Source organism: Tripterygium wilfordii, chromosome 7 (assembly GCF_013401445.1).
Source record: "Tripterygium wilfordii isolate XIE 37 chromosome 7, ASM1340144v1, whole genome shotgun sequence".
NCBI lineage: Eukaryota > Viridiplantae > Streptophyta > Magnoliopsida > Celastrales > Celastraceae > Tripterygium > Tripterygium wilfordii.
The window spans coordinates 13,403,095-13,475,183 of record NC_052238.1 but is presented as its reverse complement, the minus strand read 5'-3'; the positions used below and the strand labels follow the sequence as shown (position 1 = coordinate 13,475,183).

The 72,089-nt window shown below is 37.0% G+C and overlaps 5 protein-coding genes across 14 annotated transcripts; 3 read left to right on the top strand and 2 right to left on the bottom strand.

The window, feature by feature from the left end:
• Window positions 1-22,149: 22,149 nt before the first annotated feature.
• Window positions 22,150-27,563, top strand: LOC120002831 (aminopeptidase M1-like). Of its 9 annotated transcripts, none has more exons than XR_005469191.1 (19): window positions 22,150-22,474; window positions 22,560-22,705; window positions 22,856-22,958; window positions 23,175-23,361; window positions 23,447-23,540; window positions 23,654-23,807; window positions 23,985-24,089; window positions 24,164-24,280; window positions 24,667-24,780; window positions 24,900-25,082; window positions 25,192-25,501; window positions 25,696-25,817; window positions 25,902-25,999; window positions 26,094-26,271; window positions 26,345-26,459; window positions 26,548-26,580; window positions 26,716-26,793; window positions 26,917-26,994; window positions 27,256-27,563. XR_005469191.1 is itself a non-coding variant. In XM_038851670.1 (19 exons), exons 1-19 carry the CDS (start codon window positions 22,250-22,252, stop codon window positions 27,436-27,438), a joined length of 2,655 nt encoding a protein of 884 aa, XP_038707598.1. In that variant the 5' UTR covers window positions 22,150-22,249; the 3' UTR covers window positions 27,439-27,563. The 9 variants fall into 9 exon arrangements, 6 of the variants coding, with proteins under 6 accessions (XP_038707598.1, XP_038707599.1, XP_038707597.1 ...); XR_005469190.1 differs by having other exon boundaries at window positions 26,687-26,810; window positions 27,256-27,397; XR_005469189.1 differs by having other exon boundaries at window positions 26,548-26,615; window positions 26,716-26,810; window positions 27,256-27,397.
• Window positions 27,564-28,168: 605 nt separating this feature from the next.
• LOC120002706 (pollen-specific leucine-rich repeat extensin-like protein 1) lies at window positions 28,169-30,103 on the bottom strand. The gene has a single exon (XM_038851477.1). It carries the CDS (start codon window positions 30,004-30,006, stop codon window positions 28,243-28,245), a length of 1,764 nt encoding a protein of 587 aa, XP_038707405.1. The 5' UTR covers window positions 30,007-30,103; the 3' UTR covers window positions 28,169-28,242.
• Window positions 30,104-52,251: 22,148 nt separating this feature from the next.
• On the top strand, window positions 52,252-53,436 carry LOC120002615. The gene is made up of 4 exons (XM_038851374.1): window positions 52,252-52,452; window positions 52,497-53,022; window positions 53,105-53,187; window positions 53,290-53,436. Exons 1-4 carry the CDS (start codon window positions 52,252-52,254, stop codon window positions 53,434-53,436), a joined length of 957 nt encoding a protein of 318 aa, XP_038707302.1.
• A 509-nt stretch (window positions 53,437-53,945) lies between these two features.
• Window positions 53,946-60,203, top strand: LOC120002803 (U-box domain-containing protein 52-like). Of its 2 annotated transcripts, none has more exons than XM_038851631.1 (9): window positions 53,946-54,436; window positions 54,599-54,696; window positions 54,779-54,900; window positions 55,132-55,341; window positions 55,863-56,154; window positions 57,121-57,222; window positions 57,331-57,759; window positions 58,050-58,823; window positions 59,453-60,203. In XM_038851631.1, exons 1-9 carry the CDS (start codon window positions 54,265-54,267, stop codon window positions 59,660-59,662), a joined length of 2,409 nt encoding a protein of 802 aa, XP_038707559.1. In that variant the 5' UTR covers window positions 53,946-54,264; the 3' UTR covers window positions 59,663-60,203. The 2 variants fall into 2 exon arrangements, with proteins under 2 accessions (XP_038707559.1, XP_038707560.1); XM_038851632.1 differs by having other exon boundaries at window positions 59,406-59,614.
• Window positions 60,204-60,357: 154 nt separating this feature from the next.
• On the bottom strand, window positions 60,358-65,012 carry LOC120002804 (tRNA N(3)-methylcytidine methyltransferase METTL2-like). The gene is made up of 9 exons (XM_038851633.1): window positions 64,794-65,012; window positions 64,420-64,509; window positions 63,770-63,874; window positions 62,669-62,776; window positions 62,430-62,501; window positions 62,292-62,342; window positions 61,585-61,647; window positions 61,355-61,479; window positions 60,358-60,626 (listed from the first exon to the last, which is right to left on the bottom strand). Exons 1-9 carry the CDS (start codon window positions 64,893-64,895, stop codon window positions 60,551-60,553), a joined length of 792 nt encoding a protein of 263 aa, XP_038707561.1. The 5' UTR covers window positions 64,896-65,012; the 3' UTR covers window positions 60,358-60,550.
• Window positions 65,013-72,089: the final 7,077 nt, after the last annotated feature.

The window sequence follows — 72,089 nt, the reverse complement described above, 5'->3', positions numbered from 1 at the left end:
GCACATTTTAGTTGGTAAAATGTGGTCTCATTTTCAACGTGGAAGTATAAGTATGTTAATGGTTTATCCACATCTAAATCTAAGTGGTGGATGACTCATTAATGTTGCATAAGTTTGTGGCATTCAACCGTCGGTTATTCGACCTATCGTAGTCACATCATCCATTTCTTCAAATGAGAACCCGTGAAATACTGGAGATATGTCTCTAAACACTTATTTGTTGGACATATGGTCATACATGTCTAATTTTGATGATATTAAATCATTTGTAAATGAGATTGAAACATTAAAATAATATTTAATTTATCTGAATTGAATTTAAATGAATATATTTTATTAATTATCTTACATGATCACACGCTCTAAGTGAGGCTTTTGCCTAATTCTATGTGAATTTGACATGTACACATACTTAGTGTTGGGAATTCAGAATTGCACATGAACTAGTATGGACCAAGTTAAGGCATAAAACTTCAAATCATCATAACTTAATCAACTTAGATCGAAATGACTTAAAACTTGAACCACATGCACATGAGGGTCTAATATATGTTCTAGGACTATAATCATGAGAAATTAAGTGCATCAAATATATATTTGGTCATATGCTTAAATTCTGCCAAAACTAGGTTTAACATAATTTTGTGCATATGTGTTTTTTATGAACGTGATGAACCAAATGAACTTCGATTTAAATGAAATTTTGTGTGCACCTTAGTTTCATCATTATGAACATATTTTACTGAGGTAGGTTCCAGAGAAAATGTCATTTATACTAAGTTTGCAAAATGGTAATACGGTTACACTTAGAATTTATCGGTTTTTCACTATAAGTGACCTACTTACCTCATTGAGTGATCAAACCTTACCCAAATGCTATGAAACTTTACAAACACATTCTAACATGCAAAATATGATTTATCATGCATTTATGAGAATTTTCTGGGCTGATTTATATTTTGGTTAACCTTTGTGCCCAAAGCTCTTTGAGCTTACATACAATTGGGGAGTTGCACTACAAGAAAATAATTTTTTAGCGACGGGATGCAATTCCGTTGCAAAAGAACTAGTTCACAACGGAATTTTCACAACATTACGTCGCTAAAGTTTGTTAAAATTTTAAGACTTTTTACAACGAACTTTGCAACGTAAACGGCCGTTGCAAAAACAATATATCACAAATTCTGTAGCAAATCAGGGCACAAATTCCCATTAGAATTTGCAACGGAACAGCGACGAAATTTAGCCACGGCTAACTCCGTCATTAAATTCTATCTTTTGACACAACCGTCAAAACGTTTTGCTTTTTCTGACACAAATTAGCGATAGAATTATATTTTTGTCATTAAATTTGCGACGGAATTATGATTTTGTCGCTAAATTCTATCTTCTGACACCACCATCAGAAAATCTTGCTTTTTTAGCACAAATTAGCAACAATATTATTTTCCGTTGCTAAATTTACGACGAAATTATTACAGAATTCCGTTGCTAAATTTTATCTCTGACACCACCTTTAGAAAATTTTGATTTTTCTAATACAAATTAGCAACGGAATCATAATTCCCTCGCTAAATTTTGTAGCCTAAACTCTACGAGAATCTACTTTTGCTAACACAAATTTACGACGGAGATTTTTTTCTGTGGCAACATTAGTGACAGAAACCTGATTTTTCTATGGCAACAGTAGACACGGAATATGACATCCGTCGTAAAATTAGCAATAGATTTCATATTCCGTTGCTAAATTTGTGATGGATACATTATTTCGTTGCTAAATTTGCCATGAATTTCTTATTCCGTCGCGAATTGCGTTGCTAATATTCATTTAATGTCATAAATTTTGTAGTTTCTCGTTACTACCTCATTTTCTCATTTCTCTCTTTTTTCTTCTGTTCTTCCCCTTCATCTTCATTGCTTCTTCTTTCTCCTTTCATAATGGACGTGCCTCATTCTCGTACATGAATGTACAACAGGGTCAGACCTAATCGAGTAGGACCTAGCGATGAGTTTTTTTAGTGGAGTTGAGGAGTTCATTACTTATGCGTGTGGAAATAATTCACGATTTGTAGACACGGGAACAATAAGGTGTCCAGATGTGAGGTGTAAATGCAAAAGATTTCAATGGTTGGTGATCGATACTTTTTATTGCAAGAAATACTTGCAACTCAATACCGACGGGTTTATCCCAATCGCAAGTGTACGTGCCAACTGACAGTATAATAGTGAAAGGGGTCGAATCCACGAGGACTGTATTAATTACCAACTATAACTGCTGACAATAGTGTAAATAAATATCAGAGCTTCAATATTAACTAGCAATAAAATTGAACTAAATATCAATAGATGAAAAACTAGCTTGGGTTTGGCTTGCCAACTACCTCCACCTGTGCACACAGATTAATATGCAATCACACAATTTAAAAGTCTAACAATGTCAATTGAAAGGCCTTGGTCCAGCTGCAGTCAATTAGATTTCCCTAAACAACGATCCTGACTTTGGTCCAGTTGCAAGATCTTTTCTTATCAAAGGAGTCTTGGTTGGTCTATCCTAAGAGTTTCCTAAGACAAGCATAAGCACTAGGAAATCGACAGTTGCACAATCTAGGATAATGGTCTATTACCCAATCAATTATGTCCTATGTTCCCAAAACTTGGATCTTACGCAAGTTCTTGTTACTTCGTCAAACACCGGGTCATGGTCAGCCGAATATGTTTAACTAACAATTCCTAAAATTATGATGTTGATCAGGCATGCATAACAATAGGAAATAAACAATTAATCCAGAGAACAAAGAATTAAACTTAGTCTGATTGTCAATTAAATATGTGCACAAGGTTTATGGTAGAAGTATTACCAAACCCTAGCTAGAAAAGAGTTTAGCTACACATGCTTAAAATTAAAACCATATTAGTACTCATAGACAATGTTCAAATCAATGGAAGAGTAGAAATTTGCTGAAGAATTGATGTGCCCAGCTTTGATGTTGCTTCTCCTCCTTCCTGCCGACACCCACTTCCTCAATCTTTGGTCTTCGGCTGCGCAAAGTAAAAGTCTCCCCTTTTTTCTCAGCTTAACACGCCTTATATAGTCTTTAGCAAGCCCTAAACTGGCCCAATTGTCCTTGCCACGTCAGCAACTTAATTAACACAAGTCTGGTTCCCACGTTCTGCGGCCGCGACAAGTTGCAAAACAGGTTACAAATTCTGTCCAGTAATGAATTTATTCTCCCGCAGTACCTGTGCATAAAAACACCAATGTGGGTAGTATTTTGCACTAAACAACATAGAAAAATAGTAATTTTAAGCCCGTAAAAGTAGGTGTATTTTACACCCAACAAAATCCCCCAAACTTCACTCTTGCTTGTCCTCAAGCAAGTAATCAAGAAAAAGTTTAAACCATTTAAGCATCAGTTGAAAATCTGCAATCAAGAATTGGCACTACAAGTACTCTCTCATTATTGCAATGCAATATTGACATCCAGTAGAAAATTGCACAGCCCTAACTCTGCTCACAACCACTTTGGTTTACACAATTATTCTCACACACCCTCACCAAGGTACACACATAATATATAGAAGAGAATTTTCACTCAAGTGTATAAGGGTAGTGTTTACTCTCTTATGAATTCATAACCTACAGCCATATGCTCACATGTCCATCAATCTTACTTCACACTAAAATTTTCATTCAATAAATCAGAAGGACTTTATTGGGGCAAGAAATTTGGCTAAGGAAGGCTAAAATATGAACAAAATAAATATAAACTGGATTCAAACCAAAGTTATCATGATCCAATCACAAGCAGGCACAATGCAACAAGGATAAGCGTCAATGAATAACATAGGTTAGATACGGGTATGGTTTAACAAAATATGTGATGATCATGCCATATATCACACAGTCTCAAAAATAGGCATCCATCATACGACTAATCCTAACACCATCTAACCATCCCAACATAATATAGTACCAAAAGAAAACTCCCCTACTCCAAACTGACAAATAAGATTGTCAGCAACCTACTCGAACACCAGCACACAACCACATAACTTCAGGGTAGGCTTCCGTCACGAATCAAATCAAACATCTCCCTCTGTTGAGCCTCAAACCTCTGCATTGCCTCCTTCATCTCATGCATATGTGTTCCAATACTCATTTGAAGTGACTCAACTGTTGATTCAAGATGCTCCAACCGGGTTATAACCTGCCCCTGCAAACTCTCTACTTGCTCAACTTCAACACCCAAATCAGTCACTTTCTCCTCAACAGCCTCCAACCTTTCGTCCAAATTACCACAACCTGCACCAACAGTTCCTTCTTCAGTATTATGCACCCGAGACTCCTCAGCTGTCCCAGAAGTTTTCTGCTGCTGCCTAACAAGCTGCACTTCACTTCTATCAAACCAAAACCTGTTAAGAGGTGCTTTCCTTTTCTCCTGAACATCACCCAGCTCCTTTTCCACACTTTCAGCAAGACACAAAGTAGTGATTAGTACTCCAAACGGCAGCACCTGACCAGGTTTATTGTCCTCTTTCACTTTAACAATGTGATCATATATAGTACTTGCCATGCAAAAATCCAAATCACAAATAATGGCATACATCAAATAGCAAGACTTTGCATTGACAGTGGAAAGATGAGTCACAGGTATCACATTCCTGGTCACTATCTGAGCTAACAGTCTATAAGGCTGCATCAAATCTACATATAAAATCACATTTTTGTTCGGCTCATCACTACTATTCCCAGTCAGAGTTTCAACCACAATTCTCCAATCAGGCCACACAATATCAACATTCGAAGTTCCAAAATCCCTAAATTTAAAGCTAGGTTTCTTCAATGGTTCGGGTAAGCTCAAAACAGATGAAACCCTTCTTGGGTTGAAAAAGAACTGCTTACCTCGCACATATGCCATACAGTGGTTATCATTAACTATCAAATTGGCATAAAACTCATAAACCAGTTGCCGAATAGCCACACCTGGAACACTGGTGATGCCGAGCCATCCCCTCTCTTTCAATTTGTAATACCAGTTAACCCGTTGGAAGTGCTCCACCACAACATGGCGTTCCACATGCAAAGCCCGCTTCGACCACACTTCCTCACACTCGATCTGCACTGTCGGGGATATGAATCGGTCAAAACCCTCTTCTTCCTCCACAGGGACATCTGCACTCTCAACCACCTTTCCCTTCTTCTTGCTCGCTAACTCCTTCTTCCTCTTTGCACTTCTTGTAGCCATTAATGAACTCGGTATTGTTGCCAAAATTGAGAGAATTAACCCAATTTTTTTTCTTTTTTAGAAAGGTAATCTCCCCTGTCTTTAGGTGCAAGAGGTAGAAGAGAAAATTAGGGGTTGCGGCGGCTGTAGGGCCTGGCACCAACCCTACTCCATATATATATTTATCTTTTTTTTTTTTGGTTGGCATGGGTCACCGCTTAATTGTATACACTTCAGGCCACACTTAGGCTGCACAAAGGCTACAAAGTCCCCAGCACTCTGCTTATACACTTCTCTCCACTGTTCAGATTTCTCCATTCAACACCACACGTAGACTCCTCATAACCTTCCAAACACCTTGACCATAGCCTCATGATGGATACTATTTTATGACTTATGACACAGGCATAACACATCACATAGATGGGAAGGTTTATCGCAAGAGCAGAGAAATTCAATGAAAGGATTGGAAGCAACAGCTGGGTTCAAGGTAGGCCAAAAATTAACAAAGAATGCCTTCATCACTTTCAAAGAACAAAAACATAGTATTTACTTCAGATGGTCTAATGCAAGTTCTAGCTATACAAAGTCATGAAATTCATAGCACACAAAATTTTCTGAAGGCTCCTCACAAGCTAATTGGTGCTGTAAATAATGTGTAAACTAAGCAGACATTCATTGCAAAAGGTCATGCAAATAATCACACCATCAGTCTCAAAAGCACTTCATAACAATTAAGCACAAATATGCCAATTCTCTTCTAAAAACACTAAATTTTTTTTTTCTTTTTTTTTTCAAAACTTTTCGGCAAAAGCAAATTCCCTCTCCCCCAAACTTGAAATTGACATTGTCCTCAATGTTTAAAAAGAAAAGCAAACAGAAATTTTGCAATGACGAAACCAACGAACACAAATAAGTGAAGGAAAAGGAAGAGAGACTTAGCTGATTTAAGTTGTCAAAAATATGCTTCTCTTCCACATGGGTTACCTCCCATGAAGTGCTAAATTTATTGTCTTCAGCCGGACATAGCCTTAGATTCGGTCAGACATCAATAGAGTGGAGATATACCACTTCATCCACAGTAACTTGTACATTCTCCCAATAAGGCTTCACTCGATGGCCATTAACCTTAAATGTGTGATCAGAATCTTGATGTTTTAACTCTAATGCACCATGAGGGAACACAGCTTGTATCACATATGGGCCATGCCACTTTGATTTGAGTTTTCCCGGAAACAATTTCAAACGAGAGTTATACACCAGCACCTTCTGTCCTACAGAAAAAATTTTCCGTACAAGCTTCTTGTCATGGTACTGCTTCGCGCGCTCCTTGTATAATTTGGCATTCTCATAGGCTTCATGCCGTAATTCTTCAAGCTCGTTCAGTTGCAAACGACGCCTGTCTCCAGCTGCCTTTATGTCAAAATTTAGCTTTTTAATAGCCCAATAAGCTCGATGCTCTAATTCAACTGGCAAGTGACACTCTTTCCCATAAACCAACCGGAATGGAGACATCCCAATGGGCGTTTTCTAAGCAGTCCTGTATGCCCATAAAGCATCATTCAAGCGTAGAGACCAATCTTTTCTGTTTGGATTCACCGTCTTCTCAAGAATGGCCTTGATTTCTCTATTGCTTATCTCCACTTGCCCACTCGTCTGAGGATGATATGGGGTTCCCACACGGTGAGTGATCCCATATTTCTTCATTAGGGCCGAACATGCATAATTATTGAAGTGCCTGCCACCATCACTAATGATCGCTCGTGGCATCCCAAAACGAGAGAAAATATTGTCCTACAAAAACTTAAGTGCAGTCTTTTTAGGCCCAAAGTGGCCTCCACATGCATAGGCATGACAATGAGTCAAGATCTCTTGTTGTTCACATTGTGCTACACATCTACGAATAATTTGATCCGGGCATATCTTGAAAAGGTAAGGATCATCCCATATGTAATCTCTAGCCCGTGAAATTATCCGCTTCCTTTCCTGATAAGACAAATCAGTAGGAAAAGAATTAGTAACAAGATAATTCACAATGTCGGCATACCATGGCAGTGTGTTTATGGACAGGAGCTGTTCATCTGGAAAAGAGTCACCCAAAGGAAGTTCGTCATGTTCATTGTCAGGTAGCAGCCGAGAAAGATGATCGGCAACTACATTCTCACTTCCCTTTTTATCTTTAATCTCCAAGTCGAACTCCTGCAAAAGAAGTACCCAGCGTATTAACCTAGGCTTGGCATCCTTTTTAGTCATTAAATACCTCAACGCAGCATGGTCCGTATACACAATAACTCGGGAGCCAATGAGGTAAGATCTGAATTTTTCCAATGCAAAAATCACTGCCAATAATTCTTTTTCCGTTGTTGAATAATTCAGCTGAGCATCATTCATGGTGCGAGAAGCATAATAGATGGCATATGGTGTCTTATTTTTCCGCTGGCCCAGAACAGCTCCCAGCGAATAATCACTGGCGTCACACATTAACTCAAATGGCAACTCCCAATCAGGTGCCTGCATAATAGGAGCTGAAGTGAGTGCTTGTTTTAACTTATCAAATGCTGTCCGGCAGTCATCTGTCCATACAAATTCAGCATCTTTTGTCAGCAATACACACAAAGGTTGCGAGATCTTGGAAAAGTATTTTATAAATCTTCGGTAAAACCCCGCATGACCAAGAAAACTCCGCACACCCTTTACTGTGGTAGGATGAGGCAGCTTAGATATGACTTCGATTTTTGCCTTGTCGACTTCAATGCCACGGCTGGAAATCAGATGACCCAACACAATTCCTTCTTGCACCATGAAGTGACATTTTTCCCAATTCAAAACAAGGTTGGTTTCTTCACACCTCTCTAACACCAACCTCAAATGCTCAAGACATTCATCAAAATCAGCTCCAAATACACTGAAATCATCCATGAAAACTTCAATAAACTTCTCTACCATGTCAGAGAAAATACTCATCATACATCTTTGGAATGTAGCTGGTGCGTTGCACAACCCAAACGGCATCCTTCGGTATGCAAAAGTGCCATATGGACATGTGAACGTAGTCTTCTCTTGGTCCTCAGGTGCTATGGCAATCTGATTGTATCCACTATAGCCGTCAAGAAAGCAATAATGACTATGCCCAGCTAGTCTCTCCAACATCTGATCAATGAATGGTAGCGGAAAGTGGTCTTTTCGAGTTTCGTTGTTCAACTTCCTATAATCAATACACACTCTCCATCCCGTGGTTATTCGTGTAGGTATCAATTCATTATTTTCATTCTTCACTACAGTAATGCCACTTTTCTTCGGTACTACATGAATTGGACTGACCCACTTGCTATCTGAAATCGGATAAATTACCCCCCACATTAAGTAGCTTTAGAACTTCAGCTTTGACAACCTCCTTCATATGTGGATTCAACCTCCTTTGTGCTTCTCGGGTAGGCTTTGCATTATTTTCCAAAAAAATCTGATGCATACATCTTGACGGGCTGATCCATTTTATGTCCGCGATGGTCCAACCAAGAGCTGTTTTGTGCTGTCTCAAAATTCGGATCAACTTTGCCTCCTCCCCCAAACTCAGATTTGCAGCCACTATCACGGGTAAAGTGTTATGCTCACCCAAGTAGATGTATTTCAAGTGACTTGGCAGCTGCTTCAGCTCCAACTTAGGTGCTTCCACTGTGGAAGGAACCAGAGATGCATTAGTAGGTGTCAGTTGCTCAAATGGAGGAGTATTCTTACCACCATAAGGCCGGTCCAACTGGAATGCTTGGATGGCCTCCTCTATACGGTCATCCTCCAACTCTCCTTCCAAACTTGTCTTCTCGTTCAAACCATATGCCACCACTGCTTCGATTGGATCCACTCTAGTAACCTGAAAAACCTCACTCACAAGATCATGTGTAGTGTCAACATTAAAACAATCACTATGATCATCATGAGATTTAAGTGCATCAAACACACGAAATTCCAATTCTTTGTCATTCACTTGCATAGTTACTGTCCCCTTTCTCACATTAATATTCATGTCAGCGGTAACCATAAAAGGTCGTCCAAGTATGATAGGTAAAGATGCTGATCTAGGACTATCCTCCATATCCAAAACAACAAAATCAGCAGGCAAGATCAAGTCATTTACAGTCACCAGAACATCCTCTAAAATTCCCTTGGGTCTTTTGACACTACGGTCAGCTAATTGCAGTGTGATAGAAGTCTCTTGAAGCTCTCCTAACCCAAGTTTTTCATAAACAGAGTAAGGTAACAAATTAATGCTAGCCCCTAAGTCTAGCAATGCCTTTTCAAAAAGTTGATTCCCCACTTTACATGGTATGGTAAAACTACCAGGATCTTTAAGTTTTGGTGGGAGTTTGTTTAACAACACAGCACTGACCTCTTCTTTCAAAGCAATTTTTTCATGAGCAGCAAATTTTCTCTTTTTAGTACAACATTCTTTAAGAAATTTAGCGTAAGATGGAATTTGTTTAATAGCATCAAGCAATGGAATATTAATTTCAACCTTCCGCAAATTCTCAAAAATATCAACTGCTTTAGAATCAGTGTTCTTTTTGGCAAACCTTTGCGGGAAAGGTGGAGGATCTCTTTCCCATTCCTGTGTCTCCACTGGTGCAGTTTTGCGGCCCATTTGTACCCTGTCTGTAGCTTTACTGCAATTTGTAGACTCTGTTTTCAACTGCTCTGTCCTGTTGATTTGCTTGCCACTTCTGAGAGTTGTGATAGCTTTCAATTGTTCTGGTTGCCCAGCTGGGTTATTCAAGGGCTGCGAAGGTAATTCTCCCTTCTTTCGTTCACTCATCTCCTTAGCCATTTGTCCCACTTGAGTCTCCAATTTTTGGATGGCTTGAGTTGTTTGCTGCATGAATTGCATCATTGTGGTCTCCAAGTCACTCCTCTTTGATGTTTGCTGTGCAGGAGCTGTTGTTTCAGTAGAATTCTGTTCATTCCTCCACGAGAAATTTGGGTGATTTCGCCATGGGTAAGATTGATTTCTCATGTTGAAATTTCCTTGCCCCAAGTAATTGGCTTGTTCTTGGTCCGTCATAGAAGTCAATGGACAGGCTTCAGTCACATGATCATGATTTGAACAAATAGCGCACACAATAACGGGCTTTGTTGGCACCGAAGCTTTCACATTCATTCCCTTCATGGCTTCAACAATCATGTCAATTTTTCGATTGATATTTCCCATCTCCGCTTGTACCATAGTGTCGGTACTGACTTCGTACATGCCTTGCTTCCTTGTTAAGCTTCTACCCCGTGTAGAAAATTGTTGAGAATCTTCACTCAATTCTTCGAATAGCTCCATCGCTTCCTCACTACTTTTCCTCATTAACACTCCATTACAAGCTGAGTCAACCTTCATCCTATTAATCTCATTCAACCCTTCATAAAAGTGCAGCACAACATCATCCTTATGCAGATTATGAGTTGGGCAACGAGTTAAGCGGCTCTTGAAATCTTTCCAAGCCTCATAGAATAAATCACCTTCTTTTTGCTGAAAATTTTGAATTTCTCGCACCAGCTGCTTGGTTCTATGGGCTGGGAAAAATTCCCTTAAAAACTTAGTTGCCATCTGCTCCCACGTGCCAATAGTACCTGCTTCAATAGAGTTGTACCACATCTTGGCTCCTCCTCTAAGAGTGAATGGAAAGAGCACCAATTTCAGATTATCAGTAGATATCCCTGTCATGTGTTGAGTACGACAAAGATCAGTAAAATCCTTCAGATGTTGGTGTGGATCTTCATCAAACCGCCCCTCATAATGTGGTACAGAGTTCAGCAATTGAGGTGACAGGCTGACATTAGCAGCTCCCGTAGGTTGATATGTAATACATGATGGCTGGGTAATGTTCTGCGGGATGTATCTGTTCATCATGGGTATCCTTGCAATACCCGTTGCATTCCCAGCACCACCAGCAATTTGAATCTCATGATTGTGTGGGTTTTCAGCCATGTTTCTTTGTCTCAAAGCTCTAGTTGTTCTCTCAATTTCTGGGTCAAATTCTTCTAATGGTTGATCTTGAGAGCGAGTATTGACCATGCAATGTAAGCAACAATTCTGAACCTGCACAAATTTTATTTTTTTTTTTAAAGTAAGTTTCAGAAGGATAAATCAACTAAATAAATAACTACACACTATTGCCGTAAGAAACAACTGATAATAAACTTAACAGTCCCCGGCAACGACGCCAAAAACTTGATCGATACTTTTTATTGCAAGAAATACTTGCAACTCAATACCGACGGGTTTATCCCAATCGCAAGTGTACGTGCCAACTGACAGTATAATAGTGAAAGGGATCGAATCCACGAGGACTGTATTAATTACCAACTATAACTGCTGACAATAGTGTAAATAAATATCAGAGCTTCTAATATTAACTAGCAATAAAATTGAACTAAATATCAATAGATGAAAAACTAGCTTGGGTTTGGCTTGCCAACTACCTCCACCTGTGCACACAGATTAATATACAATCACACAATTTAAAAGTCTAACAATGTCAATTGAAAGGCCTTGGTCCAGCTGCAGTCAATTAGATTTCCCTAAACAACGATCCTGACTTTGGTCCAGTTGCAAGATCTTTTCTTATCAAAGGAGTCTTGGTTGGTCTATCCTAAGAGTTTCCTAAGACAAGCATAAGCACTAGGAAATCGACAGTTGCACAATCTAGGATAATGGTCTATTACCCAATCAATTATGTCCTATGTTCCCAAAACTTGGATCTTACGCAAGTTCTTGTTACTTCGTCAAACACCGGGTCATGGTCAGCCGAATATGTTTAACTAACAATTCCTAAAATTATGATGTTGATCAGGCATGCATAACAATAGGAAATAAACAATTAATCCAGAGAACAAAGAATTAAACTTAGTCTGATTGTCAATTAAATATGTGCACAAGGTTTATGGTAGAAGTATTACCAAACCCTAGCTAGAAAAGAGTTTAGCTACACATGATTAAAATTAAAACCATATTAATACTCATAGACAATGTTCAAATCAATGGAAGAGTAGAAATTTGCTGAAGAATTGATGTGCCCAGCTTTGATGTTGCTTCTCCTCCTTCCTGCCGACACCCACTTCCTCAATCTTTGGTCTTCGGCTGCGCAAAGTAAAAGTCTCCCCTTTTTTCTCAGCTTAACACGCCTTATATAGTCTTTAGCAAGCCCTAAACTGGCCCAATTGTCCTTGCCACGTCAGCAACTTAATTAACACAAGTCTGGTTCCCACGTTCTGCGGCCGTGACAAGTTGCAAAACAGGTTACAAATTCTGTCCAGTAATGAATTTATTCTCCCGCAGTACCTGTGCATAAAAACACCAATGTGGGTAGTATTTTGCACTAAACAACATAGAAAAATAGTAATTTTAAGCCCGTAAAAGTAGGTGTATTTTACACCCAACAGTTGGATGATATAATGGTGCACTTATATAAAAAAGGGTTTCAGCCTTAATATCATTATTGGACAGCTCATCGTGAAGAAATTCCTGAAATTCCCCCTGTGACGACTGTCGATGTGCATGCAGATGCTACAAATTATTATTGATAGGATTGTAATCAGGCTAATTTCCATTCGTACGAGCAGATGGTGATAGACGCTGTTGGGCCTTCGGTTGGGGATGAGCTCTTACAAGGAGAAGATAACAACTGATAGTTTGTGCTGGAACCTCCTAATCCCAATGCGCAAGCTTTGTTTGACATGTTGTCTGCTGCCCAAGCTCCACTATGAGACGAATTCGAGTCACAGTCAGAGTTGTTTGTTGTAATGAGGTTAAACATTAAAGTTAACTACAATATGTCCCAGGATTGTTTCGATGACGACGTTCATTTTATGAAAGAGTCTATGCCAGAAGATAATAAGATGTCTGTGGACTTCTATCAAACTAAGAAGTCAGTGTCTAAACTCAGACATGGATATCAACGAATCGATTACTATACGAGTTGGTGTGTGATATACTATAAGGATGATGCGAATGAGACGCAGTGCAAATTTTACGGGGCAGAACTTTATAAACCTCGATGAACTGGATGAGGAAATTATAAGGATATTTCGATTAAACGTATGTGGTACCTGCCTCTGATTTCCTAGGCTTCAAAGGCTTTACAGTTCAACAGTTACAGTAAAGGAGATGAGTGACATTACAAGCATCGAAGCGAGTCCAATATCCTGTGTCATCCATCAGATGGAGAAGCATGAAAACACTTTGATTGAACATATCGAGATTTTGCTTCAAACCCACAAAATATAAGATTAAGTTTGTGTGCGGATGGTTTCACTCCTTTTAGACAATCTGGAAAGAATTATTCATGTTAGCCTATCATTTTGACTCCTTATAATTTATCTCCTAGGATATGCATGAAAAGAGAGTTTATGTTCCCAACAGTAATCATTCCGGGTCCTCAAAATCTAAAGAGAAAAATCGATGTTATCTAAAACCCCTGATAGACGAACTCAATCAATTGTGGTGCGAAGGTGTGATAACCTACGATGTGTATTCGAAAGACAATTTTGTTATGAGAGCTGCACTGATGTGGACTACCAATGACTTTCCTACCTATGGTATGTTGTTTGGATGGATGACACAGGGGAAGTTAGCATGTCCTTGCTGCATGGAGCATTCAAAGGCGTTTACTTTGAAAAATAGCTTGAAAAATTTGTGGTTTGATTGTCACAGATAGTTTTTGGACCCGACACATCCTTTTAGGTGAAATAAGGATGCGTTTTTCAAGAATTGAATTGAGAGATCATAACCTCCTTCACCTTTGTCTGGGGAAGAAGTGTTCACATGAGTTTAGAATTTTGCAAAGATTATAGATACAGGCCCATTATCATTGTCGGGATATGACCAAGAACATAATTGGACCAAGAAGAGCATCTTTTGGGATTTGCCTTATTGGCACAATAATCAGATACGACAGAGCCTTGATGTCATGCATATTGAGAAAAATGTCTTTGATAACGTTTTAATATATGTATGGATGTTAAGGGAAAAACAAAGGATAATGCTAAGTCGCGATTGGACCTTCTACATTACTATAAATCTCTCAAACCGAAAGCACAATGTTGTCTTAATGGAGCAGAAAAAGGTTGTTTGTCATTGGGTCTCTAGTTTGAAGTTGCCAAACGGCTATGCCTCCAACCTAGGCAGATGCGTAGACATGAGAGAAGGAAAGATGTTCGAGATGAAAAGTCACGACTATCATGTTTTCATGGAGCGACTTATTCCAATTGCATTTAGAGCATTGTCGGAGCCCATTTGGGTTGTCATTATCGAGCTGAGTCACTTTTGTAGAGATATATGTTCAACTACACTGCGAGAGGATCAATTGATCATCATGGAGGCGAATATTCCTATGATCCTTTGTAAATTAGAGTGTATTTTTCCCCCATCTTTCTTTGATTCTATGGAACATCTCCTGGTACATCTGCCATTTGAAACAAGGATTGGTGGGCATGTACAATACAGATGGATGTATCCTTTTGAAATGTATTTTTATTCATATTATTATGACTTTGTCATATTATGTATATGTGAATTGAATTAATATTATGTTCGATTGATTTTTGTAATAGGTTCTTTCACATCCTAAAGAAGAAGGTTAAAAATAAATCTCGTGTGGAATGATCTATTTGTGAAGCATATATAGTCGAAGAGGCGTCGACGTTTGCTTCGTATTACTTTGAACCACATATGAGCTCTTGACAAACCAAAGTGCCTCGAAATGATGACGGTGGTACTTTCAACCCGAAATTCTCTAGAATTTCAATCTTTTAATTAACCTGGCCATCTTGCTGGTGAGGCTAATAGGCACTACCTCACTGATAAAGAATACGATGCAACAACATTATACATATTTTGAATTGTGATATAGTCCAACCTTTTATAAAGTAAGCTACTATAAATTGTGTTGGAATTATAAAGTGATCATATTGTAAGTGAATGATGGATGTGAATTTCTACCTCTCTCTAAGTCTCTTGCTCTCGTCTCTCGCTCAAACTAATGCTCGCGTCTTTTGCTCACATTGGTGCTCGCATCTCTCCTTGCTAGGGTAAGTGATTTGTGGTTTATTTGTATTCAAAAAGCTTTATTTGGGTTGTGATTTTGTGGGAATTATTGGGTTCTATGTGGGGAAGAATTTTGGGTTTTGATTGTAAACAATGGATGATGCCCATGTAGCCTACATCTGAACTGAGCGAGTTAACATTTTTTTTTTTTTTTTGCCTATTTTGGGTTGAGAGCTATTGTCGTGTCTTCTACGAAGGTCTTGTGATTTTAATTTGTTGTTACATGATTGGATTTTCATATAGGCTCTTTGTTGTTTATTGATCAAAGGTTTTGGTCGTACTGTCAATATTCAATTGTGAAGTCTTGAACAGGGCTTTGACAAGATACGATATTTTAGTTAAAAAAAATAGAGACTGGAATTGCAAGGACTTCCCTCGCCATTATTGACAGGATACGATATTTACTCGCATTCACCTTCCACCATGCAAATAGATCAAATTTTGGGCTATCCTCTTGCAAGCTCTCAATCAAATACTTCTCAAACACATATTTGTTTTCCATGGATTGTGATTCCTTCAAGTGTTTGTGAAAGTTTGATAATCTTGATGCCCTAATATTCGTACGAGGCAATTCATTATTTTCTAATTGTTGGCTTGTACTTTCTTGTACATTAGAACCTTCGTTTTCAATAACATATACATCATAAAGACGAATCAAAGTATCATTTACTTTCTTTGCTATCCCCGTCATTACATCAAAAGAGAACTCTATCATTTTTAACTTGCACTGAGGATCAAGCATAAGTGCAACAAACAACAAAGTGTTCATGTTATTGTTATCAATGTCTCCCCAATATTTTTTAAACTTGGACGTCATATTTTCAGCCACTCTTTTCAAACCTTCATTACCTCTATGACACTCACTATCAATTGCATCTTGAATTGTTACCAAGAGTTGAACCCTTGTGATCTTCTACAATGTAAAAATTAATATTAATAATTCTTTTATGCATGTTCCAATTAGCATCAATGAAGTGTGATGTGAGACACATGTAATTTAGATTTTGGATAGAAATCCATGTGTCTGTAGTGAGACAAACACATTGACCTTTAAGAGCTTTTTTCAAAATGATCTTCTTTTCCAAAAACACATCAAGACACTCTTTAGTCATTGTATTATGGCAAGGGATCTTTTTCACCTACGGCAAATTTCACGCATAAATGCCCTAAATCCCTCACCCTCCACATGTCTAAAAGGTAATTCATCTATTATGATCATTCGGGCTAAGGCTCATTTTGCTCTCGCAACATTATTCTATTAATATTCAATACTAGTAAGTAGTAATATCAGTTTATGAGTTTATTAAAGCATCCACAGTGGTGCTTGTAATATCCAACACTCCAAAACCATTCTCTCTTCTCTTCTCTCTTGCGTGGCACAATTTAATTGGATGAGTGAATCCCACAATATACACTATTCATCAAAACTCCATACATTCCAACATTCCATACTCATTTTCTCTATTTTCTCTCTTCCTTTTCATCACCTCTCTCTTCACTATTCATCAACTATACATATACTCCTATTCTCAAGTATCCTTTTTTCACAACTAAATTTTCAAGTGTCATTTTTTATCCATTGTGTGCATGTAGCGCTATACTTATCAAAAAAGTAACATTTCAAGTATTTGAAATACACTCCATTCTATCCATTGTGATGGTATAGCACTATATTTTTCCAAAAAGTGTTGTTAACAATGTTAGATATAGTATTTAATATTGCGGTCAGTTCGGTTTATTTAATATGTCAACAACTGACCACTATTTCTTTTGGACTGGTCGGTTTTAACCGAATGGTCGATTTTGATTTAACAAATACATTTGTACTGGTCATTCGATCGCCCGATTTGGTTTTTTTGGCTATTTTTGATAGCCCTAATTAAAATTGATTTTCTGCCATTGTGTGTTGATCATTTGCTTGAGATTATTAATTGCATTGGTAGAGGTTTCTCTAAACCATTATGTCAAGTGTTTTGATTGCAGAATTTTCTAGACCATTAATATGTTCGTGCACTGTTCACATGGCTCGACTTTGAATTTTAATCTAATTTTTGATATAGTGCTTATCAAGGTGTTGTGACATTGCATATGAAATTTCATTACATTTCAACATCATTTAATAGATGGAGTGTGTTGTAAAATATACACGCAGAGTGTTGTTTGAAAAATATATTTTTACAGTTCTTGCTTATTTGATATTTGATCATTCACCATATTGTATCATATCTTCCATTGGATTGAATATTGATTCGGATAATCAGAGTCTGAAGTTGTGTGCTATTCGTTAATTGACATAGATTTGTTTGAAATTGTAAAAAAGAATTCCAATTGAAATTTGGGGACATAATTCACCCCCCTCTTGTGTTAAGCACAATCTTTCAGAAAGGATGTAGATACACAACATCGAGTTTCTAGATTTCTTGTATTTCTTCAAATATGCTTACATTCAAATATACAGAAACAGAATCAGAATCATAATAAGAATAAGAATAACGAAAACGGAATTGAATAAACGTTAATGGTTGACAATGGAGATGACAAACATTAAAAAGATGAGAAGAAGGAAATGAGATTCAACAATGGCTAAATTATCCATTTTCACAGCACAATGAACATTAATGACAAATCAACCAAAGTAGAGGGAAACCAAATCAACCAAAAATTGTACACATATTCGCAGGTTCCTCGAGCTAGTGTGCTTTCAATGACCAGATCGAACTGGCTCGAGTTCGAGTTTGAGTTCGATCGAAAGTGGGAAGTCTATCGAGAAGTTGAGATGGAGAGAAGTCGTAATGGAGAGGAGTTAATACTTTAATTTGTTTAGAGAATACACATCGACTTCTTGTGTGCTATATAACACAATCTGGATAATCCATACTCACTTCGAATACTGATGCATGAGCAAATATCTTCAAATCTATACCATTAAATCTCTGTTTTACATGCTCAACCTTATTAGATATATCACTATGAAAGCTCTCACTAACAGTTTCTTAGTCTCCACTCCCCAGTCAGTCTCATCAAAGGCTTTTCCAGTGAAATTGAAGCTAACGATCATCTGGTATGAAGGATGGAACATCTATTGGAGTGAGTGAGATCTTTCATTTAAGTTATATCAAATCTATCTTTCTAAACTCTTAAACATAACACAAAATGCGTTATAGAAATACAAAGAAAAAAGATCTTATTTCCTTGTTTTAAATCAAATTGGAACTTGAAGGTTGTGTTTGGAAGATTGTCCAACAGCTTAACGTGAGCATAAATTTTGACCTCTGCTTAATCAGGCCAATGAAAGAAAATTAGCCTGTGAAGCATGGACACGACACTGCATGGATACGCCAACACGTCAGTTCTCAAAATTCTAAAGACACGACACGTCAAGGACATGACAAATAAATATTTAATAAACATATTTAAATTTAATTCATATAAATATCAAAATATAAATCAAAATACTAGTAAGTGTAATAAATATCCAACTACAAATCAAAATACTGTAAATTATAATTTTATTTGAACGACGACCTTATGGTTTGGATTGTTGGATTTTGGGCTAGGAATTGTCAAATTTAAAGTAGACAATTTTTGTTTTGAAGTGTCGGTTTTCTATATTTAGAAAAAAAATTACATGACAGGGTGACAAGTGTTCGATTGTTCATGTCCAGCAAGTGGGACACTTGCATTGACTGTCAACATCAACGTTTGCAAAAAAAATTCATCAGTAAACATCAAATCAAATGGCGTATATCAAGGTACATTATAGAGGAGGAAGGATTACCAGGGGAGAAGACAGCGTAATAAGGGGAGAAAGAGGGGAGGGATTAATGGATATTGGGAAAAGACAGCACAATGAGGGGCGAGGGCTTCGTTGTAGCCTGTAGTGACAAGAGTAAAGTTCTCTCTGGTTTTCATTTTTGTTTTTGCTTAAACTAAGATTTTTTAGTTTTGAGATTTAACAAATACATTTGTACCAGTCATTCGGTCAACTGATTCGGTTTTTTCGGCTATTTTTGATAGCCTTAATTAAAACTGATTTTTTGCCCTTGTGTGTTGATCATTTGCTTGAGGTTGTTAATTGCATTGGTGGAGGTTTCTCTAAACCATTATGTCAAGTGTTTTGATTGCAGAATTTTCTGGACCACTAATATGTTCGTGCACTGTTCACATGGCTCGACTTTGAATTTTAATCAATTTTTTGATACAGTGTTTATCAAGGTGTTGTGACATTGCATATGAAACTTCGTTGCATTTCGACATCATTTAATAGGTGGAATATGTGTTGTAAAATCTACATACGGAGTGTTGTTTGAAAAATCTATTTTTGTAGTTCTTGCTTATTTGATATTTGATCATTCACCATATTGTATCATATCTTCCATTAGATTGAATATTGATTAGCATAATCATTAGAGTCCAAAGTTGTGCGCCATTCGTTAATTGACATTGATTTGTTTGAAATTGTAAAAAAGGATTCCAATTGAATTTTGGAGACATAATTCACCTCCTCTTGTGTTAAGCACAATCATTTTGAAGGGATGTACATACACAACATCAAGTTTTTAGATTTCCTACATTTCTTCAAATGGGCTTTAATTCACATATACATAATCAAAGGATGTACATACACAACATCAAGTTTTCAGTATGCTTACATTCAAATATACAGAATCAGAATAATGAAAACAAAATTGAATAAACGTTAATGGTTGACAGTGGAGATGACAAACATTAAGAAGATGAGAAGAAGGAAATGACATTCAACAATGGCTAAATTATCCAGTTTCACAGCACAATGAACATTAATGGCAAATCAACCAAAGTAGACGGAAACCAAATCAACCAAAAATTACACACACATTCGCAGGTTCCTCGAGCTAGTGCGCTTCGCAATGACCGGATAGAACTGGCTCGAGTTCGAGTTCGATTTCAATCGAGAGAGGGAAGTCTATCTAGACGTTGAGACGGAGAGAAGTCGCAATGGAGAGGAGTGAATACTTTAATTTTTTCAGATGATACACATCGACTTCTTGTGTGCTATATCTAGCACATGATATAACACAATTTGGATAATCCATACTCACTTTGAATACTGATGCATGAGCAAATATCTTCAAATATATACAATTAAATCTCTATTTTACATACTCAACCTCATTAGATATATCATTATGAATGCTCTCAATAACAGTTTCTTAGTCTCCACTCCCCAGTCAGTCTCATCTAAGTAATTTTAGTGAAACTGAAGCTAACGATCATCTGGTATGAAGGATGGAACATCTATTGGAGTGAATGATATCTTTCATTTAAGTTATATCAAATCTGTCTTTCTAAACTCTTAAAACATAACACAAAATGGGTTATAGAAATACAAAGAAAAAAGAACTTGTTTCCTTGTTTTAAATCAAATTGGAACTTGAAGGTTGTGTTTGGAATATCGTCCAACAACTTAACGTGAGCATAAATTTTGACATTTGCTTAACCAAACCAATGAAAGACAATTAGCATGTGAAGCACGAACACAACACTACACAGATACGCCAACACGTCAATTCTCAAAATTCTAAAGATACGACACGTCAAGGATATGACAAATAAATATTTAATAAATATATTTAAATTTAATTCATACAAATTAAAATACTAGTAAGTTTAATAAATATCCAACTACAAATCAAAATACTATGGTCCCGTTTGGAAGATTTTTTTACTAACATTTATACTACTTGCTAATATAAATGTTAGTTGTCATCCAAACACCATTTTTTGTGCACATATGCTGAGACATTTTCATCAGCATTTTATACTACTTTTGCAATGCTACTAATTTGAAGCATTTCCCTAGCATTTGCATGATAATTATTTATTTTGTCCCCATTAAATCTACTTATTTTCATTAATTAATTAATTAATTAATTGTATCCATTGAAATTATTATTTAATTATATTAGATAAATTAATTAATATTTATTGTATTTTCATTAATTTTCTTTATTTTGGCATATTTAACTTTTATGTTTAAATATATTTATATGTTTAGCCTATAACTAAAATGCTTAATATCTCTGCGCGTAATTTGTCGCAATATGCTACACAGCATAATTGTTACCAATAAAAGTTCAACCAAACACCTACCTAGTATTCATGCAGCATATCTGCTATTATAATTATCCAACATTTCTACTACCATCATTTCTACTAGTATATCTATTACTTTCAAAAAGTTTTACCAAACTAGACCTATAAGTTACAATTTTATTTGAACGACGACCTTCAGGTCTGAATCACTGGATTTTAGGTTAGGAATTGTCAAATTTAAAGTTGACAACTTTTGTTTTCAAATGTCGGTTTTCTATATTTAAAAAAAATTACATGGCATGATGATAAGTGTCCGATATGTGTTCGTGTCCGGTAAGTGGGACACTTGCATTGATTGTGTTCGTGTCCGTTTTCCCAGCAATTAGCAGTACTTCAGCATCAAGACAATTAACAGTTAAACAGTAAGCCAAGATAATGAGGACAAAATCTATACTAGCTTCATCAAAGAAAGTGCCTTCTTTCACGCAATTTTCCACAATGCAAAAGACTTTTTGTTCCTATAAAGACACGATAGAGAACAATAGCAAAGTAACTCTCCCTGTCAACAATAGGCATGATATTATTTTCAAGTTCTCCACAATATTAGAAGACTTTTTGGACCTGTAAAGACAACAGCAAGTATCTGTCAACAATGGGCATATGATATTATTTTCAGTAAATAAACTAATTATTGAATATAACACTTCGAATTACTGCAAAATATAAATTTACTTGCCAAACATAACACCAAACGACTTGTATAATATCTCTTACTCATGGTTCAATTTCCCCACCCCAAAAGCTTGCTAAAAAAAGAAAACCTTTTGGTGTTCTGTGCTACACAAAGCTAGCTTTCATCAGAGGAAAAATGGAGCAGAAACCGAGCAGGGAGCAACTCAAAGGCCAAACAAGGCTACCAAAGTTTGCAATCCCAAAATTCTATGATATTTACCTCAAACCTGATCTCTCTCTGTGCAATTTCTCTGGTACAGTTTGCATTAACCTTAGCATCACCGAACCTACCAACGTCATCCTCTTGAATGCTGTGGAACTTACTGTCAGTGAAGTCTGGTTCAAGAACGCTGAGAGTAAAGTAATTAGTCCTTACCTGGTTAAGCATGACCAACGATTTATTGTTATTGGGTTTTCTTTAAATCTCTTTGTTCTTAATTTTGCAGCAGTACCATCCTTGTGATGTCAGTTTAGATGATGATAGTGAGATACTTTTTTTGGTCTTCCATGAAAAGCTTGGTGTTGGTGATGGATTGCTGGGGATTGAGTTTTCTGGGGCTCTTAATGATCATTTGAGGGGGTTTTATAGATGGTACTATCTATTTTCCTTCATCCGCTGGATTTCACAACAAAATTTTTTCCTAGAAAGCAGTCGTATTGTTCCTTGATTGGGAATCAATTTGGTGCTCTATACCTTTTTAAATTCAGGATGCAACTATTGTTTGATCCTTGATTTTTGTAGTACATATGTGGATATGGGAGAGAAGAAGAATATGGCAGTTACACAATTTGAAGCCGTGGACGCAAGGCGGTGCTTTCCATGCTGGGATGAACCTGCTCTTAAGGTCAGCAGCATTTTCAGTAAAATTTTACTGGCCTTGATTTTCATTTTACTCACCAGGAAAGTGAAACCAATAGATAGATATAGAGAGACCACATATAAACATAGACATGGAAAGATGGATTATACTATTGCATGTATCAGCAAAGTTTCCATCATTTTGATCATAGCATGGTATATATAATAATAGAGAAAACTACTTTGTTTTCATTCTTAACAGGCTACCTTCAAAATAACAGTGGATGTCCCTCTAGAATTGAAAGTGTTGTCTAACATGCCCGTTATTGATGAAAAGTTTGATGGGAACATTAAGACTGTCCATTTTGAGGAATCCCCTGTCATGTCAACTTATTTGGTTGCTCTTGTTATCGGTGTGTTTGATCACATTGAAGCTACAACGGCTGATGGTACGTGTATAAGCTGGATTTTTGTTTTATTTTTTCTTCCTAGTCGATCCTCTTTCTCAAATAGAGTCTTGACATTTTTCTGCAGGTGTTAAGGTTCGCGTATACTGTCCAGTGGGCACGAGTGATAAAGGGAAGTTTTCTTTAGATGTTGCTGTTAAGATGCTTGAACTATTTACTGAGTAAGTATATCAAAGTTTGTTTCTAATCAAGAGGTAGAAGAACATTTATTAACTTAATTTTGTGGTAATGCTATTACCGATACCAATCTTAACCCTCTTGTGGATTTTTTCAGATACTTTTCAATGCCATACCCACTTGCTAAACTTGATATGGTTGCTGTCCCTGAGTTTTCTGGTGGAGCTATGGAGAATTATGGTTTGATTACATATAGAGAGAATGAGTTGCTTCACGATGCTAAACTTTCAACAACTGCTAAAAAACAGCACGTAAGAGTTTAGCGGGATCTATTGGCCATTCATTTTTCCATTCCAATACCATGTAACATTTGTATTGTGTAAAATAGTTTCTCTATCATTATATAAAAGAGTTTTCTATATTACTATTGTTTAAAGACCTTTGTTGGTCTGCATTCTCGATGCTGAATAAGCGTATTTCTTTCGCAGCTGACAATTGTTGTGGCGCATGAAGTGGCCCATCAATGGTTTGGCAATCTGGTAACAATGGAATGGTGGACTCATTTATGGCTAAATGAGGGTTTTGCAACATGGGTAACTTTCAACTGTTTCCTTCTGCTAATTGTAATTGCATTGGAGACTATCTCTAAAACTTGATTTAATTCCAGGTTAGTTATATGGCCGCTGACAGAATATTTCCTGAGTGGAAACTGTGGACTCAGTTTCTTCAACTAAGTACTAGTGGCCTAGAGATGGATGCACTGGAACAATCACATCCAATTGAGGTAACAGAAACCAATCCTTGTACTTGATTTTACGATTACAAACTTTATCATCCTAAACAGTTTAGCTCGCTAATTTGGGTTAATGCCATTAGTTAGGAGATATGCAGCATGCGGTCGTGCTGCTATACAGCTTCCAAGGATTGTATGACTCACATGCTTTACAAAACAATATACTGAACTTCATTCAAAATAACACCGTTAATATATGGACAGGTCTATTGTGTGTTTGTGTCCATCCATTCCTGTGTGTTTATGTAGCATGTATGTATTCTTGTTTCTCGACTTATTCATCAGGAAAAGAGAAACCAAAGGCCGTTTGGTAGTTCAAGCATAATTGCATTACACAGTTAAACAATATCCTCTGTGGGCTGATATTCATTTTTCAGGTGGATATACACCACGCTCGTTCAGTTCTTGAAGTTTTTGATGCCATTGGTTATTATAAGGGATCTGCTATCATTAGAATGTTGCAGGGATATCTTGGGGATGACATGATCCAGGTCCGAATCTTTCTTCATCAGAAACATATATTTTGATGAATTTTCCTTAGCCTTTAAATGCCACCGTTGAAATGGTCTAGTTTTTTTTTTTAGCCATGTGTTTCATTCATGTCTTTCAGAATTCCTTGAGGGCATACATGAAAAGATATGCTTGGAGTAACGTCAAAACAGAAGATTTTTGGAGCGCTCTTTCTAAGGAATCGGGAGCTCAAGTAAACTCACTAATGGATAGTTGGACAAAGCAAAAAGGCTATCCAGTTATCTTTGTAAAATCTCAAGATCTTATTTTGGAATTTGAACAGGTACTACCAGTGGTGTGATGGAAAACATGCATCTGTTGAAATTTCCTTGGCTCATCACTGAAATTTTCTTTGTAGTAGCAATAAACATAATATTGATTTGGATTTGCAGTCACAGTTTCTCTTGTCTGGTTCCCGTGGTGATGGGCAATGGATTGTACCAATAACCCTATGCCTTGGCTCATACGATAGGCGCAAGAATTTCCTTATGGATTCAACAGTTGAAAGGGTGGATATATCAGAGCTTTTACCTTCTCCTGATGACAATTCAGAGTCGTTCAAAGGAACAAATGATGAACATTTTTGGATCAAAGTTAATGTTGAGCAGAGTGGTTTTTATAGAGTAAAATACGAAGATAAACTGGCAGCTCAATTGAGGAAGGCAGTAGAGAACAACTGCTTGTCAGCTACAGATAAATTTGGTATGCGTCACGTGTCACATTACTTTGTATTATCCATGTTCTATTCCTTGAGAAAATCATTTGCAGGCCGGGGAACTTGACCTATACAGTATTTAGGGCATGCTAATCGGACAACTTTTGATTACTTTATTTGCAGTATAAACTATAAATTGTCAATGAAATAAAATCAAATAGTCTTGGTTGTCTATTCTCAGGCATTTTGGATGATACATATGCCCTTTGTGTGGCTTGTGAGCTACCATTCTCTTCTTTGCTTAGCTTGATGGATGTGTACAGAAAAGAGCTTGATTACATTGTATTGTCAAAACTCATCGATGTAAGGATAATTTCACTTTCTTGAATATTTCTATTTATTTTGACATCCTTGGTAAGCTTACCTTTTTGCTAATTTGTACACCAGGCCTGTTATAATGTTGTGAAGATCGCAAGAGATGCCATTCCTGGTTCAGTAAAAGAAATGAAAGAATTTGTCATTGGGATTCTTCTATATGCTGCTGAGTATGAAAAATTAGTGTATACCGGTTTGTTAATATGAACACCTTTCATTTTTACGGATTGTTTCACTCTTTAGATTTCATGTTATCTGTTGCAGAGAACTAGGCTGGGAACCAGTTTCTGGAGAGAGTCATCTAAGCGCGTTGTCGAGGGGAGAAGTTTTTATGGCCTTGGCTGATTTGGACCATAAGAAAACTCACGAAGAAGCAATGCAGCGTTTTCAGATGCTAATAAACGATGGCAACACCGAGTGTCTTTCAGCCGACATGAGAAGGGTAACACGATGACACCTTAATGCCCACTTTATATTCTTCTGTTTACGGAGCCTTTTTTCAATCTCCCTTGCAGGCAGCATACATTGCCATAATGAGGAATTGTAGCACCTCAAATAGAAGTGGACTTGATTCGCTTTTGAAGATTTATAGGGAAGTTGATACCGTGCAAGAGAAGGAACGGGTTCTGAGTACGTCGCTGCTTCTCCATCCTAGATTGTTAATGGATGAAAGTTTCTAATTTGAATCTAATGTTTTACGTAATCGGACTTTCCACAGGATATTTGGCATCATGTCCAGACCCAAATATAGGTGTAGAGGTTCTGAACTTTTTGGTGTCTGATGAGGTCTAATTTGCTAACTGAACTCTCAACTCTTAAGATTGTCAACATACTTATTTTAAAGCAAAATCTGACAGCTACCAAGTTTATCTCAACCCCCTTTCAGGTTCGAGATCAAGATATCATTTACGGATTAGCTGGAATAAGTACAGAATGCTGTGAAATAGCTTGGGAATGGTTGAAGGTAGGCGGAGTTTCTGGGTGTGACAGAATCAAAATTATCTATGATTTTTTAGTGTGACTGACAAGATAAATGTGACAGAAAGAGTCATTAACATCGGACATGCATCTTGGGTATGACATGCAGGAGAATTGGGACCTAATATTGAAGAGGCATGGTGATGGGATGCTACTTACTCATTTCGTCAGAGATATAGTCACGCCGGTAAGCAGTTTGATTTCATTACATTACAATACTGCAGCAGTATACTGCATATATATGCTGCATTTATATTGATCTCTCTCATACACCGATGTTTTAAGGTCTCTCTCGTACAGGAGCCCCTTACGCGAGAATTTATCTGTTATTTACTTATTTATGCTGTTAAATCTATCCTTATTTGCGGCGCTGGAAGCTTTTGAAATTGCTCTATAATGTTCTTTCAACACTAACCATGAAATGAAGTTGATCCATTTGATCTTGCAGTTTGCAAGCAATGAAAAGGCTGATGAGGTTGAAGCATTTTTCATGGATCGCGTGCATCCATCGATTGCTATGACTTTGAAGCAAAGCATAGAGCAAGTCCGAATCAAAGTAAGGTGGGCTCACAGTATACAGCAAGAACAATCTCTTGAAGATATAATAAAACAATTAGCTTCCAGGGAGTGATAGATGTCTCTTCCCTTGTGAATATGTTAAGAAATACAGATTGCCACTAAATCCATCTAATCCTCATCATGTCCCAATTCAATAGTGTGCACAAATTGGATGTATATACAACTAAATTCCAAATTGAAAATTTTTATTAATTTGTAATGGAGAAGGCTGCAACCATGACAACTAAGGTATCGTTTGGTGAACAATTTCAACTGGCATGTATTATATGATTCAAGTTGCATTTGGCAAATGCTACTCAAACCAGCAATTTCAAGAGCATTTTAGAATTTTAACCAATAATTTCAGAAATATCTCCCTCTTTTAAGATAATTGGTTGTATAACACTATAGGTAATTTGTCATAGCATATATACTATAAAAAAAATTAACCCGATACATAATATTTTGGAAAATATATATGCTAACATTTTTAAGAGCACTCTAAAATCAACATATATGTGCCAAGCTGGTAGTAGAACAACAACTTGGTATGCATGTACAAGACGCCCCATCTTGAGTGTGTGGATTCGAGTCCAACCCCCTCCCATTCCCTTTAAATAAAAAAAATATAAAACCAACATATATGTTATTATTAAAAATTGTTTCCCAAACGAACCTTTTTATAAAAAAAAAAAAAAATCGTACACAAGAAGTAAAGAACAAAATCCAAAACTCCTCAGAACATCAAACCTGTCTATATATGTAACCTGTGTTTGCGTGTGTAAATGTGTAATCCAAAAGCGAAAGAAAACAACTCAACAATCAACATATCCTCATAAAGTTAAACAGCAAAAAAAAAAATCAATAAATCAAAAGGCTAACTTGGGCCTTCTTTTGCTGGGCCTTGAGTTGTTTCTGGGCCAAGATTTGACCTCCTTCTGTCATTGATCGATTTCGCCTTCTCTAGCCTGAGAGTTTCTTTAAACCTTGCAATGAAGTTATCAGCTTTGGTGTTCACGTCCGGGCTTGGACAGAATAACGGCGACGATGTCCCGTCCATTGCAGATGGACTCGACTCCTTATCCGATGGATCTTCCAACTCCGGTGACGCACTGCGTGATATGCTCTTTAGTCTAACATAGTCACCTTCCACCACATACCTCCACACTGGCATTTTGAACGGCGGAGGAGGCGGTGGCGGGGGAATCGGAATCAATGGCGATGCATTTCCACTATCTACATTATCGTCTGCCGCAGAATTAGAGATGCTCGTCTTCACAGGTTTTGGAGCCTTATGGGCCGCGGCTTGTGCGCTTTGGGCCTTCGTAGGACTCAACGCGCTCGCTTCGAGCGATTGTGCCGAATGATACACATTCCTTGATACACGCGCCGGCGGAGGTGGCGGAGGAGGAGGTGATGCTGCTGAGACAGAATGAACTTTCTTGGCTTTACCTTTCTTTGAAGAGAATAGACCTTGCAAGAATGCTGGTGGAGGTGGCGGCGGAGGTGGCGGCGCTGATGGTGGTGGTTGCGAATACAAATTGTGAGGTTGAGGATCGAATAGACTCTCAAGATTCTCAACACTCTTTTGTCTCTGCTTCTTCTTTCTTCTTCTAAGTGAAATCAGTAAATCCTTGCCTCTCTTCTTCCCACTCGTGCTAAACACCGGCGGAGGAGGCGGTGGCGATGGAGGTGCAGCCGGTGATGGCTGTGGTCGATAGATCACATTCTTTACTTCCGCATCCATGTTCTTACTTCCTCCTTCACCTCCATTATCTTCTTCAGTATGTCTCCTCTTTGCTTTCCTCCTCACCGCCTTAGACAGCAGAGCTTGGCTCGATTGTGGTGGCTGCTGCTGGGACGACTGTGTAGCAACAGCTGGAGCTAGTGGGGGTGGAGGTAACGGTTCAGGCGCCGGCCGCGGAGATGTTCTTGGAGGTAGTGAAACTTCCTTCTGACGAGTAATACTCGCCGAATTGTCCACCTCAACCTCCTTAGTACTCCCGGTGCGATTATCTCTGACTTCTTGAGACTCGGGCAGCCATTGATCAGATCTTTGACTGACAAAGGTATCATCATAGAATCGCCACCGTTCATCACCGGTAACCCAGGACGATTCCTGCCGTAGATCTGGGTACGAGCGGCCGCTTCTTAGTCTGTTCAACTTGTTATAAGCCGTTCGATCTGGAAAATCGTACCAACGATCATTACTTTGTGGCGTTGATGGATTCGATTTCTGAGCCTCGTTTTTGGTTTGGCTATAGATGTTCCGATCTCCATAATAACTTGAACTTGAACTTGAAGCTGCAAAATGGTTATCATTGGTTCTGCCGCTGCCGCTGCTGGTGTTGCTGTTACTGGTTTTGCTGAGAAACGCACAGACAATCGCAAAAAGTACTAGAACTAGATTCAATGAATCCCAACTTCTCTTGACCAAATGCGGTTTAACAATCTTAGCAGTAAAGGAGAGAAAGGAAGGAACGATAACGAAGATAAGAAGAAACGCAATGGCTAATAAGAAGATGAGAATGAAACCGGAATTGAATATTAAAGAAAAGGAGTCGCGGCGGCGGAGGCAGTGGCGGGGACTGGTGTTTTGGAGCCAAAATGGTGAGGGATTGTCTTCCTCTTGATCATCCATCTTTTTGTGGTTTGGTTCTGCTTTTTTTGCTTACACTTTCAGTTTGCTGTTGTTGGCTTTTGGTACTTTGGCTTTGTTATTTCTTTTAGTTATTTCTTTTAGTTATATAAGACCATAAGTAAAGTAGGAGGGGTTAGTGGTCGTGTTTGATTAATATAGTATTAATGCTAATCCACTACTACAAGAAATATAAAAAGAAAAGCATAATATAATATATGTCATCGTGAGGATGACAGGCAATGCATTTTCAACTTTGAAAATATTCGAGCTACAATGATGCATGTGACCTCTAGTTCTCTACTCTCTGGTGTACACATAAATGAAATCCATATCCATATTGTTTAATAATTAAGTAATGAGAGAATCACGAGTATCTCAAATGAAAATATGTAATGAAAATATTCTTGCAGTTTATGCGACCGCGAGTTTTAGAGCACGATTTTGGTAGCTATGATCGACAATTCGAGGCGGCCAGGCGGGATTGGTCGGAAAATATTATTGCAATTTGTGTGGTTCTTGTGGGACCATCGGTGACCAGTTTGGTGATTGCATTGCTAAAATCCGGTGTTGGTCATATGTGTGAGAGAGACGGCGTTGGGCACCATGGGGCGCAGATTGAAAAGAAGTCCAAAAAAAACATAAATTGAGGTGTAGTCATAGCTGTTATGTTTTTTTAAGGTTTATTTAGAGTGGGGTATACTTAATTAAATGCGGAGTGTAAATAATGTTAATCAATTTAAAAGAAAAGAAAAGAAAATAAAACAAGTATATAATCAAACGCGGTTCCAATGGAATATGAGACAATGCTCTTCTGTGTCTTTGGTCAAAGGTCATACAAATCGCGTGCAACAATTGTTGTTTGTATCTTTTTTTTAATAATACAGTGGCGTGATAACGTCTATATTTAATTCTTTATGATTAGCAAGGCAATTTGTAAGAACTATTCCATGAAGTAAGAGAGAAAGAGGGCAATTCCTAAGAAGTAAGAAGCAAGAAAAAAAGAGAATGAGAAATAGTTTGATTGGTCAAGTTGTCTGTCCATGGTTCTATTCTCACCAAGAGAGTTTGAGATTTGAGTAATTTTTCATCCGCTTTGATGATCTTCATGCCTTTCTGACATTGTTTAACGTGTATGTAAATTGTGAACCTTTCGAAAAAAAAAAAAAAAAGATGCATAAGGGAAAAAAAAAAAAAAAAAAGATGTGCGCGTACATCCAAAATGAATGAATGTGGTAAATATGTAAATGGAAAAGCGCGTTTAGGATTTGTTAAATGTCTTTATCAACCTTTTCTTCTAACCTAAAGCAACAACTTTATACAGAGAAACATACAACTGTTGCTTGCTTTTCTCACACGCATTCACGCGTCCCGAAGCAAGAAGCCATTGTTTTCCTTTTGGGGAGATAGCATGGAAGGATGCATATGTTTTTCTTCTAAAAATAATAAAATGATTGAATTATGATATTCACTAACATAAAAGTCTAAAGTCTTCTCTTTTTATATGTATAAATAATATGAAATGTCACAAGAGAGTTCAATAATTGAGTTACGGTGAAAAATAATTAATCTTGACATGGTGTTAGAACGGAAAATTTTGAATTCAAACCTTAACCACAATTTAATAAATCTTTATCTGTTATTGCTCCAGGTTGAGCCTCATTTATTATTATCACAAGTATGAGTTTTTATGAGTATTTATTGTTGTCCCAAGTGAGGGTTTGCCCACGACTTCATTATTGCACAAATAATTATTTTCTCAAGTTTGAATATAAAATTAAAAATTATTAAATAAAACTTCTTGTACAATTGATTTGATTAACAATTTAACATTCACGGTGCCTTCTAAAGGTGGATGAGTTGAATATGAATCAATACTTTCAGCTATTTGGCAAGAATGGACCCAAAAATTTATTTGAAGTTAAAAGCATTCAATTACCTCAATTAAGAGAAAAACAACAAAGTGCACACAGTTTATTGGACCTTTTGTATTTCACAGCTTTCACTCCACTTTCTACACTATATTTGTAATCCATCTAGACATTCTGCATGGACTTAAAAAGCATAAATCCAATCCCAAAACATTCAACAACTTGATTCACACAAACAATAAAAGACGCAGCACCAAAACTTCATTCTACAGCTTTTAACTACTAAATGAAACAACTTTTGTACAAGATCTTTGTTCTTACTCGTATAGAATTAGCCATTCATGTGGTTCCTTGTCTATTATTAGGCATACATTTGATGCAAAAGAATCATGCAGCACATCATTAACGTACTTGCGACGATCTAGGGAGGTACTTCAGCTCCTCAGAGGGTGAAGAGTTGGGAGACAAAATATAGTGCTATTTTTTGTGTGCTTAAAATAGAATCAGAACACAGATCATGAATGTATTTATAGGATGTTTATTATGTGTGTGTGTGTATATATATATATAGGACACTCACAGCTACCGCAAAGGCAAAAAAGGCTTGATCGTTCCCTGGATTCCTGTGATGGTAACTTCCAAAGTAGAGAATTGTTGCATAGTACCCAACAATGGACATACAAATCCAAGCAGAAGGCCGTAACATGAAGGCACACCCATGAGAGTGTGAGCGAGCGCAATAGAGAGAGAGGCAGTACAATAATGTACCAAAACCATCCTATTCCACAGCCAAAACGAGGAAGAGGTTTGTCAAACTTTCCCAACTCTGGATCCTCTGCATCTCCAATAAGGGAATATTCATCATTTTTCTGTTCCGATGCATCTGTTGAGTGCCATGCGCACAACAGAACACCTTTAGCGCTTGTATTTGTATATCTTCTCAAAAGAATGACACAGGCTTCCTATAGTTTTCACCAACGAGAAGAAGATATGCCATGTGTATCACCACTATACTCCAAAACCATGAGCAATTGGAATTATTAAAGTTATTGTATGTACCAGTACTTATAGTCTGAATTACTTTCAGTCAGCCAGTTCGATCAAGAATTACTGAAGGGCCCAAACGGCATTAAGCCCTTAATAAGCTTTGATGGTTCATATTCACCATCTATCCGAAACCCAAAATTTAGTCTTAAATAAAAATCAGTAAGACCTGTAGCTGTAAGAGGATACACAGGCTTGAAGAAAACTCAGCCTATCAGTCATTTATTTGTCTTAAAGTCATTAACCTGATACTGTAGGTTGCTTACGACAAATGTTTTAAGACTATATTAGTTTAGATCATTCAATCATATGACATGCAGATTCAAATTCTGCCCATTAATTTTCCATCTCAAAAACTGATAATCTTTAATTCAAAAGCTGATCAAAGACAAGTTGAAGAAACATTTATAGTCCTAAGTTATCATTTTCCATATAAAAAATACATATGAAGAAGAATTTAAATACCATTATCCATGTTTCTTAGACGGAGAAATAAACAAAATTGGTGCCTTCAGTTCCCCTCTTTCTTAAAGAAACAACTACATGGAACACACACGATAATAGGAATTAGTAAAGCATTTAAATAGTCTATACCGTGAAGCTTAAAGATAAAATGAAACTCAACACACTCAAAAGTCCAAGCACATAGATTCTAAAACAACTAGAATCATCATACTGAATTCCAATATTAGCATACACAAATTCTTACCAACACAGCCCCTGAAATCTTTTGGGAAGGACCTTTCTATTGATATAATATTAATGGTTCATTATGATGTCATATAATAAGGTAATTGGAATTATCAAAAAAATTAAATAGGAGTAATTAGTAATTGTATCCATAAAAGGATTTTTTTTTTTAAAAAAAAAAGCTCAGCAAAATCTTTTAACTATAGGAAAGATAAAATCCTAGCATGGTTGGGCCATATTTGATGAAATAGTAGTTGCTATAAATATGCAGTCATATTGCTTGCTTGTTAGTCAATAAATATGCCTGAAGCATAATCTACCAAACACACACTAAAAATTCACAGCAACAAGATAAGAGGGATAAATATTAGCTCCCATGAAACACTATAGCTCTATCAGTAACTTCTCATATAGGAGCAAAGAAATTTTAATCACCACAAACAATTACACACGACAAGAGATTTTTAAATAATAAAGCCCTAATATTATCAAACGAAGAACCCCAGAATCCATCATCATTTATATCAATAAATGATACAAAAGGATAATCTTTCACAAACACTTACAAACTAATTAATATCACCAAGCAAAACCAAAAATCGCTATATAATTTCCTCCCCTGATGAATTTCAAAGCGAAATAGAGGGGTTTGAGAGAGTTTACCAAAACCCGAAAGGCCCTTACGTTTTACATCGGGCGCAACGTTATCCTTTCTTGTTTTTATGTTGTCTCTCCACTACTGCTCTGGCATCTGGGTACACCCTGAGATCGAAAAGGAGTGAGCATGAAGTAATAATATTAATATTGCTAGTTGCAAATTACTATATGGGATCATTTGCTTTTAATTTTATCTTTCATAGGTTCAAATTCTTTTTAAAAAAAAGTTAAAATAAGTAAATAACAAATTGTAAATTAACTAAGGCTTTTCTTGAATTGAAAAATATAGAGTAGAGTAGAGTTAATGAAGGGAGAGTTATAGGAGGTGAGTTAAGGGATGAGGACTACATTGACTCACCCTTGGATTGAAGGTAAAGTTAAGGAGAGTTGAGAGATGTGAGTTACAAAAATACTCCCATTAAAATTGAAATGAGTGAAAATTTTGTATGAATGATTTTGGAAATGATAAACAAACTTCTCTCACCTCACAAACCTCCCAAATTGAGGGATGACAAAATGTAGAATTGGAGAGTTAAGTGAGGGGGAATTTCCCCCATTTTCACCCCACTTAACTCTCTATCTTACAATCCAAGTAAAGTGGAGTTACTCCTCCCTCCTTAATCCTCTCCACTTAACTCTGTAAAACATCAATCCAAGCAAATACTAAAAACAAATTATAAATTATAAAAAATAATATTTAATATCACTAGAAGGATGACTGAATTGATCAAAATGAATTCATGTCAGTGAAGGGCATAAGTTTCTCTCTATATTTTATTTTGGAAGGAAATGTAAATTCATTAAGAAGATAAATTGCAACAATCTGCTTAAATAATCTCCTATTGAGATGGGGGGACATAGTGAGGGATTCTGATTTCACAATCAGACATACGTCCCACAAGTGTTAGACGATCAACAAACACATTAGCCTTACGGTTCGTGTGTTAAAATTTAAAATTTAGGGAGCTAACATTAGAGATAATTGATTCCAAAACTAAACCATGATTGTTCAAAGTACGCATTTTTTGCTGAAGAGCATGAACCACGGATATGTTGGACCAAGACTTAGTGTCTAGTCAACATTGTGTTTTTGATGATTGTGTATGATTGTATACTAAAATGTGTGTTAGCATGTTTGACTTGAACATATCCTAAAATGCTAGAAAACGTGCTTAAATGGTTATTTGGTTAATTGTTTAATATCTTAATTGTGCATATACAAATGAAGGCTTATGCATATCTCTATGTGAATTTGGTATCTATATATTTTTGGGATAGTGCTGGAAATTAAGTTTTGAAAATAAATATACATGGACTAAGTTAGGGTATTAATCTTCTAATGATCATAATTTATCTTACTTAGGTCCAAATTACTTGAAACTTGAACCACATGCACATGAAGGTTTAATATATGTTCTAGGACTATAATCATGAGAAATTAAGTGCATCACATATATATTTGGTCATATGCTTAAATTCCGCCAAAACTAGGTTCTACCTAATTTTGTGCATATGTGTTCTTTGAGAACGTGGTGAACCAAATGAACTCCGATTTAAATGAAATTTCGTGTGCATCTTAGTTTCATCACTATGAACATATTTTATTTAGTAAAGTTCAAGAGAAAAGGTCATTTACACTGAGTTTGCAAAATGACTTTGAATTTACACTTAGAATTTATCGGTTTCACTATTAGTGATCAAATTGCTTGGTTGAGTGACCAAACGATTTCCGATTGTTATGAAATTTTACATGGACATTCTAATACATATAAAATGATTTATCATGCAGTAATATGAATTTTCTGGGTTGTTTTTCTAATATAATTAACCTATGCGCTCTATATGAAGCTCTTTGAGCTTACATGCAATTGGGGAGTTCTACCTCCTATTTCCTTGTAGGTTAATCATCATTGTGGTCTCATATGACTCAGAGTTCAGTATGCTCAGGTGAATTGAAGTCCGGTTTTCAAGTATGAGCTTGGATCTCTAGAAAACCAAGAAAAACCTATGTTCATCAACCTTCCACTAAGGCATTTTGATTGATGATTGGAACTAGCCTTAGGGCTGTATAATATGGATATATTGGTGCTGCCAAATTCAGAGTTTGAAGTCAAGATTGGAGGGACATGTTTGGTCATGTGAAGGATCTCTTATCTTCATCAAACAAGATCTTGCACATGCTTCCTTTATTGAGGTCAATGATAAGATTTTTGTGAGAAGAAAATTGATGAAGCTAAAGGACAAATGCAATGGTTGAAATTTGTAAGAGATGAGAAAGTATATTTTGCAACTAGACAAGACTTAGATTATGAAGATATTCTTGAAGACTACAAGCTCCAACGGTACACTAATTTATGGCCGAGATTGAATTGTTTTGAATTATGAATGGATCAGATTACAACAAGACTTGAAGGGTTAAGATGACCATTTAAAAGGTGAATCCAATGGTTGTGCATAAGACCATATTCTTGCTTGCAATTTTTGACTTAAAAGAAGATCTTACTTGATTTTTGGAGTCAAAGATGGCTGCAAGTTGCTACACATTTTGTAGGAAATCGTTGGAGATACCAAGGCCAAGATTTGATGTAAGTTTGATCAAATGGTCAAAGATGACAAAATTGTTGGAGATACCAAGGCCAAGATTTGGTGCAAGTTTGATCAAATGGTCAAAGATGGCTGCAAGTGCACATGACAACTCAAATCTTGCAAAGCTAGACTTGGAAAAAGATGCAAGTGCAACGGCTATGTATTGCAAGGTTGAGATTTAATGATCTATTCATTCAATGGCCAAGATTTGCACATGTAATTGAAGGTCGAGATTTGAAGATAGAAAAAGATCCAATGGTGGAAATCACAAGAGCTTGGTAAATTATAAAGAGGGGTTCTTCCTCATTCCAACTTGGAGAAGCCAAAATTACATTGAAGAAATTGTTGTTCTCAAAGCTTCCAAGCTAGTTTGTGCCATTGAATCCAAGCTTCTACCCAAGCCACTCTAAAGGCTTCCTCACTATTTTGCTTTTGCAAAGAGGGAGTGCTTCTCATTTGGCTTCTTATTTTCAGATTCGAAAATCCTCATTATTCTTTATTTTCTATCCAACCCGTGAGGTGATATTGTGATTCTTGAGTGTTCCTCAACCCTATTTGCTTAGTGCAAACCTTGAGTGAACCATTTATACCGAACACTTGTAAAAGTCCCTTCATTGGGCAAAAACCTTGTTGAGGTTGAGTTTAAGGGAGTGCTTGAAACCCTTGGTTGTAAAGTTTCAAGATTGTCTTAAAAACCCTTGTGAGTTTTGTGCAGTTCTTGAGAAAACCACATCCTTAGTGGAGGTTGGAAAATCCTAGGTTGGTGAACCTAGGTAGTAGATGTAGGAGAAGAGTCTCCGAACTACTATAAATTGCTGTGTGGACTTTCTTGATTGCATTGCTTGCTTGTTGATTGATTAAGTGTTTTGATTGCAGAATTTTCTGAACCGCTAGTCTGTCCGTGCACTGTTCACATAGCTAAACTTTGAATTTTAATCTGAATTTTTGATATAGTATTCATTAGGGTGTTGTGATACTGCATACCAAATTTCATTGAATTCTGACTTGATTTGCTAGGTGAAATTTGAGTTGTAAAATCTGTACGCAGTGTGTTGTTTTAAAAAAAAAAAAATCTGTTTTTGCAATTCCTTAATTATTTGATAATTGATCATTCACCATATTGTATCACATCTTGCATTGAAATAAATGTTGATTAGGATAATCATTAGAGTTCAAATTTGTGTGCTAATTGTTAACTGACATTGATTTCCTTTTAAATTAAAAAAAGAGATTTCTATCGGAATTTGGGGACACAATTCACCCCCCCTCTTGTGTTAAGTACGATCCATCAGGATATGGCATCGCCTTTAATCATAAATCTAGGAAGATCCACATATATGGCCAATTTAACCCCAAAAGAAAAGTTGATGCTTTAACATTGATACTTCCTCTAGCTGCATGGATTGGCTTGTATGCAGAGATGATAGTACAACCCTAACAACCTCTAATAGCCGCATCGACGCTAGCTTTATCATTGTTGGTCACCCATGAGGCATCAACATTGACCTTAAAAGTGTCAAGGAAGGGGTCCTCTGTGACACTGATTGAACAAATTGTCGCCTAATGAGATGTTGGAGGTGGTTGTTTGAGCTTGTAGAGATCTCTATGAGCTGCTTCGAATGGAGAATAATGGCTATTGGGTCAGGGGTACCTTCATGCACCAATCGATTATGGGCTAGCCACAAGCAATAGGCCAAGGTAAAAAACTCAATCAGATTAGCTCGATTGAAGTTTGAAAGAATGTTGCGAGTCCAGTCAGCCAAGCTAGAGAATGATAGCCCTTGAAAGTGATTAAGCACGCTCGAGAGGCTCTGAAATTGAATAGTCCATTGGCATTCCTTAAATAGGTAGAGAGTAGTTTTAGCATCTGTTCCTCACAGAGGACAACAGGTTGGAGAGATAGAGACTCTTCTACGAATTAGATTTTCCTGGGTGGGGAGACTATCATGACAGAGGCGCCAAGAGAAGAGTTTGATTTTCGGAGGACCTCCAATGTTCCATAATTTTGGCCAAGGTAAAGGGTCTCCTTGGTTAGCTGCATCACTATCCATATTTGCATAAGCCATATGGTAAGCTGAACAAATCAAACCCGTTAGAGTAGCCACCCACGTTAGGGGGTCCGCAGAGGAGAGGTTGCATAGAGGTACACCACATATGGTTTTAACATTCCACTATCTAGTGCTGGTATCAATAAGATCTGACACTCTTATCTCGGCATTAGCAATGGTTAGGCTTGAGGAGAGGGTGCCCGAATATATTTAAAGTCAAAAAGTCATTTCCAATCCTAATTCAAATGCCTTTTGATAACAACTCTCTTCCAAATAAAATACTTGACCAAATATAGGATGGGTTTCAATCTCGGGCGGTATCCAAAAAGGATCCTCTCGGGTAGTATCTAGCTTGTAGAACTCTGGCACATAAAGAGTTGTCAATAGTGATAAGTCTTCATCCTTGTTTAGCAAAGACTGATTGAAAATCTGGACATCTCTGAATCCCATCCCACTAGTGCTCATTGGGTCACACATCTTTGACCATTTTATCCAACAAAGTGGATGGGTGTTAGACAATGAACCATCCTACCCAAACTGCCTAGCCAGTTGATTAAGGTCATCACAGAGATCATTAGGAAAGCTGTAAAGACTCATAGCATAGCAAGGAATAGTTTGGATTACTGATTTAATGAGCACACCACAACCCGCTTGAGAGTGACACTTCTCCTTCCAACCCTTAACTTTATTCCACTCTTTTTCTTTGAACTAGCTGAATGAAGTCTTTTTTGAGCGGGGGATAAGAGCTGTTAAATCAAGATATTTTGAATCTGATCCAAAAGGAGCCATGCTGAGCAGTGTCTGAAGAGAGTGTTGGAGCTTGAAGTTGATGTTGACAGTAAATAAGGTTCATGACTTGTCGATATTTAGAAGCTGACCATATATCTCATTATATTGATGAATGACAATAAGGATATTTCGTGTCTCCTCAAGGTTCGCTTTAGAGAATAGAAGGCAATCCCTGTTTATCTAAATCCTATGGATAGAAGATGCTTTGGTTGCCTGTTCTATAAGATTGAAAATGTTTCAATACAAAATAAGAAAAGATAAAGGGAGATAGGTTCACCTTGACCAAGGCCTCGAGTTGGGTGGATGACACCACTAACTTCACCATTGATAATGACGGGGAAGGAGACTGAGGATAAATAGGCCATCACTTTTGAGATACATCTTGGGTCAAAACCCAACAAATGCATCATTATAGATAGAAAATTCCACTCCTCTGTCATAGGCTTTACTCGTATCAAGCTTGAGAGCCATGAAACCATTTTGATGTTGTCGCATACATCTCATGTGATGAAAGGATTCTACTGCTACTATAGCATTATCCATAACGAGTCTTCCAAGGATAAAGACACTTTATACATTTGAGATGATTCTATTGAGGAGAGGTTTCATTCGGTTACTTAGACATTTGAAAATGAGTTTATACACCACATTACAAAAGATTATAGGGAAAAAGTGGGATGGGTTCTCTGGGTGTTTTGTTTTTGGGATTAAGGCCACCAGAGTGTGGTTTATTTGATTGTGAAAAGGTCCCCCATTTAGGAAGTCGAGAACCACGCTAGAGGTTGCCAGCCCCACCACATGCCAGTATCATTGGTAGAAAAGCTCTGGAAGACTGTCTTATCCCAAAGCTTTGTTTGGGCCATTTGGAAAAAGGGCACACTTCACCTCATCTGAAGTGAAGGGGGCTAGTACGAATTGGTTCATATCACGAGTCACATGAGCTTTGAATTTATTAAAGACTTTATTTGGGGCTTACGGATTTATAAAGGTATAGAGGGAGCCGAAGTAGGTGGAAAAGAGAGTTACAATTTGGTATTGTTTAGATACCCAATAACCATCTTCACCACATAAGCTTGATATACTATTCCTAATCTTCATAAATGATGCTTTTTGGTGGAAGAATTTAGTATTTCGATCGCCATGGTTTAGCCAATCTTGGTGGGATCGTTGACGCCAACCTATTTCTTGGCAGCTCAATAGCTCATTAATCTCTTCTTCTAGAGTTCTTTACTCATCTAGATTTTGCCCATAACGATGAGAATTACAAAGATCATGAAGTCTTAGTTTCTTTTGGGCGAAGGTTCTTTTGGATTTGCACAAAGGTGGCCAAATGCCAAGTCGAAAGGCTAGCAGTAACCATCTTTTGATGCTGCTGAACAAAAACCATAGAGGATTCCTCCAAAGGAGAGGACCACGCCTCATTGATCAAACCTTCGCAATCTTGGTGTCTACACCAGAACTTCTCAAAATGGAACCAACGTTTACTTTGCCGATCATGGATGGTATTTGAAGGAGAGCTGAAGAGACTATGAAGAATGATTGGACAATGGTCTGATACGGAGGTGACTAGGTGGAGGACCCGGGAATTGAGAAATAGATTGCTCCATGAATTTATAGCTACCACCATGTCCATTCTTTCTTCAATTAAACCATTCTCCCATTGCGGTTACACAAGGTAAAAGGATGCCCCGAGAATCAAAGATCCCTAAGACCACAATTGCTTAAACAATCTCAAAAATTTTACATAAGAGTTTTAGATTTGGAGCGGGATCCAGCTACTTCACGAATAGAAGTGAGGATTTTCTTCTTGGAGATTTATAATCATATCTATATGGTTGTTGGAGTAAGATTACAGTTGCAGGTTCATATAAAAGTTCCACAAAATAATTAAACCACCATCAAACCCAACTCGAGGGACACAAAAAAAGAGTTAAATTACAGTTTGAGACTCAAGCATTCAGCAACAGAGGTTGAAAGTCAAGTTTCATAAAGAAAAAGAACCATGGGAGCTTATTGTCAAATTGACTGGTAACTTGAACTACGCCCGACAATTCCAAAATATGGTTCATTGTGAGCAGCGACTCTGAGTTGTCTCAAAGTCTACCGATATATTGTATGGGACAAGTTTCATATCATCTAAAAATTTCTTCATTTTGATGGGGTCTGCCATTTCAATCTCTTTAAGTTGTTGACCATCTTTCGATCTTATAACAACCTCCGATGGCTTTGAATTCAGGTGTCGTCTCGCCTTTGCTTTTGTGAGCCATGGTGACTACATCTTTGTTCTGTGTTGGGGTTCTCCGAGGAGGTATTTGTAGAGGCACTTTATGTGTTTCTTTAAGGGTATTTTGTTGTTTTCTGAGCTCAAACTCCTCCATTTTTTCTGGTTGGTTTCCTTCTGGATAACTACGATTCAAATTGGGGATTCTATATTCAACATCAAATGATTCACCTCGACCATTGGGCATGAGGTAGCTGATTGGTAAAGGATCTCGATTTACTCAAAAATGGGGTGGAGATTTTGGTTCCACATTTGTTCCACTAGAAAAGGAGCCAGTTGTATCTGCTTGTTTGCATGAACCACTTGGACTAATTTTCTCCTGTGAATCCATCCCTCGATGAGGGGAAGAAGACCTTAAGGCACGATTCTCACCATCTCTTGTATTGTTGCGTTATCATTTCTTGTGTTTATCATATCTAGATCCATATGCAGCTAGCTAGGAGCCATATTGTGGAAGTCGCAACTTGTGATTCTTCAAATTTTTGTTGATAGTGCTTTTCATCATGGGCCAAGATACCACACCAGTAGTAGAATCCTAACAGGCATTCATATTTCAGGTTTACCCAGATCCTCTCCCCAGATAGTGCTAGGATCTAGAAGCCCATATGCAGAGGTTTGTCGATGGGAACTGAAACACAAAACCTGAGATAAGCATTGTTGGAGTTTCCCTCTTCCCTTGTTCTCTCTACCTCTAGAGATGTTCCAACACAATCGCCTACAGTTCTTGGTTCATGATGGAAAAAGAATCACACCAAGCAAATATCAATTACAAGCAATACTCAAAATCAACTCAAACACAAACTGATTGAGTACTTTCTTCAAACACTTAGCAGGCAATCTCTCAGTAAATACACTAGCAACCCAACACTAGCTAAAATCCAACTCAAGGACACACTATCTCTCAATAACTAGACTAAAGAACTTGGGAAAATTCCATATACCACACGAATATGAAATAGATACAATAATATAAAGGCAAAGTAATTGAACAATGGATAGAAGAGTTCACTTGATGGAGTCACACCACAAGCTAGCTCGAATGATGAAATCACTCCATGGATGACGAAATCGGCATCCTCGATAGAGCCTCGCACTCCCAATTGAGCCTCATGACAACAATCAACATTTTCTTCAATTCATCAAAACTACCGCAACACTTCTCTGACCTAGAACATATAGCTATTGATGTGGATTTAATTGCAAGCGCACAAATCGCACAAGTAATAAAATGATGAGTAAATTATCGTTCCCACGAGGATGTATTGGTGATCAAAATTAATGTCAAACAAGCAACAACTATGTAAATTGGGTGAAAATGATGAGTGGTTGGTTTTGTTTTTAACTAAACTTAAACATAGAACAAAAGAGTAATTAAGTAATTACAAATGTAATCAAAAAGGGAAAACACTAAGGTACTTAATTTCACCTCACCTATCCAATTCAACTCCCTTGGTCCCTTAACCCCTACTTCCTCTCTCAATAATGACAATTGGTCTCCCTAACCTATCCAACGCTCTATGTCTAGTGACATCGGAAGTATCTCTATCTCTAATCCCTATTATGTCTAACAATCGGATTCAAAAGACAATGACCTATTAAGATTTGTTGATTAACCGTTTAGCGATTGCATAGGTCACCTCTTATATTTCTATGGTGTATGCACCCTATGTCATCTATGGCTTAAGGCAAATCCTAGATATCTCCTTCCGATCTCAATCTAGGCAACAAATCAATTGAATGATGGCCAAACACCCAAAAGCATTAAGCACACCCATAGACAATCAATAAGAGAGAGAAATCAAGAAATAAGGAAACCAAGTTTATTGAATCTTCAAGGTTTGGTTACATTAAGACCCTAGTAAAGAAATCTAGCCACTCATAGAGTCAAGATATATCATCAAGCAAGGAAAATCAACCATAAAAACTAAAATAAAGGAAGAGAGAGAAAACCCCCTTGTAAACCCTCTTCTTCTCTAAGCTCCAATGGTGGCCTCCAAGGTAGAGAATGAATCCCAGCTCTAAGAACAGCCCCAAAACCTTATTTTATGCCCTTTTATACTGCCTCAAATTCTTATGTCGTTTCTCTAACAAGTTGGGTCGTTTTGACAAAAAAACACGTGAATTCAGAACTTTTTCGCGAAACTGCGTGTAATTGGGAATGACTCCGATCGATCGGAAATCGCTTCTGGAGTCCAAATCTTCATTTTGCACTCTTTTCCTTCCTTTCTTGTCTTGACACCTACAATATGTAAATATAGCTTTCGTAGGCAATATCAACTCTTAATCAACTAAAAATGGGATGAACTTATGTGTAAAAGATGCATAAATGTATGTATATATTTAGCACATCAGCTATCATAACTGAGTCTGGGTTTGGCTTCCTATTTTAGACGTGGACTCAGCTTGGGCTTAGGCCACGTCTAGATATCTATTGCATCATTCCCACCGACGCAGAAAAATTTGACTCCGTCAAATAGTTGAAGCTCAATCCACCAAGGTCAAAACAAAAGTTCAAAAATCCAACAGGGTCAAAAACAAAAGTACCTTGCTTGCCCGCGTAACTGGTCCTCAAACCCATATTATAAGCAAAAATTGGTGCAATAGTTGGCTTGCACAAGTTGGGGATGCCTTGTAAACCTTTTGAACTTCTTGTAGACTTGTGAACTTTGATGGACACAAAATCACAATAGGCAAGGGGATTACTAACCACCCAAATAGCAAGATGTTCACTAATATGTGTCACAACCATCATGGGGAAAGCATAGCCACATCTGCAATCTTCCTCACACGATGATAATCAAAATCTCAAAGATATGCATCAACAACAACAATTTGATGTTCTATGGGCTGCTATTTTCTTGGTGGTGTTCTAGCACTGAATGTGCAAGTAGACCACTCACTATAAGACCATTTGCAAGAGTATGGTTACCGTCAAATTGCAACTTTTTGGCACAAACTAGGCAATTCTCCAGTGATCCATAAAGTCGTAAATCTGGCATTTAAGGGTAATTTCATCTTCATTCCCAGGTGTGTCTTGGTTATTAGCTTCAAGAATTACTCTCATTTTCTCAACTGATAGATTCTCTATAATAGCTATACAAAATTCTTGAAACTCTATGTGAGGCTCACCTTATAATATTCCTCCATTGTCATTATAAAAGTTAGGTTCAACAATACCATGGAAACCATAATCCATGCACGACTTCTTAGCTTCCTTCTCATAGGCTTCAAGGTCTGCCATTAAGTTTCCATTAACTAGTAAAACAAGCCAATGTGCATAGGATGAACAAACAACAAATGCTTAGGATTATGGGAATTCCCATACTCATTGACATCTCTAACTAGGCAGCTGTAATTTTTTGAGTACTCCAAGTATTTATCAGAAGGCTTCCCGACCATAGTTTCAATCCATCCACCCGGATCAAACATTAGAGTGTCTTTCTCCTTGATTTTGCTCCCTTGTCTCAAAATGGATTGTGCAATACTTGAGGTGAAAATTCCTTACCTGATTTCGATCCATTGGAACAAGAAGATTGATTCCAAGATTCCATCTTTCCCACAAAATTTTTGCTCAGATAAATATAAACACTTATTTTGTAGCACCTCTATTGTACTAGGTGACCTTGTACATTGATTAGTCATTCCACAGCCACACTCCTTGTACCCATCATACTTCGGTAAGAAATTTCTTTTAACCTCCCTTTCAATGTGCTTATAAATTTTAATCATTCATTTTCCAAGGGTCCCGTGTCAATCAAACCAGAGATATTCATGCTACCACTATTCTCATTATCATTATCAAGATTCCAACCCATGATTTGAAGCTCTTTATGATTTTGTTGCTCCTTAGTAACAACATCATATTTGTCTGCAATAAAGACTCTGGTTTCCCCTAGTTCCTTACTAACTTGAACTTCATTCTCAATTTCTTTAGCAATTGTTTCTTCATATTCACACTCCTCAACATGTTTCTCTTCTTCATATTCTGACTTTCCTTTATCAGTATGATGATGTCGAGCATTCCAAGCAATCAAGTTACTCCCAATCTTGTTTAATTTCAAGGCCATTTCTGACAGTCTCCATCTGTTGAGTTAACGTTTGGAGCTGGTCAAGAATATCAAGCATGTCACTTTTCACCACTTGGGAGCTCGTTGGAGCATATGAACTACACCTATGCAAGCTAGGATTAACACTCAACATGCCATGAACATGAGATTCTTTAGTAAAGCTTCGGTTAGATACAATACCAAAAGAGTGTGAGAACTCTTTAACATGTTTAGCAGTTTCATTCTCACCAAATGGCGAAGCTGAACCATGGTCGTCCCGTCTTAAACTTCAGTCTCTACCGTAATTTCTATTCCATGTCATCTTGAGCTTCCTCATATTGTTTGGATCTACAATCTCTCAGGTCTTCTCTAGATCGGTCATACCAGTCATAACAAGGATAATCGACATTGCCATCTCAAGTTGGAGTTCGTACACAGCAGTTTAGGTGATAGTCTTGGTGTCGTTCACACCACTACATCCCATCATATCCATAGTGATCAGCTCCCAAATTACAAAGCCCACCATCCCAGTCAAACCGGGAATTCACCTGAGTAACATCTTTTCTACTATAGTGGTCGAAGCCATTTGGATCGTGAACACTACGACTCCATGTGTTCATTGCTCCAATACCAAGTTGATGCAAACGGAATCACACCAAGCAAATATCAATTACAAGCAGCACTCAAAATCAACTCAAGCACAAACTGATTGAGTACTTTCTTCAAACACTTAGTAGGGAATCCACTAGATACCCAACACTAGCCAAAATCCAACTCAATGACAAACACTATCTCTCAATAACTAGACTAAAGAACTTGGGCAAATTCCAGATACCATACGAATATGAAATAGATACAATAATCTAAAGGCAAAGTAATTAAACAATGGATAGAAGAGTTCATTTGATGGAGTCACACCACAAGCTAGCTCGAATGATGGATTCACTCCATGGATGAGGAAATCGGCATCCTCGATAGAGCCTCACACTCCCAATTGAGCCTCACAACTGCAATCAACATTTTCTTCAATTCATCAAAATTGTCGCAACATTTCTCTAACCTATAACATAAAACTATTATAACTAGGTTTGGGCTTGGCTTCCTCTTTTGGACCTGGACTTAGCTTGGGCTTGGGCCACGTCTATATATCTATTGTACCAAAACCTCTATTGAATGACACACCAGGGGTAAGCCCCATGCTTGGATCCAAAAAGGAGATTCAGTAAAACTTAGATTGGAGATAGTCATCCCCATTTTTAATGATGTAATGATATTTATGTTAACAAATATGAAAAATAATATAACAATGTTATAAAATATATTGGAAATGTTAATGAGTGTCCTTAGATCACTAGATAAGAATAAAACAAATGTATTTTAATATGAAAAAGACATGTATTTTAAGTTTTAAAAAATAGAGAAGACAATATTCTATCACAAATGGCATATCAATTTCTATATATAAAACAGAGGCCTAAGGATGCTTCCCCGTGAATTGAGGAGAAAAGCAAGAGAGAGGTAAAAAGCTTCCTCTTAATTACAGGAAAATCAATGTTATTTCAATGATAACCAATTAAATGCGCATAAATACTATTAGGAACAATAAAAAGTGATAAAAAAGGTAAAATAATGAAAAATAACAGCTAAGCAATTGAACAATCATAATCATAATCATATAATTAAGATAAGTGTATTACAAATTAAATACTGAAGTGCTTCAGAAGCTGCCACATCTGCTTCTGTATGACTCAAACTCTTGCCACATATAATAAAATAAAATTGAAGTTGTGTCAAGAAACGCTGTCAATCATCACGCCTTTTCCGAACCCCTTGGGCGGGCCTGGGCTCCATTTTTGGGGTCGGGCCAAGCCCGAAGCCTAACACCTCGGGCCAATTTTGGCCCGGCCCGAGCCCGACCCAAACCCCATATTATTTATTTTTATATATATATAATATGTATATATTTACATATATTATATATACACATACATATATATATATATATATACACATACATATATATATGTATGTATATATAATATATAATATATGTGTGTGTGTGTATATATATATATATATTTATTTATTGCAATGTATGTGTATATCTATATACATAATACGTATATATTTCACCCTCTATAAAATATTGTTCAATTGTATAAAAATTAAAATACAATTATGACATTAATCAATTGTAAATAATATGTATTTTTTAAAAAAGAGTCAAAAAAAAGTTAAGGCCCGAAGCACGAGCCCCGCTCGAGGCCTGAGCCCAAAGCCCGAGCTTTATGGGGCCGGGCCTGGGCCTCATATTCCCAATTTGGCCTGGCCCGAGGCCCGAAGATCTAAACCGGGCCAGGGCCAAAAAAAGTTGGGCCAGCCCGATGTCGAGCCCTATATAGTAGTACTATTATCTTGCTACTGAATGTACTTGCATTATAATTCAAATCTTTGTGAAGTGTATTGCACTTCAAACTTGGTCACTTTTAAAAAAATTTAATTTTACCTTTTAGTCGCGTGAATAAATGGGGACACATATTTTCGCTTTGTTGATGCTACTGAGTACTCAGGTTTAAAATGAGATTCATGATTTGTGTATTTACTACTATGCATAGAATGTTGTCCATACACATTCTTGGTGACCTTTGCCACTTTGGAGAAAAAAACAACGCAAATAAGAATTGCTAAACTCTGAACATATTTGTACCTTATGCATCAAATTTCTCGCTCCCTTTTAGAAAATTATTTCTTAGCATAATAAAAAAAAAGGTATTGTAGTTATTTGTTAATCTCACAATTATCTCCATTTTCTAAAATTCAAGCTATGTTATTCATCATGGTAACAAAGTATTGAAAAATTATCAAAAATCTTTATTTTCCTAACTAATCATGTGTCGCGCGAAGCGCGGGCATGCAAGTAATTTATATACTGTAATCAATCATTAACAAGTAACCTTAAGTCACCCATTAAAGGGTTGCACTATTCAAACCCACCTATCCCATCTTATCAATCAGTCATACATTTTGCATGTGATACAAGAGTCCCTTACCACCTTCGAAAATAACAATGGCATTGTACCCTAATCATAGATTCTAGTATAGTACGCCAAATGTAGGGGGTGGTCTGAGGAGTGCAGCCTGACGTTACACATGGCAACGTGAGAAACAGTTTATATCCTTTTTATTTTTGATTTCTGATGATGTTTGGGCGTGACAAAATCCTAGCCACTTCTCAAACGACATTACTCTGTGCCTCATGTGACTCATGTACAAAAGTTTTAAAAGGACTCATTGATTACTATTCATGAGTATGACTAAACCCTAAACCCTTATTTATACTATTCATGAGCATGCCTATGAGAATCTTGGCAGTCTCTCCTCTCTCTCATATCCTTCTATATATATCTCTTTCTTTCTATGTGTATATCTACCAATAAAGAATTGAACTAAAAGAAGGGACAACAACAGCTTATAGAGCCTCACCAGCATCTAGAAGAAGTGCACTAGAGATCTATTGTGGATATAGATTACTTGAGCGATCTTTTCGACTATCACTTGCCAAGCAGTTCAAGTGAACATGTAAATATAGATACTGATTTAATATTTTTAAGTAAATATTTTTTATTTAATGTATTTTAAATAAATATTTTTTATTTAGTGTTTTTCTACACATACTCAATTTAAATTATATTGTTGATAAGGTGATTTTATCTAATCCAGAATAAAGCAAGAAGACGAACATACGGACGAGATGACAGAGAATATCAAATCTTCTTCCGAAACTTTTGTTCATGTGTTTGAATAAATTATTGTTTGTCTTGAAAAATTATCAAATTAATATCAAAAAATATAATCTATCTTTTATTTACAGAAAAATTAAAAAGGAAAATAAGAATTTAAAAAATTAATAAAAACCGAAAATATTAATCAAAATCAAAGCATTTTAATTAATAAAAAAATTGGGATAAAAAAATATGAAAAAATACAATTAAGAATGTGATATTTTTCTTTTATATATATATATATATATATATATATATATTATAGTCTAAGGAGTTAAGAAGACATGACATGACATTCTAGGGTCTAGGAGGGGTTCAAATATCCAAATCTCCCGTTAAAACACTACCCATATATAGCCCCAGTTTGGCATACAATATTTGAGGGCAATATATTGCCCCAATACAATTTTGCAACAATATATGCTACTTGGTAAACAAACAGCAATTTTGTGGTGCAGATTCCCATGCAATTTTTAGACAATTTTATTGTCTAAACGAAATTGTCCCAAGTTGGACAATTTTGAGACAATATTGTTTTTACATTACCAAAATACCCTCATGTTTATGCCTTATCTCGATAATACCCTTAGGGCTACTCATATACACAATCACGATTTTCCTTCTCCATTGTTTTCAGCCATACTCATTCGCTTGTGCGCAACCACCTGCTCCGACCACGACTACGGTCGCCGTTCAATCTCGCCTCCGAAAAAGGAGATTTTCATACCGATAAGACCTTATATTCCTCATCTAAAGGATTTCTCTTCTAGATTTGTAGTTAGGTCTTCGATTTTGTGCGTTTTTGGCTTCTATCGATTCTGCTAGTTAGGGCTTCTACCGTGAATTTTTTCAATGTTGTAATCCTTTCTTATATATGAATGATGTTGCGTACGAATCCTCTATTGAGTTTTGACAAGGATATTGGGGAATTTGTTTGTTTAGAGCATTGTTACCTTCTCTGCAGTAGTGATGAATTCCTTGTATTTATACAAGTTTCTTTGTTGTTTCACTGCCTCATTTTTTTACATGTCACTAGTTTGGGAGAATGAGTAGGGAAGGGAAGAAAACCTTGGTAGAGGCAGAGGGTGATAAATTTAAATGGGATAATGACTACCAAAATTTTCTTGGATATGCTACATGTTTGGAAGAAGAAAAATATTGGGCTATTGAAGTGGGATAAAATTTTGGAAGAGTTTAAGAAAGTTAGTGGGTTCAGCTGCACCCCACAGAAGTTGAAGACGAAGCACGACAATATGAAACAGAATTGGCAGTTGTTTAATAGTCTTATGACTGTTGAGACAGGTCTTGGCTTCAATTCTGAAACCGGCAAGGTCCAGGCAAGTGATGATTGGTAGGCAGCTCGAATTCAGGTATTTGTTAAGTTATTTCAATTAGTACATGCTTATTTTCATTTCAGTTATGTTGAATGAATATATATTGGTTGATGCAGGAGAATATTAACTTCAAGAAGTTTAAGACAACTGGATTGCCTCTACATGGAGAGCAAGATAAGTTGTGGGGTGGCCAAACAACTACTGGGGATGACTGCTTCACTCCTGCTATTGTAGTGGAAGATGGATTTCCCGAAACCTTTGGAGATGACTACTACACTCCACAACCATTTCAAGCAGATTCAGAACATTTTCTTGATACTATGTCAACTGGTTCATCACCTGTGAAGGCAAGCACACCACTTCAAGGTTCTGCCTCAACAGTTAGAAGCCACAAGAGGAAGAAAGCCATGACAGAAGATGTAAAGGATCCTGAGTTTAAGGGAATGTGTACCGAAGTTCAATGCACAAGTAAAGAACAACGATTGTATTTTGCTTCTAAAAAAGAATACTACAAGGTAAAGAAGGAAATTGCCTACGAGAAGAAGGAAATTCGCCAAAAGAAGACAGAACCAATGCCTCCTGTTGTTCCAGTTTCAGTTCAACAGCCAGTGCAGCCTATTCAGCCTTTGGTTCCAGTTGATCCATAATACGATGCATCTGTGAAGGCCTTAGTGGAGTTAGACCTTGAAGTTGCACATCCTGAGATGTTTTACTTTGCTGTGGAACTATTCTTTTCCACTCCGCACAGGCAACTATTCTTGGCTTTACCAGTTAGTGCTCATTATGGTTTTATTGAGCGTCTATACAAGAAGAATGCTGGAACCTCGTGATCCTGCTAAACATTTGGCATCATATCATTTATGGAATTTTCTTTTAGAGTACTTTGCTTTTCAATAGGATGTTCCATTTAATTCCAGGATATTGATTTCTTAAAATGTTAGACTATTTGTGCAATAATTTGATTGACTTTGATTTCAATTACTTCAGTTAATGTTTCAGTCCGAGACATGTTGGCATTTGATGTTCAATTTCAATTGCTTTTGATGTTGAATTTTGAATGTCTGTACGTGAATGTGTGGTTCAATTTTAATGTTGCTTTTATTTTTCTTATGTGGCAACTATGAGTACAAGTTCAACAAGTAGTTCTAGTTCTAGCAGTAGTGATGACGTGGTTGACAGTGAACAAATTAAGATCATTACTTTAGCCAAGCAATACCTTGATGGAAGGACTTCCAGTAATGCTTCAAGGCAAAAAAATCCTTGTCGGACTTGTACATTAAAAGGTCATGATTGGGTTGTGGATGTCCTTCAAGGTCACCCCGTTCGCTATCATGACGTATTTAGGATGCCGGTTGATGTTTTTAGGAGATTATGCATGGTTTAAGGGATGATCATGGCCTCACGGGTTCGACAAATGTGAGCATTCTTGAAATGGTTGCGATGTTCATATATACATTGGGACATGCTCAGTCAAACCGTGATATCCAAGAGCGATTTCAACATTCTGGTGCGCCTATTAGTCGCTTGTTCCATAAGGTATTGCTTGCTGTTATGAAATTGTCGGAGGAAATAATCAAACCATGTGTGCAATACTCGTTGCATGAAACTCCGAGGTATATAAGAGATCATGCAAAGGTTGAATATCATATATGCTTCAAGGATTGCATTGGGGCACTAGATGGGTGTCATATCTCAGCTATTGTAAGTCCGGAGAATAAACCAAAATATGTTGGGAGAAAAGGTGTCCCCACACAGAATGTATTGGCAGTGTGTGACTTCGATATGATGTATACATACATATCTGTTGGATGGCCGGGCTCGACGCATGATAGTCGTGTTTTGGAACATTCTCTTCGTGTGGAGAGGCTAACATTTTCGAAGCCACCTCTTGGTATGGCAATGGTTTTTGCCAATATAAACGTTATTGTTTTACTGTTTTAATAAACTAAAATTGAAAAAAAAAATTCTTTTAGGCAAGTATTACTTGGTTGATGTAGGATATGCGAACAGGACAGGTTTTCTTGCACCATACAAAGGTGAGCGGTATCATGTTCCTGTATTTCAACATTGAGCACCCGCATCGTGACCTCGTGAAGTCTTCAATAAGGCTCACGCTAGGCTCAGAAATGTCATTGAACGAACTTTTGGGGTTACAAAGAAGAAATGGCGGATATTGAATTCAATGACTTCTTTTCATATAAGGACGCAGTCAATGATTGTTATTGCTTGCATGGCCCTGCATAATTTTATCCGGCTACATGTTGCTGGTGACGTTGACTTTGTTGACATTGACTCACCTATATGATCGATATCGACGCTCAAAATGTTGAAAATGCAGAAGACGAATATTTGGTAATTGACGATACGAGTATGTCTCAGTTTCGGGATATGCTTGCTGAACAACTTTCTACCGTATGATGAATGATGGTTATGCATATTTTGCATTATGTTTGACAACCTCTTATGAAAATATTTGTTTAAATGTGTTATTGTAATCTCAACTATTAGAGAACTGTTTGTGACTTATATATTTATAATATTTTAAATCAATTAAAATGGTATTGTTATTGTTTGTTATTATTAATATTTATAAACTTTTAAATTAAATGTAATGATATTGTTAATATTAATATTCATTACAATCTGTTTAAAGAATAAATGCACAGTACCCTTATATGTAATTTGCCACAATAATTTTAACACTAATATGCTACAGCAATAGTACAACCAAACACCTAGTAACATTTTTGTCCACAATATATGACCCATAATAACTAAATCATAACCATGTCATGCAATTCGCTTAGATTTTAGGCTCATAGCCGAGTAACGTCCCAACTTCCAAGTCAGAAGTTTGATTCGTTGACAGTAGCAGAAAAAAAGAGAGGAGGAGAATTGTTTTGTAGCTGTCCGTGGATTGGGTTTCTGGTTTTACTGCCAAATTTAGTGAAAAGCATAACAAAAATGACACGGATTCCGGTAGACAATTCGAAGGAGAAACATATTTTGTGCACCTTTTCTTCTTCTCTCAACATCTTCGTCTGCTATCAGCGCCGGCCTCTCTGGCTCGGTAGAGGTGGCGGAGGATTCTTCAAGTCAATTTTGAAACACGACAACACCCATTTAAATTCAAATGGCTTTTATACGATCTGGGTCCAAATCGGAACAGAACAATGGGATCGTAGCAATTGCAATCGACAGAGATAAGAGCAGCCAATTTGCGGTCAAATGGGCTGCCCAGAACCTCTTGAACAAGTCCTCTGAATGCGTACTCATCCACGTTCGTTGCCAGAGCTTGCACCCGCGTAGGTACCTCACTCTTCTCATCATGGGATTGTTAGATGAGAAAGAAGTATCATTAGTTTCATTAACGCCCTTAAGGTGTTCCACGAAATGATGTATTCATGTTATTAATTCTTGTACCAACGTTTGATGTTTTTGGGATCTGTCATTTGATTCCCTTGCAGAGGATATTGAAGCTGTCCCTAAAGAAGGTCGCCCACCAACTGAGCAAGAGTTGCAGCTTTTCTTCCTTCCGTACAGAGGATTCTGTGCTCGAAAAGGAGTCTGTATTCTTGTTGTTTGACAATTTTTAGCATAATTCTTTTACATAGGGAGCTGATTTTCATTGGCATTGTCAATTTCAGATTCAAGCAAAGGAGGTGGTCCTCCATGACATCGATGTTCCAAGTGCCCTCATTGATTATATCAGTAACAACTCAGTTGGCACTATTGTTGTGGGTGCTTCCAACCGGAATGTTCTCACAAGGTCCTCTCCCTCTCTTTCTTTCGCTCAAAACCGGAATGGTGTATTAAAATTACAACAGCATTTTAGAAGAAAAAAAATCTGAAACTGCACACACTCACACACATATATGTATATATATGCACTTTCTGGGTTCAGAATTCAACAATGTGTTTCTTCAGTGAGCTCTTCTTTTTTTACATTTTTTACATCTCCTCTCATTTTAGACATGCTTTTGGTAATTTTCTGGCACAGGAAATTTAGAAATCCAGATGTTCCAAGCAGCTTACTCAAATCTGCACCAGATTCATGTGCAGTATACGTTATATCAAAAGGGAAAGTTTATACGTCCCGAACTGCAAGTCAACCTCAAACTCCTAGTCAAGCTACTCCCACAAAACAAATACAACAGGAATTTGCTTCCATTCTTTCTAATGATGTCCCGAAGGCTGAAGATTCTTCCAGGTAATTTAGGAACAAAGTGGTTATATATACTTCCTAGGAACTAATATAGCACAAATGTTATTTCTTAACCATCTTATGCAATGAAAGTATCAAAAGGTTTCATATTAAAATAATACATTTCTCTTAGTAACATATACAAATGCTAAAAGAAAATGTATCACTAACATGGTCTTTCGAGGTGTATCAGAAATGTTGGCCAAAATAGAGTGTGAAAGTTCAAGGAAGGAAATTTGGATTTTGTAAAAAAAAAAAAAAACAGGTAGGAAATTTTGAAGGTCAACAATTTATCTTATGGTTTGTCAAATAAAGAAATTTGTTTGGAATCTTCACTTAAGGAAGTAAGGGACTTGAAGAGAACATTATTTTTTGTTACATTTTATCTGCCTTATCTCTAAGATGAAAATCAATCCTTTGTCAAGATCATGCAAATATTCATTCATATTTTAGATTTTTGGAGAACTATATCAACATAATGCACTCGTGAGTTCTATGTTTTCTGTTACTGAGTCTTGTTGCAACAGAACCACCTCTAGCCAAGGAAGTTGGAAAAGTGAAGGCTCTGACAGAATATCGATCGATAGAGGCAGTGACATCATGCAGATGATGCCTGGTGGAAATTCCCTATTCAGCGACAGAACTTCAAAAACACCATCAATGGACAGTCACTCATCAGAATTGTTCAATAGAAGTTTCCCATCAGAGAGTAGCGATTTTTCAGAGCCCTTAAGTTTCAGGTCAACTGATGTGTCCTTCGAAAATTTAGAATACTCCATTGCATCAGGAAGTTCCGTGAGCTCTTCCTCACAAACCCCAGTGAGTATACTATATTCAAACTCATAAATTCAACGCACTCTCTATCAGTTAAGATCATGACCTGTGATTTATGCATGGTAGGATTTGCATCACAATTCACATGGCTCAGCCATCTGGCCAGCACTTCTATAGACTATGATTTGACAACAAAAGATTTCTTCATAAAGCATTACTGAAATCTTATTCATTGATTCAATCTTGCTAATGACATTGTTGATTTCTCATATTTCGAAAAAATATGATCATCTTATAGTGGTTAAAATATTCCCATTTCAATTCTGGACAAATGCCAACTGATAATATTTTAAAGGCATCTAAAATAGCACATTCCTATTCTCACAAGCGAGCATGTGGCCTAGTGATAGAATTGCAAGGGTGCAACTTAGAGGTCACTGGTTCAATTCTTGAAAACAATCTCTCGCTGTCCATTATGGGAGACTTGCGCACAAGAGTTATTTGCCTAAAATAACACATTCGCTCTTTTAAAATGGATATATTATCATTCCATCCATAAAATGTTTATGTTTAGTTTATGATGTATGTTGGAAGCTAACTGCATTTGATTAATACGTCAACAACAGAAGAACTCGGGAATGAAATGTTAAATTATCAACGGAGAATCTTTATTTGTACTTAAAACAAGTTTTGGAAGATGCAAGTAGATCCATCAAAAGCCATCAAAGAAACTAGTTAGATGAATGAAACCTTTAGAACCAGGAAAGGAAAACAAACAACGAGATGAACTCTCTTGTGCAAAGAAACTTTGTGCTTTGAAGAGCCAAAAAAGTTCTAGTCCCAGTTGGTATAACTAATCTCCTATTTGGGACTTTATATCCCTGAAACTTCCACTCGTTTATGAATTGGGAAAGCTAAAATTCTACATCATAGTGGCTGTTAGAACATTCTAGTGTGCCGTGACTTATCTTCAACGTCATTATTGAAATGAAGCTTGCTTGCATGAAACAGAAAGCTTTGGACTCGGAAATGAGGAGGTTAAGGCTCGAACTGAAGAAGTCCATGGAAATGTACAATTCAGTCTGCAAAGAAGCTGTTATGGCAAAACAGAAGGTAAGATAGGATCAAAGGCTTTACTAAATTAAACATATTTTAAGACCTGATCATATGTAACAAGTTTATTGTAAGTCTTTTCCATTGAAATCGGAGGTGTGTTTCCAGGCAAGTGAGCTTGAGCATCTGAAGACAGAAAAAGCACGAAGGATGGAGGAAGCAAAGCTTGCTGAAGAGGCTGCATGGGCTGTGGCAGAGGTTGAGAAGCAAAAAGCAAAGGCTGCGGTAGAAGCAGCACAGATGGCACAACGACTAGCAGAAATGGAAGCCCAAAAGAGAAAGAACGCGGAAATGCGGGCCAAGCTTGAGGCAGAAGAGAGAAAGAGGGCAATGGAAGCATTTGCAGCACATAGTGGTCGGTATAGAAAGTACACCATTGAAGAGATTGAAGTTGGAACAAATTACTTTGCAAACTCTCGGAAGATTGGCGAAGGTGGTTACGGACCTGTTTACAGAGGAGTAATTAATCACATTGAAGTTGCTGTTAAGATCTTGAGACCAGACTTATCACAAGGGCAGAAGCAATTCCGGCAAGAGGTAATATGTATTCTTATTCTTGTATGAGATATAAATCCCATTGATCATTAGAATGCAAACTAAATTTTCTTATTAACCAGAATGTTGTCTTGGTACCGTTTTTCTTGAGCAAAGATACAGATCAAATTCCAAACATGGAGGTTGAAGGATAAAGTAAACTACTGCATTCATAGTGTAAAGACAATGAAAGAAGTTCTCTGTAGAAGAAGACATGCACTAAGTCCAGAACCTATTCATAGCTTGTTTTCTTTTACTTGTCATTATATTTCTTTGTTCCTTCTTCATTGTAGGTTGAAGTTTTAAGTTGCATAAGACATCCACACATGGTAATCCTCCTAGGTGCCTGTCCAGAGTATGGGTGCCTCGTATACGAGTACATGGACAATGGCAGTTTAGAAGACAGGCTCTTCCGCAAGAATAATACACCCTCTATTCCATGGAAAATCCGCTTCAAAATAGCAGCTGAAATCGCCACTGCCCTTCTTTACCTTCATCACACAAAACCAGAACCCCTTGTGCATCGTGATCTCAAGCCAGCAAATATTCTCCTGGACCGACATTATGTGAGCAAGATTGGTGATGTTGGTTTGGCCAGGTTGGTTCCACCATCTGTGGCTGATTCTGTCACTCAATATCACATGACAGCTGCAGCTGGTACATTTTGTTACATTGACCCAGAGTACCAACAAACAGGAATGCTGGGTGTAAAATCAGATTTATATTCACTAGGCATAATGCTGCTACAAATAATTACGGCAAAGTCTCCGATGGGTCTATCCCACCAAGTTGAGGAAGCCATTGAGAAAGGAACATTTGCAGAAATGCTTGATCCGATGGTACCAGATTGGCCAGTTGAAGAGGCTTTATCATTCGCTAAAGTGGCTCTACAGTGCTGTGAACTAAGGAAAAGGGACAGGCCAGATCTTGCTACGGTTGTGTTGCCAGAGCTGAACAGGTTAAGAGAACTTGGATCAGAAGGTGAAGGCAATAACAAAATTCTTTGGGCAGCACCACCACGCCCGTATAAGTCAGTTCCACAATTGAATGCTCGTCATGCAAGCCAGGTTAGTTCTCTTTTCAGATCACTAGACTAAATTTTCTCGTCTAAATACTTTCCATGGGCTTGTCTTGCATGCGTGATTTGTGGATTATTGCACAGACCTGATGTGTCTAACCAGTACTTGAAGGGTAGTGGCTGCTTGTTCCCACCACAAAAACAAAGTTGTTGGCTACATCTAGACATTTGATAAAATCCTTAATTCAAGAAAGATTACATTCAAACAATTTTTGCCCCTATTTTATATTATTATTATTCCCTCTTCTGATCAAGGTCTGCACAAAGCAATCTTGAAATTACTTTGCATAATTGGTGGAGAAGACAAGTGAATTATGTTTAATCAATTGTTTTGGTTGCAAACCTAGGCAGCCATTTCAAAGGCATAATGCTTTGTGTTTAGTTTGTCGTCCATGTAAATTCAGTTGATGTCTTCACCAAAAAGGCATAACTATTTTTTTCCTTGTAGAAAAAGTCGATGTTCTTCTCATGTGTTGTAGATGTCTTCACCAAACATTTATTGATCAAACCTTCCAACATTGTCCAAATTTTCCTGAAATATGTTTTATACCTGTTGATTATGTATAATCAGGAAGGAATGAGAAACAATCCTAACGTGGAAATGGAAATTCAACGTAGATCAATGTAAGGAAAGGATGGCAGCGCTTCAAGTATCTAACCAAAGTGTGGAGCTTCAAGAACAATACAAGGAAAGCGACATCACTTACAGGTAGGGAAATACATGTTGGAAAACCAAACAAGATGCAATTTGAAGGTTGTTGGTCCTTTGTTGGCTGTTCAGCGGCTTCAGCTCATTCAAACTCAAGAAGATACAAGTCGTTTTCATGAAAACGTGAATAAGTTCTTACAGTTTGTGTTCATTCTTTTGATTTTATTTTTTCTTCCCGAGATGTAAAGATTAATCTTCCCAGTATGTGGATAGACCCCTACATTGTGCTTTATTCATATGAATACAAATGTGGATAATCAAGTTTCAATTCTGAATTCTATGGCTTTAGGGAACAAATATAGTCAGTCTGATTAATACTCGAGCTAAGAATTATGATTGCTGATTAAGCCAGAAATATCTTCATGAAAGTGTTCATGTTTATTCATTCAGTTCTATTAGGTATTTTATAGAACAAAACTTGAATGATGACACTCAAGCAGTGAAAATACTGGGTAAAGTCACAGGTTCATAAACTTAGGATCGAACTCTCCATGAGATTCATAGTTGCATTACTGACACAGTTAATTTTTTCGCTTGAGCTTGCCCTGATGATTGGCCATGGAAACTAGACCAGTTAGTGAAAGATGAAACAATTGGACTCCAACAGTCAAACACCATGTAAAAGATGAAACGCGATACGTAATTTGGTGAAAGTATCACATGCAAGACTCAAAAACTATGTAAATGAAGCCTACACCGTGTCCGTACAGATCTAAAGCCTTCTAGTTCATTTCTTTGGATTCAAAGTTGAGGGCATCTCTCTTACTACTTTTGTATTTGATCTAGATAAAGGAACTTGTTAGATCCCAACTCGTCAGCAAAAGAGCCTTCCACCATGAATAGGAACTCATACTGACCTCTATCTACGACAGAATTGGTGTTCAAGATCATTCCACAAGCAACTTTAGAATTCTATAACCAATAAAAGTATAAGATTGTAGAAGAGGTGATATTTAAGCCTCAAACCTGGTAGCGCATGGGATCATCCAATCTGTGAAATAAGACAATCATCTAACTCCTAAGAGAGAAGCAGAATCAGGAGCAACGAAGGTAGAGCTTTTGAATGTTGCTCGTATCCATCGCCTAATAACCAGTCAAAAGTCAAGTAGGCTAGCAAACAGGAGGCCAGAAAGATTATGCATGAACAAATTCCATGAACACAAATTGCTATGAGATTAAGCAAAAGTCATAAAATTGGAAAATACAAAATATGTTATAGCGTAAAGAACAAGCACACAGCATTCTTTTGTTTGTTTTGAGAAAGACTACTTGTGTACTTGTGTGCTACTTATGACTTCATTGGCAGACTATTTCAGAGCACCATAAGCATTGAAATCACTATGTTATTGAGCAAAATATTCAAGGAATGAAAAGGGAAAATGTCAAGTAGTTTTAGAGTGTGAAGACCAACATATAACGGAACTCTAGTTTTGGAAAGATAACTTTTGTATTCATGCCTTCATGTCCTAAAAAACTCAATGTTTAGACCTCTCTTAACTTGAAAAGTGTGCCAACACTAATAGCTTTTTAAAGCGACAGTCCTCTTTATTAAATTCATACTACGACATTGTCTGTGCATAAATGTTCTGATCAGAAGAGGAGATTTCTTCAAAACCTTTTCATTTATTTACAGTAGGATATACTTGACTTCCATTCTCACTAACTGGAGCAATTTTTTCATTGGAAATCGCATCCTTCATGTAAATTATATTAGATTACATACCATGTCAATCATAACACAATACGAAACACTAATTCAAGGAACGGAAGAAAAATTAATAGGATGACTGTTCTAGAAATGATGAACATACCGATCCATAGTTATAAGCCTAGAACGATTCTCAATCCGTTTGCAATATACATTGATATCAATAGCGTTGAAGCCAGCATTTGAAAATAGGGTTGACAGGAAACTCTCGGAGAAGTAAAATGAGCACTGGGTTTCAAAATAAAGCAATTGTCAAAAAAATGAAGCAAAGAAATGCTTATTTCATGTTTCTGATATAATATATGTATTCTCAATGGCGTAAGTCATACTTACAGTACCATCCCCTCGGACATAAAAGTTCTCATTAATCATCTGTTTTCTGTCTTGTAGCTTCACCTAAGAGAGTTAAATAACATTCAATTTGCAAATAACTATGTGTTAATATGGATCCTCAACAAGAGAATATGCATCATATGAAGAAGGAAAACCCAAATAAAAATTGCAGAATAGACCAAATCACAAAATGATACTTTACAGTTTACTCAAATGGCAAGGCACAGAGAATGCCATGCTGGCTAAAATTTGACAATAGAAAAAAAAAAAAAAAAAAAGCCTGCTTCAAAGCTACCTAGGAAGTTAAGAATAGTAGGGATAAGCACCAGATGACAAAATATCACAATGCGGCATACTGAACCAGTTGGTGGTATGAAAAAAGAAGGCAATTCTTCCAACAAATTATAACAGATTATTTGAGCAGATAACTGCAACTATTGACCTTAAGAGAGTTGAAGGAAAACTTGACAGGGAAAAGGTGTGGCATGACCATGGCAGAGATGAACCCACTCTTTCAGAGACAAAAAGTCACTGAAAAATCATGCTGATGTTTATGACAAGGGTCTCAGGCTCAATTTACTGACACGAAAAGGCAACAACTTATCATAGACAATACAGGAAAGACAGCAGCACTAATCATCTAGGACAAACACTACGTAACCAAGGAACTAATGGCCAATATCAGATGCATGCACTAGAAAACTCACTTGAGCAAAGTCTCCAATGGCATAATCACGTAAGAGAACATAACCAGTTGGCTGCAAGAAGTGGAACAGAACAATACATGTTACTTTTACATGATTGACAGACCAAAACTGCCCCCCATAACAGCATCAGAGACCCACCTTGAGTACTCTTTTAATATTCCGTAATATCAAGGGCATTTCCTTTGGAGAAACTGCGGACATTGTAAAAATCTGCTCAATATGCAAGGTATTAACACAGGTAATACTTTTAATTAAAGAAAAGTAAACATGAGTTTCCTATGCTATTATCTAAAGATGCTATAGTGTTAACTTTAACTATAACATTGGCTAAATGCAGGAAAAGTGAAACATTCTCTTAAAGGGAAAGCAATTCTTACCAGGGTAACAATATCGATTGATGAAGAATCAATTTTTTCAGAAAGGTCGTCATGTATAACATCACAGACAAATGCATTTAAACTGTCTTCTTTGAAATCCGGATGTGACTACATTCAGTAGATAGGAAAAGACACTAACACAAGTCAAACATATATACATTGAGCACAATTATGCACAACATACGAAAGCACAATGATATAGGGTTTCATCAATGTTTCTTACAAATTCACAAACTAGTTCAGGAGTCAAAAATTTATGCGAAGCAGCATCAAGCAAAACATACTCACAGAAAATAAAAAGTTGAAGAACACTTGGAACACATTAGCTTAGTGCTGTTATGGCAAATCCTCAAAACTAGTTAAAATTCTCACAAGCAGAGGGATATTGGACTAATCTGATAAGGAGGAGAGCTAGGAAAAAGCACTAACAATAAAGGAGAGACATTGTCATAACTGCTGACATGGTGATTTATGTCTACAATCATCTTGAATAAAAAATCACAAGTTCAACTGCAACAATAAGCCCTATGGCACACCATATGATGAGAAGGAGAGCTTTTGAAAACTCACAATGATGAAAACATCTTTCATATATAAAGAAACCAAGAGAGAAGCAAAAGAGAAAAAAAATTTGAGGACGAGATCACTAGTTATACTGAGAAGGCTATCCTCAAAACTTTGACCACAAATCCCTTAAAGCATCCAAAACAAGTTTCCAGGTTTTCAAAAGTCCTTTTGTTCCTCTCTGTGCACATAAACCAGAGAGAAATGAATGCAGGGTGAGCTCTCCTGTCATAGTGAGAGAGCTTTCCTTTAAAGTTTTTCTACATATCCTTAAAAACACCAAAATGACTTTCGAGGCCTTCAAAAGCCGTTTGTTTCTCTTTTTCATAAAAACAACGAGATAAGTAAGGGTATGGCGGCCAAAAGTTTCTTAATGCAATAGAATAGAACTCATCCCTAGGTGCCCTTTATTGCATTCTCTTTTTCATCAAGAAAAAGGGGCAAGCTCCCTTGTCGCATGTATACTGACATTGACAACATATCTAAAGATGGGATATCTACTTGTTAATGTAACATATTAATCACAAAGGAACTAACCTTGACAAGATCAATAGCATGAGGTGAGAAGTCGCACGCATGAACATAAAGGTTGGGATAAGAGGCCAAAAGAGGAAATATAGTATTTCCAGCTCCACAGCCAACCTGCCACAAGAAAGCGTCAATTTGATTTATTTGATGTCTTGTTTCCAATGTGGATAGAAAATTCAGGTAGGTGAAACAGATTCACGTAGAAAGTTTACACTAAGGCTAATATATAAAATTGCATTCTCAGAAGAAGAGAAAATAATGTATCTCAGAAAATCAAATGCAGGATGATATCCTGTAAGGTCATGAAATTATTCAGAAAAATTATAGGCCGCGCTATTGTATAATGGGTGACATTATTATCCACACAAGTCTAAAAGCAAGAAGATCAAAAAGATTTAACAGCAGTATAATCACTCTAGACTACTCTCATGTCATTGTTTGCATCATAAGTCCAAGTCAAATTTCAAATTATTTTGAAAAGAAGTTACACAAGTAAGTTCTATCATGCTATCAGTTATGGTGAGGTCATCATTTTTTTTAGACCCCATTCAAGAAATATACAGTAGAAAGCACTGCAGCAAATATCTTCATATCAAACTAGGCATATTAAATCTCAAAAGAAAATTGGGAGAAAAAAATTGAGCCACAAGAAACTATACCTCCAGAACAACCTTGTCGTTTTGGAACAGACTATCACCAGCAAAGTAGCTGCCCCAGTCCTTCACCAAGTAATGCCTATCTTTAAAAAACTGCAATTACACAAAACACATAGAAAACATAGAGAGAAATTCAAGCCAGCCATTCGCAGCATATCAAATAGAACTTCTTGTAACCCATTTTCATTATGTTTTCCCTCTTCAGCTGTTTCTATGGCTTCTCTCCCCAAAGTGTCCTCATTTTCCAAGTTTACCCTTGTAACGTCTCTATAAGATGACCCACTTCGCAGAACATACACAAAATTCCGATTTTCAACCAAAATTTCTTTTCTTCATTAATTTTGGTCTTTAAGAACAAAGAATTAAAGGAAGGGTACCTTGTTCTTATGGCGTCCGTAGAAATTGTCCCAGTACTTTCTGGCGTTTTTCTGGTAGTGTTCCTCTGAACTGTCGTAATGGCGGCGAGCTAGTATGAACATTCGACGAAAGTGGCGGTGAGATTGACGGGTGGTGGGGATTGAGCATGGTATCAATGGGAGGCGAGAGGCGGCGAAGGTTAGGGAGCTTCTGTCATTGGGGTAGCTGTTCACCCAATACAAGTGATCTTACTATATTTTATACATTTTTAAACCTCACTTTACACCAGTGTTATTAGAACCGGCCCGGCCTATCGGCCGGACCGGTTCAACCACTATAATTGAAGAATTACGGGCCGAGTCTGTTGTTGGCCCGAATAAGCAATCAACCCGCATAAATCGTGGGTTTAACTGCGAAATTTGTGACCCGCATGATTTGCGGGCTTAAGTCAAAACAACTAAAAAATTTTAAAATATGACTATGGGCTTGACCACAGCCATAAATCCATTGACCTTCTTGGGCCCTTATTGTTACAAGTCAATAATTGAGCCCGCCTAGGTAATTAAAGAATTACGGTGACTTTTTATCAATTTTTAGCTTCTTTCTCAATTACATGTGGTGTTCTTTAACAATGTGGGATTTTGAAAGTAAGTCACTGTTCGCATCCCCTCCCAGTTGAAGTTTTGTATTTGAAAATGTGTTATTAATTTATTACTAGTTTGTTATAATTTATATTACATTATTAAACATATATCAAATTTCCCACTATAACATATTACGTTTTTTTTTATTATTTATATAAAATTAATTATTTAAAAAATAAGCGGTTCAACCTTTGACCCTTCGGTCTAACCGGTTGAACCTTTGAAACTTATCTCCGCGGGTCGATGCACGGGTCGAGTCTGATAACACTGCTTTACACTTGTTTTTTTTTGTCTCTTTTAATTGAACTAAGCATGGATTCTACATAATTTCTCATTATTTTGATTTTCAGAATATTTATAAGGAAAGTGATGAAAAATGCTTGCCTTGAGATAATCCAATACACATGAGGAATGAAGGATACTTGCAGATCAAGAAAGAAAGAAGAAAGGAAATAAATAAAAGAACAAAATGGGTTACTAGTGCTACTCGTGAGACATTGCCAAGGAAAGGACAAAGAAAGTTCAATAAAAGTCAATCTTGGGGTTTTGAAAGAAGTAGAGCCACCTCTTTTGACAATGAGAAAGCAAGGTACGTAGAGATCAAGGAAGGAAAGAAATAAATAAATAAAAGAAGGAAATCAAGACAAATAAGCAAAGGAGAATGAAAGTCAAAAAGTTGCATGGAAAGTTAGAGCTACACGCATGAAGGCGTTGGTAATTAAAAGAGCAAAAGCAACAACGAGATTTGCACGGCAAGTAAAGGAAATCGAATCAAATTAAGTGAAGGAAACCAAGTTTGACAAGATGATTAATTGAAGGAAGCTTTTGTCACTATAAAAGGGAGTCCTCTAGCACAATAGAAGGAGGATTGGGAGAGCCACATTCTCTAGCTTTTGTTCTTGTCTCTAGCTTTTCTCTTTGTTCTTGTTCTTGGTTCTTGATGTTCTCATATTTAGTTTCCTTGTGTTCTTGTAACATGAGTAGCTAAACTTCTTTGCTAGGGCTTGATGTAGCCTAGTATGATTATTGCAAGTACTTCAAGTAATTGAATGCATAATTTTGGTTCATGATTCTTGTCTTTAACTTCTATGCTTATAATCTATTGCTTGTTTGGTTGATTGACCATCAATTGAATGCTCAATTAGATTCATCTAGCTAGAACTAAGGAACGAACCGAATTCACGTGTCTTAGTGGATCTGAAATTAAGGAAATCAATTGTCGACTGCCATGAACAAGGTTTAGGGGATTGATTGGTTGTTATAGTTCTTTAGATCATAATGAGTTGTTAGCCTTGGATTAAAAACTGCGAACCGAACAGGATTAATCCATTGTTAATAATATTTGTTGGCACCGCGAACGAACGAACCAACATATTTAAGAAAGAATCAATCCTTGGATCGGAACCATAATTATGTGTTTGTTAATTGGATGCTTGTGATAGGATTACTAGGTGAAATCATTGCCCTAGTGTTCTTCTCATATTGATATCACAAAAATCTGAATTTTGTTTCTTTGTTTTTATTTTATTTTATTTACATCAATCATTTCTCCTTCTTTCCCAAATCTCAATCATTCATCAAGTTAGGTACATTAATTAGATTAACTAGTCTCCGTGGGATCGACCTCGTACTTGCATACACTGTACTATCCGTAGACTCTTGTGCACTTGCGAGAAATTTTACATCAACAAGTCTTTCTGTCTGAAATTTCACTTGATAGATAATTTTGACCCTAGCAAAATTATAAGAGCATGAAATGTTGATAGATGTTTGGGGATCCAGAGCTCTTTGGTCCTATATTTACTGGACTAAAGTCAAGTAATAATTTCGGATCAATGGATTAAAAAAATCTAATCCTACGGCTGAAATGCTTTGCCCCAATTTTGGGATCAAATCATCCCTCACACGCAGTTCTCACGCTCTCTTCATCGACAAAGACGGCATCATCTCCTTTGCAAACTTTGTCCCATTTCTAACCACGGACAATGGTTAATACGACGACGCTTATACCGTTAATAGTTTCAGTAGAAAAGCCCCATCTCTTTAAACCAACTCTCATCATTTTCATCTCGATTGTGTTGCAGAGAAGAGCAAATCGAGTTAGAACAAATATCACCCGATCTTGAAGCATGGGCTAGCTGAAGTCAATTTTCTTCTCTTTCGCCTGTTAACATTCCTTATCTGACTTGTTAGCTTGCCTGGGCTTTCACCATGAGGAGTCATAGGGTGTGGATTCACTGTCTCATTCGAAGTGTTTTTTGGGTTTATTCGAATATGGTATTTCATGATTTGGATTTTTTTTTGTTGGGTTGCCGATTATTTGTTTTTGTTTGGATTGTTTGATATTCTTAACAACATATGGTATTAGCTTGAGTAATTGTAGAATTCTTTTGGCGCAAAAGCGACCATTAGTTATTGATTGTTGCTGTAGATCTTAGCATGACAGTTTCTGCTGAATTCTCATCATGAATTTTTGTTTGGGTTGTTTGACAAATTCTGGACAGCATCGGTCTTTCTTTGGAAGGTTGGTTGTTGAGGCTCGGTACTTAACCGAACTTCCATGTCTTTTGTATAAAATAGCATATACTGGCAAGTTGGAAAGCCACCTCTGGACATTAGGGATGTCAATTTTATCCGTACCCGATGGATATCCGCTTATCCGCACCATTGGGTACGGATACGGGTACGGATAAATGAGTAAAATTAGTGGATATGGATATGAAGATCTTTATCCAAGCGGGTGCGGGTGCGGGTATGGGGGAGCACTCCCATTTACCCACTACCCGTTTACCCGCCACAGGAATACTTTTAGTCCTACCTAATTAATTGGTGGTATTGAGGTATTCTCATGCATTGATCTTATTCAAAACCGGAAACCCTATTGGCCGGGTAAGTGGGTGCGGGTACGGGTATTTGGCGGTTATTATCCGCCCGTTAACGGTTAAATACCCATTCATAAATGAAATTAGCGGGTACGGATATTTGGCGGTTATTACCCGTGCCCGGCGGGTGCGGATATGAACGGTATTTTGCAAAATATTAGCGGGTAAATGGCGGGTACGGATTTGGACAAAATTTTTACGGGTAGTATATGGATATCAAATATCCGTCCGCTACCCTACCCGCTGCCATCCCTACTGGACATCATTGGTCTTTCAAGCAGCATGCCGTGTTCAATTTGTATCTTTCAAGTTCCAGGATGGCCATTCTATTAGACTGCTTTACATGATGTCAATGACCATTTCTCAATTAGGGCTAGGACTAGGTCGGTTTTAACAATCATTACGGTCAACCGACCCATTATCAACCCACCGATAATCAACCATCAATCGACCCATGGAGTCGGGCCGATAATATCACCCGACCCATGCAGTGGTGGATCGGTTGATGGTTGCCAAGATGCTCAAAAGTTGGTTGGTTGATTATTATCGACCAACCGACTATTAAAAGGAAGTGGGCCAAGAGCCCAAACCAACTACAAATCCACTCATTAACTCACAAAAGCCCAAACCTAAATACAACTCAGTACTCACAAAACAAGCCCTACTATCCTAACTCTCTCCTCTAAAATCTCAACGTATTTTTTCGTTCTTCCTCTCTTTGAGCAGATCGTCACAAATCGTTCACCTAGGTATGTATTTTCGATGCTCTCATATATGCTACTACGATGGGGTGTTTTTGGAACTTATTGATCATCGACCTTGGGGACTGTCCTCCTCGCTAAGCAGATCTACTTCAGGTTTCTACTTTGGATTTGCTTTTGAGACTGCATGTCTCTACGATCTTTGATTGATCTGGTAGTTGTGCATAGGATCGACCGTTAAAAGGACAATTTGTTACGATTCCTGATCCTGTATTGATTAGCTAGATCGACCATCAAGGTGGAATTTTCTAAAATTTGCTAGTTAGATGAACCATTATGGAACAATGTGAGTTCATTTAGATTTTATATTGTCTTTTGCCTTGATTTGATTATGAAAGAGTCAGTTAGATGATTCGATGAAAACCAATAAACTAATGATGTTTTCGAAATCATGGGATTGTTTATCTTTTGCCTTGATTTGATTAAGATATTAATAATTTATTTTTGGTTGGGGGGCTTGGTGTTCTAGTTCCTCTTGATCTTGATCTGTTTGTGCATTTTGCCTAGGCTTTAAATGGGTTGTCGGTTGTTATCGTCAACATACCCATTGAGTAACTGACTTTGTCGGTTGCCAACCATTACCAGACCCACAAAGGTCGGACCGGTAATAGTTTTCAATAGGCCAAATGTCACTGACACCCCCTGTGGTTAGGGTCATTTCTACGTACACCCCCTCGTTTTGAATTTGCAAGAATTAGACCCCCTGTGATTTCATTTAGTGTCATCCTGGGTCCTTCAATCCATTTGACTATTAAGACTAATGGACACCAAAACAATGTCGTTTTGAATTTTTATTTTTATTTTTTGAAAAAAATAGGGTAAAACGACATCATTTTGCCCTGTGGAAGACAAAACAAAAAGAAAACAATAGAATCTACACCTTCTTAAATAGAACAAGACAAAATATTATTATGCATAGAGGTCCCAAAACAGAGCATCATAACAGGTTCCAAAACAAAGCATGTGACACAAAAGAGTATGTCATCTTGTAGGCAAACATCATCAAACATAAAACAAAATATTGTACCAAAAGTGATAAGCACTATGCAAGGCAGCTAATATTGCTCTGTTTAAACAATAAAAAGATGTTGTTACTGCTTCTAAAGATTGATGCAGCTGGTGGTAGATGCCCCACTGCTTGGTGGTCCTACAATCTTGGATATTGTTGAAGCTATTGGTTGCTGTGAAGATATTGTTAAAGCTCTTGGTGGATTAAAACTTGTGTTTGTAGCCTTTTTTGAAGGTCTTGGGGTTGAAAATCTACAATTGGAGCTGTTCTTGAAGATCTTTCCATCTCTTTTTGAAATTGGGTTGAAAACCTACCATCTCTTTTTGAAATTGCCCTATTTTTTAAAAAAAAAAAAATTTCAAAATGACACCGTTTTGGTGTCCGTTAGTCTTAACAGTCAAATGGATTAAAGGACCCAGGATGACACAAAATGAAACCACAGGGGGTCTAATTCTTACAAATTCAAAACGAGGGGGTATACTAGAAATTGTCCTAACCACAAAGGGTGTCAGTGACATTTGGCCTTTTCAATATTGGGCAAAGTCGGTTGGTTGGATCAGTTGCATTATCGGCCAATAATCAATCGATCTAACCCAGTCCCAGCACTATTCTCAGTTGTGCAAGATGACCATTTTACTAGAATTCATTATGTGGTATTGTACTTGTGGTTCTCATTTGGACAAGGACATGCTGCTTCTAAAATTGATCAAGATTTGAGCCCTCTTAGTAGTAATTAACTAAGCCTATTCTATTTTCTCCCATCATCAATAAAATAAATCAAAAAAAATGGTGCCAAGGAAAAGGGTAGAAAAATAACCAAGCTTTAGAAAGAACAACCCAAAAAACAAACCTGTTATAATGCTAACAACGCCATATATGATATACTATCAAATCCAATCATGAGGCTACTTTAATCCACATAAGCATGTTAATAAAAAAAATCAAAGAACCCTACACAAAATGGCATAAAAAAACCAGCCTTTCACACCAATTTACATCAATGAAAAATGAAGTCTTTCTTCCCACTCAAGCACATACAAACACAAATTTGCATCAAAGACTATGTGAGCCAGTTCTTATCAAAAAAACCATGTGAAACAAATTTTGCATCATAAGGTGGGGCATCAAAGCCAGGTTGTATCCAGAAAGTTGATTCTCGTATCCCGTTAGTGAAGTTGATGTTATCTAAAAAATAGGTTCAAAATCTTAGTAGAAAATTCATGACTTTTTCACAATTAACCAAATGAGAGACTCGCCACTTCTTGACTTGGCACCAAATTATGGGTTCCATCTAGCGCCCCAATACAATCCTTGAAACATATACGATAAGAAATTTTGGAATGCTCCCTTATGTACCTTGGGGTTTCATATAATGTGCATTATCCCTGGGTTGGATGATGTCCTTCAACATTTTCAAGACAGTTAGCAATACCTTATGAAATAGGCGACTATAATCTTGTCTAAGTGTTGAAACCTCACCTATATATCCCAGTTCACTTGAGCATGACCCAAAATAGATGCGAACATCCAACCATCTCTGGAATGCAAACATTATCCGAACCAGTCAACCCATAATCATCCCTTAAAACTTTGCATAATCTACATAAAATGTCAACCGACATCCTAAATACTTCTTGACAACGTATAGGGTGACCTTGAAGGACATCCGCTACCCAATCATGTTCTTTGAGTGTACAAGTTCTACATGGAGTATTTTGCCTAGACCGGGAACTTGATCTCCTAGCATCAACATGTCCCTTAAGGAAATGAAGTAACAAAATCTATGTAAGGTCGACACTGTCATCACTACTGCTAGTAGAACTTGAACTCATTTCTGTTACATGAAAAATACGAAAATCATTAAACACAAATGTAGCTTAACCTATTCAAATTGTAAGAAGAATATGTCCATAAATCACCACAATCAAACATATCCAGTACACATCCAATAGTAATCAATTCAAGAGAACAAACATATGTTCCAATCAATTAAAGAAAACAATCCTAAATAATAACACAT

Bases quoted from the DNA above. Each gene is read 5' to 3' on its own strand.
- LOC120002831 (XM_038851669.1), top strand. From the start codon at position 22,250: ATGGAGCAGAAACCGAGCAGGGAGCAACTCAAAGGCCAAACAAGGCTA. The intron at 24,781-24,899 runs GTCCGAATCTTT...CATGTCTTTCAG, and splicing joins TTGGGGATGACATGATCCAG to AATTCCTTGAGGGCATACAT. The intron at 26,616-26,715 runs GTCTAATTTGCT...ACCCCCTTTCAG, and splicing joins ACTTTTTGGTGTCTGATGAG to GTTCGAGATCAAGATATCAT.
- LOC120002706 (XM_038851477.1), bottom strand. From the start codon at position 30,006: ATGGATGATCAAGAGGAAGACAATCCCTCACCATTTTGGCTCCAAAAC.
- LOC120002615 (XM_038851374.1), top strand. From the start codon at position 52,252: ATGAGTACAAGTTCAACAAGTAGTTCTAGTTCTAGCAGTAGTGATGAC. The intron at 53,023-53,104 runs GTATGGCAATGG...AAATTCTTTTAG, and splicing joins ATTTTCGAAGCCACCTCTTG to GCAAGTATTACTTGGTTGAT. The intron at 53,188-53,289 runs GTATTTCAACAT...GGGGTTACAAAG, and splicing joins GTGAGCGGTATCATGTTCCT to AAGAAATGGCGGATATTGAA.
- LOC120002803 (XM_038851631.1), top strand. From the start codon at position 54,265: ATGGCTTTTATACGATCTGGGTCCAAATCGGAACAGAACAATGGGATC. The intron at 54,437-54,598 runs GTAGGTACCTCA...ATTCCCTTGCAG, and splicing joins TTGCCAGAGCTTGCACCCGC to AGGATATTGAAGCTGTCCCT. The intron at 57,760-58,049 runs GTAATATGTATT...TCTTCATTGTAG, and splicing joins AGAAGCAATTCCGGCAAGAG to GTTGAAGTTTTAAGTTGCAT.
- LOC120002804 (XM_038851633.1), bottom strand. From the start codon at position 64,895: ATGTTCATACTAGCTCGCCGCCATTACGACAGTTCAGAGGAACACTAC. The intron at 64,510-64,793 runs GTACCCTTCCTT...GTGTAATTGCAG, and splicing joins ACGGACGCCATAAGAACAAG to TTTTTTAAAGATAGGCATTA. The intron at 60,627-61,354 runs GTATGTTCATCA...ACTGGTTATTAG, and splicing joins AGGCTTATAACTATGGATCG to GCGATGGATACGAGCAACAT.